The sequence below is a fragment of the Salvia miltiorrhiza genome, chromosome 2 (assembly GCF_028751815.1).
Source record: "Salvia miltiorrhiza cultivar Shanhuang (shh) chromosome 2, IMPLAD_Smil_shh, whole genome shotgun sequence".
Classification (NCBI taxonomy): domain Eukaryota; kingdom Viridiplantae; phylum Streptophyta; class Magnoliopsida; order Lamiales; family Lamiaceae; genus Salvia; species Salvia miltiorrhiza.
Window position 1 is genome coordinate 35,269,829 of NC_080388.1, and position 72,089 is coordinate 35,341,917.

Here is a 72,089-nt window from a genome sequence, read left to right on the forward strand (position 1 = left end):
TATAAAGGTATGAATATCGAAAAAATAATTTTTTGCTACCTTTGGGATTCGAACTCATGACCATGAATATATCCAACAAGGTGATGAATCAACCGTAGATCTTGATGATCTAACTTCTAAGGGCTGAAAATGGTTCTTAATTTATATTTTAATAAGCGTTCTTATTTTAGCCTTCCCATATATATATATATATATATATATATATATATATATATATATAGCCTAATCTAATTAAGAAGTTAAATAAAACTTTTAAATAAATATTTAATGCGAAACTCTTTAAAAAAATTTATTAAATCAACTTTTAAAATAAAATTCTAGCAAACAATTTAAGGAAAGTAAAGCCTTAAATGTAATAAACTTTTTAACTTTAACTTTAAATGAAAACGCACGCGGAAAAATCATGACTATAAATAAATATATAATGTGAAAATAAAGAAATAAATATCTTATTTTAAAATACTTTACTAAACCTAACATTTTTAAGTAAATTTAAATATAAAATATTTGATTCGCCATTCGACCTTCCACGCGCCTCCGGCCTTTAAAACCTGAAAATGTTAAGTATGGGATGAACATACAGGGTACACTCAGTGTGGGAACATGCAATCATTGTCCACGTTAATAAAATGAGAATCACATATGATCAATACATTTGTAACTGAAAGTCGCACGGTGGCATACTGTCACGACCGGCCCTAATTAAGGATAATTAAGCCGGAAAAACCGTGACTAAGGGAGGGAAGTTAGAAGCGGGGATAGAAAGGGAGTGAACAACTAATAGGGATCGAACTCAATCATTGTTAGAATGGGAAACTCATAAGATAACTTACGTTGAGTCACAAAGACTCAAATAAACTTGTAAATTCGAATGAATACGACTTAATTCAAAAAAAACATATTACTTAAGAGTACGCAGCGGAAATAACAATCTGATTACATGTATGAAGACATGTATCCAAGAGTTTATTTATTCAACCTATGACAAAAGCTCTGCTCCTCACTTCATCTCCATCTGTCATTCTCAACCTGCACATTTAGAAATATATGCAGGGCTGAGTACAAAAGTACTCAGTGGGCACGTATGCCTAAGTATAACATAAACATGCTTCGTAAAACTGTAAATTATCATGCCATCATAAACAGTACAGCAAGGGAGTTTTAGCTAAATAGGCCCAAGCTTACTAAGTTCATTTGTGATTCTTAAAGTTCGACTACAGTCTAAGTTCTGTAATCTATCATATCTGGAACTGTGTGCCGGAGAGGTGGCCACCTCTCACGGTCACTTGACCGGCCAACCCGCTAGATGACTCACGGTCACTGGTGTACACTAGTCTTGGCAGGATAGCTATCAACTGCTCAGGACCCGAATTCGATTGCATCATTGGCAAAGCCAAAGCAGATAGATATCATACTAAAATTTAAACATTTTATGGCAAGACAATACTTGAAATAACTTTAACTCAAATATTTTGTAACGAAATAACTTGCTCAAATGTAACATTAAACTCATTTGATAGATATATAAAACTGAAATTAACAGTTAAATCATCTCATGCATTCATTCGTATAAGAGGCCTACGACACGCAGGGGATCTCTATATACGTAGTAAAAGTAATGCCCACCTGATAGAAACTTTCTGTGGTACAGTAGCTCCTTGACTGGCTATTGTTACTCTCGCGCTTTACCTTTATTGCGATAAATTTAAATAAGATATTTGCTCGAATAAAATCCTCAATTAATGAGAATGCGTAATTTAACTATGCATGAATCTCGTATGCATGAACTATTATTCTGAGATAATAATCAGGGAATTTCTATTGTTAATCCAGACTATCGGATTTTAAACAAAAGCTAAGTCTCGTCTCATAAGGCCTGAATAATTAACTAAAATTAATCTGTTCTCTTCAGGATATTCTAATCCGCCAATTAAATAAACCCCGCTCCTCGTAGTCGATAGAAAATAAATAAATACTTCGACTTACTCGCTTTATAACCTCTTAAAACTCAATTGGGCTTAATAAATATGAACGGAATTAATAATATAAGTTCAAATAATTAAAAGGCTGAACATAAGGCAGCCTAATAATTAAATGAAAGTGGCATGAAAGGAATAATAAAAAGCCCAACTGAAATAATCATCCAGCCCATTCTACTTAATTAAAAAAAACGGCCCAATTAAAAGAAATAGCCCAATTTGAATTGTCTTAAAATCGGCCCAATGAATAAGCATAACCAAAGGCCCAAATAATTTAAAATACAACAAGGCCCAGCTTTTCCCATGTTCGGTCCTCTCTCTCTCTCTCTCATTTCAGTCGAGCCTTGTTCTCTCAAAGCAATCGAGAACTTCTCTCCCTCTCTTTCATAATCAGCCGCGATCTCCACCGCCGCCGCATCTTTCTCCGGCTGTTCGAGCTGCCAGCGTCCCATCGTCGACCACGCCGCCTCCTTTCCCTAAAGTCCCTCTTCTCCTCTCCACAAGCAGAGCCCTAATTCGGTGTCAGCAATTGGCCTCGCCGCTGCCGCTGCAATTTTCGGTGATTTACAGTAGCCGTTCGTCCTCCTCCCAATTTCCGCCCTCAATCGACTGAAAAGGAAAGAAAAGAAAGTCCTAATTTTCCTCCTGAATCGAAATCGCCGCCGCCTGAATCTGGAAGCCGGAGAACGACCGGCGTCTTCTCCTGTGACGCCGCTTCTGTTCCGAAATCCGGCGATGATTGTCGCCCCATGGCTCTGCTTCCTCTTTTCTCCACTCAAGGCAGACGTACACATGTTCAATCGAGGTTTGGAATCGGAGCCCTAACTCCTGCCTGAGGAATCGACATGGTAACCTCCGCTGCCGCTCACTCTCCGGTGAGGCCGCACCCTGCTTTTGGCGCTGCTCTGCTCGGTTTCTTCGCCGCGTCGTCACGCCGTCTCGAGTCGTTGCCGCTCTGTCCCTCGGGACAGAACTTCCCTTGGTTCTAGCTCTCCGAACCATCGTTCTCGGCAGTCCACACCTCTCCCTCGTCTATCAGTCATTGGTCCTCAATTCAACACTCAAGCCTAAGCCGAGCTCTCTCGGCTCGGTTTCAAACTAAAGTAATAGGATGCAGTTAAACAAGGTAAAGTTTTCTTGTTTTCTTTCTGGTTGTGGTTGAGCTAATCATCTAGTTCTCTATCATTCTATAGTTGTAGTATTTGTATTTCTATACAACTTAAAACATATGCTTGAGGGTATGAAGCATGGAATTGAACTGAAATGAGATGGTGTAAATACCTTGCGTATTTTGTGCTTGGTTGGCTGATGCATTTTTCTTTAGTTCAGTGGGGATTTGCTGAAATAAGTTGTGATGTGCTTTGTCACAATTGCAGGAAAAAAAATATGGAAGAAGGTGAAAAATCAAGCCAAGGCTTACCTTAAGTTTAAGCAGAAGTTTGAATGAGCTCTCTCTCTCTCTCATTCTCTTGTTGGCGTGTGAAGAAGTGGATGAGAATTGCTTGGCTGATGATTTAAAAGATGAAATTGTTGGCTGATACTACAAGGGTGTGAATTGTGTCTGCCTTTAGAGTAGGTGTAGTCATAGGTTGCGGCTGAGGTGATGGGCTGTAGGTGGTTGAGTGACATGGTCAAAATTTGCAGCTGTTCTGCACTCCTCCGCACGTCCCCTTTTTCCTCCTTTTGATGGAATAGGGTAGTCTTATTGTAGGAGTAGGAAATATGGTGATTGTAAGTGTAAAAGCTTTGACGTGATGATACAAAAATCCCTCTAATTCGATCATTTTGTAACTGATTATTAGTATCTGTAATATTGCGCATTCATAGTCGAATACTAATTACTCTAATAAATCTCGTACTTCAATATCTGATTTCTTGCGTGCTAAATAATTCTAAATTAAATTTGTAGCTTTAATTAGCTTAATAAGTCAAAATTAATCCACGACTTCAAGAAGATAATAGAATAATATTTCTATCACTTGTAAAATAATAACATGACTTTACTGATCTTAATCATAAAATAAAAGAGTGGGCTATTACATACTACCCCTCTTAACAAAAATTTCGTCCCGAAATTTGCATATCGTTGCAAAAGTTCCAATATTTCTCTCTCATCTTGCTTTCAAGCTCCCACGTAGTTTTCCCTTATTTATGGTGTCTCCATGAGATTTTCACTGAGTGATGGACTAGTTCCTAATCAGTTGCACTTATCAATCCAAGATGGTTTTTTTTTTTTTTTTATATACAAATCTGGACTAAACACGTGTTTTGGATTTAAAAGAGACTTCCTGAGTTGGGATATGGAGAAAACATTGGGCATTCCCATAACTTGGCGGTGACGCCTATCCATAATAGGCTTTTAGGCATATTTCCTAGAATCGTGTATGGTCTCACAAGTCGTAGTGTAAGCTTTCCTTTGACGTCAAACGTAGCTATTCCCTTGGAGGGAGATATCTTTAGGAAGACCTTGTCTCTTACTTAAAATATAAGTCAGTTCGGCGTGTATCTGCACAAGATTTCTGTTTATCTTATGCCTCTTTTATTCATTCTCTGATCTGTCGGACTACCTCAATCATCTCACTTATCGTGCTTAGATCTAAAATTCTCTTTTCACCTACTTCATCCCAGTAAGGTGATGCACTATATTTCCTTCCATGTAATGCCTCATAAGGTGTCACATCGGTGGTTGCTCGCTAACTATTTTTGTAGGCAAACTCAATCAATGGTAACACTGATTTCTCACTTCGACCTCTGTCCAGTTCTACTACTTTTAGCATGTCTTCGAGAGTTTGAATCATTCTCTCAAACTGTCCATTTGTTTGTAGGTGGAAGGTGGCACTGAAATTAAACCTTGTGCCTAATTCCTTCTGCAAGTTCATCCAGAGTCTGGGTATGAACTTCGAATCTCTGTCTGAAGTGATTGAAACGGGTATGCCGTGCAACGCACAATTTTTCGAACTTATAATTGGGCTAGCTTGTCCGATCTGTATGTGATCGGTGTTGTTATAAATCGAGCGCATTTCGTGAGTCGCTCCATTATTACCCAAATAGCAGTGTTTCCTCTTTCAACTTCGATAAACTAATAACAAAATGTGTTGCAATGTGTTTCAATTTCCATTATGAAATCTCCAATGATTTTAACCTTCTATGTAGTTTTTGGTTCAAAGCCTTCATTTGTTGGTTTGCTAGGCATCTCTCAACAAATGAAGCTATATCTTTCTTTCTACCTTTTCCATCAAAATTTTATTTCAAGTTTTTGTATATTTTGTGCTTCTCGGGTGGCCAGTATATATATGGCGTGTCCTGAGCTTTGTTCATCATCTCATCTTTGAGAATCTCATCATGTGGGATACACAACATGTCCTCAAACATTAACGCATCATCCAACGTCTCGTGATAATGTGCAAGCTTGCATGCTCTTATTATTAAACATATTTTCCCCAAGGTCTTATCATTTCTCTGTGCATCTAACAACTTTCCTCTCAAATTGGGTGTTACGACCATAATGGCAATAAATCTTCCACTAATTCTGGTAGTATATACCATTTCTAAACTCATTCTACAAAAATCTTTCATGAGTTCCTCCTCCAGAGTGAGGAGAAATCCCAGCATAGATTGAGTCTTACGACCCGAGGCATCAGCTACCTCATTAGCCTTGCCTAGGATGGTAGTTAATACCACAATCATAATCCTCCCTAATTCGAGTCATTTCATTTGTCTCATATTAAGATCCATTTGCTTGAAAAAGTATTTCAAACTATTATGGTCTGTAACTATCTTACACCTAACTCCATATAGGCGGTGCCTTTAGATTTTTAGTGTATGCACAACCAATTCCATATCACGTATCGAATAGTTCAATTCATGTGGTCTAAGTTGTCGTGAAGCATAAGCTATCATTCTTCCTTCTTGCATCAACATGCAATCAAGTCCCTTCTTGGACGTGTACGTATAATTCACATATTCTTTGTCAGCCGTTGAAACGGCTAACACTGGTGTGGTAGTTAACTTCTCCTTGAGTTCTTCAAAGCTTTTAATATTCTTCTGTCCAAGAAAAAAAAATTGATTAATTTCCTGAGTCATTGTGTTATTGGCATTGCTATTCTGAAAAATCCTTCTATGAATCTCCTGATAGTAACTTGCTAATCCCAAGAAACTTCCAATCTCATTGGGGTTAGTAGGCGGTCTCCACTCAGGTACGACTTGTACTTTTTTTTTAGGGTCCACTTTGATCTCTTCTGATGACACAACATGCCTAAAAGAATGCGAGTTCGATGAACTAAAACTCGCACTTGCTGAACTTGGCATAAACACGCTATGTTCTCAACATTCTAAGACCATTCTTAGGTGTCTCTCATGGTCTTTCTCATTCTTCGAGTAGATCAAGATATTATCTATGAAAGCTAAGACAAACTGGTCTACGTAAGGGTGAAATACTCGGTTGATGAGGTCCATGAACACGGTTGGTGCATTGGTCAATCCAAGTGGCACTATTATGAACTAATGACTATATCTAGTTTGGAATGCCATCTTAGATACATCCTTTGATCGAATCTTTAGTTGATGGTACCCAAACCCTAAATCTATCTTTGAGAATACACTCGCTTCTCTAAGCTAATTGAAAATGATCGTTTAACCTTGGTAGAGGATACTTGTTCTTGAGCATCGCCTTGTTCAACTCTCTATAGTCTATACACATTCTCAATGTGTCATATTTCTTCTTTATGAAAAGAACGGTTGCGCCTCATGGCGCTACAGTGGGTTTGATGAGATCAAGACCTAATAGTTCTTGAAGTTGTATCTTAAGTTTCTCCAATTCCTTCAGGGCCTAATTGTATGGTGCCTTCGAAATGGGTGCTGAGCCTAGCTCCAAATCGATGGTAAACTCAATTTGTCGGTTCGGCGGTGGCCTTAGCAGAATCTCTGGGAAACATTCGGAATTTCTCGAACAATGTCACGTCTCTTATACTTTTCTCGATTCTTAGCTCTCCGTGCAAAAATACAAAGCAGGCCTGACACCATTTTCTTAACATTGTCGCTTGTTGGACGGAGATGATCATCTTTCACCTACCCCTGTTAATCCCACAAGACTTGTTAGCTTCTTTCATTCTAGCTTCCCTTGGTTTTTCCTGGACTGCCTACGTTTCATAGCATAGGCTCTAACATGATAGGGTCGTCCATGCTGTTGTCGTTGTTACTGGTCCTCCTCTCGGCATTGTTGCCTCAATGTCCATCGCTCTGCTATGCGATTTCGTATAATTTAATCCCCAATGGCTTGCTAAAGCCATCCTGATCTCGTGCTTTAGACTGATATAATTTCTTGGTCACTTTCTCATTTGTATCCACTTGTTCTGGCGCATATCTCGACATGTCGCAAAACATTATACTCAACTGAGTTAGCGTCATCTTTTCCTGCTTTAAATTATAAAACTCAATTTCCTTCTTTTGCGATAGCTTCTGGACATATACTTATCATATATTCATGTCTTAAAAAGTTCCCACGTCATAATCTCTAATTGCTCTGTTGTCATCATTTTCCTCTGTGTTTCTCACCAGAGGTCAGTTGAAAGGATACGCACGTAAGACATTCCTGGTCTGTGCAGCGTAAGAACTTGAAAATGTGCTCAATAGCTCGTACCCAAGTCTCAACCTCCACTGGATCTTCTATCCCACGAAAGACTGGAAGGGTTTGTCGTAGAAATAGTTCCTCTATTCTACATTCTGATTGTATGGGTAGTGGGGCTTGTTCTGGCCCCAGTACTAGACCACTTTTATCATCTCGAGGAATTCTTCCCCCTCTTCTTGGACGCCCTTGTTTTGGTGGCAGACTGATGAGTTGACATACAATCTGTAAACTATTTTTTTTTTATCCTCAAATCTTGCTCGTACTCTTTCTTATGAAAGCATGTAAGTAAACATGACAAAAGTGACTTGCCGCAAAAGATCGATAAAGTCGCTAAATAAATATGGAAAGTTGCTTCGATAGAGATTATTTCCTCAACATCTGAATCTGGATCTGCTGATCTATCCAGGTATTACACATGATGAACTTACTGTCTAGCAAGCCATCACAAGGAACTTGGTCATGGAACACCTTCTGGACCAGCGTTTTGTACTAATACTAGTCAAAATAACTAAGCCAACATAGGGGCATACAAAAGCATCAGGACAATTAACGTTTCCAAGAATAATAACATCCTACTAAACACATAAGAGATGGTCTAGTTGCATCACGTGCTTAACCTTTGGGTTGAAACATAAGTGTCTGACTAATATAATCTGGTGGATACCCTTTTTATCTTTAGGTCAAAGAAAATCCACTGACTCCTAATAACTCACCATGATTGAAATAATAAATGATAATTAGACAAAATGTCTCAAAAATTTGTTAACAACTAAAAAGGAATAACCATGGGGTATAAATGAATTGACCAAAAGATTGGAATGAATTGACCTATTAGTCTTAACCCATATGGCTTTTCAAATGAAAGTTTAAATATATAGGTTTAGAGACCCATATATGACGACTACTGAGATTTTGGTCATGTGGACTGGCCAGGTCCAACACAATTACTTCTCAGTCACACGAAAATGATTTTTCGAACTTGGTAGGTCCATATCATTGGATGCAAAAAGGTGATTCTGGTATAAAGTCTCTACTTTCTTCTTAACATCTAAAATCAACATCATTTCTTAAAAGTTTCTTGTAGCAAAACAAGACCTTTCAACTGTACTCAAACTTACTCAACAATCTTCCTCTAACAAATCTTAATGCAGTGCTTCTAACAATTGCATTCGTTCATATAGCGCTTGGATGCAACCCTGTAATTTGAAGCATACTCGCGCCCTTGCGAAGGACCTTCCAAATCATCATATCTTCCATAAGAAAATGGATTTTGCTTCTCTGAGTATCTTCACAAGATATGTGTCACCACATATAGTGCTAAGCTATGGAATGACTTAAGTTAATGCTTTCATTCTGGTTAGCAAACTGAATGTCTAATCTATGACGTTCTAAGTGGGGCGATGTCTCTGATAGGCTAAGGTATGTAAACTTATCTTCAGCATACTCTTAGAGTCTCATCAGAATCTCCATATCTTAACTTTAGCATCAAACTGTTCTCGATACTTCTAGCTCTTGTTAAACTCTGAAACCATCTTTGGAACTCATCCTGTCTTATTCACTTGTATAGATTTTTCTGGTCAATCATAATGGTTGGTAACTTCTAGTTACTCATGTCACATCTCGTCCTTCAAATTTGTAGCAGTTGATCATAATCGATAGGGCTTCTAAATCAGGCTCACGTGTAATATAATAGGTAATTGTAATCGGAAAGGTTCCAAATATCTGAAACTGTAAGCTGAAAGTTCTAATCGCAATAAATAGCATTATTACTCCATGTGAGTCTAACACTGAAGTTCGAACGAAAATCATGAAGGTTCACTTCATGCCATAATTGGTGATAAATAAGGTTTGAAATGAGGCTTAGCTCATTACACAACTGCTAGCTAATTACATAAGTCACACTCATCGCTATGAGTAGTGTTTCAAGTATGTTCTTGTCGGATAAGGCATAGTTGGTTCGGTATTCTATCACGTGTGAATGACCCGAATAAAGAACTATGCCCGTGTCGTTGATTCGTGCGTGACACTCATCTTTTCATCTCATTGCATTTCTTCTCATTGAATTTTCGCATCTCTTCAAGTGATATTTGATTTTCTTCATCTTTCTTGACTCTCCACTATAGCTATAGTGAGAGATAACTGAGTTTCTAGCTCCTATTGTTCTTCTCGTAATAGTGATCATGCATTCTTAACACATCTAAGTTCATTGAGATATCTAATCAATCACTAAGACATAAAACTTGAATGTAAGCATCAGTACATTCACATGAAACGTGAACTTTTCAATGTTTGAAAATTATTACCTCTCTCTTTCTTGTTGAGCATAACGATGTGATGAAGTGCTGAGCTTTTGTCGACTGACTCTTTTATAAAAATATTCAAACTAAAGATAATTGGATAATCTCTTGGATTCAGAGCAAACGAACAGCTCTGATACCATTCTGTCACGACCGGCCCTAATTAAGGATAATTAAGCCGGAAAAACCGTGACTAAGGGAGGGAAGTTAGAAGCGGGGATAGAAAGGGAGTGAACAACTAATAGGGATCGAACTCAATCATTGTTAGAATGGGAAACTCATAAGATAACTTACGTTGAGTTACAAAGACTCAAATAAACTTGTAAATTCGAATGAATACGACTTAATTCAAAAAAAACATATTACTTAAGAGTACGCAGCGGAAATAACAATCTGATTACATGTATGAAGACATGTATCCAAGAGTTTATTTATTCAACCTATGACAAAAGCTCTGCTCCTCACTTCATCTCCATCTGTCATTCTCAACCTGCACATTTAGAAATATATGCAGGGCTGAGTACAAAAGTACTCAGTGGGCACGTATGCCTAAGTATAACATAAACATGCTTCGTAAAACTGTAAATTAGTCATGCCATCATAAACAGTACAGCAAGGGAGTTTTAGCTAAATAGGCCCAAGCTTACTAAGTTCATTTGTGATTCTTAAAGTTCGTCTGACAGTACTAAGTTCTCTTGTAATCTATCATATCTGGAACTTGTGTGCCGGAGAGGTGGCCACCTCTCACGGACACTTGACCGGCCAACCCGCTAGATGACTCACGGTCACTGGTGTACACTAGTCCTTGGCAGGATTAGCTATCAACTGCTCAGGACCCGAATTCGATTGCATCATTGGCAAAGCCAAAGCAGATAGATATCATACTAAAATTTGAAACATTTTATGGCAAGACAATACTTGAAATAACTTTAACTCAAATATTTGTAACTGAAATAACTTGCTCAAATGTAACATTAAACTCATTTGATAGATATATAAAACTGAAATTAACAGTTAAATCATCTCATGCATTCATTCGTATAAGAGGCCTACGACACGCAGGGGATCTCTATATACGTAGTAAAAGTAATGCCCACCTGATAGAAACTTTCTGTGGTACAGTAGCTCCTTGACTGGCTATTGTTACTCTCGCGCTTTACCTTTATTGCGATAAATTTAAATAAGATATTTGCTCGAATAAAATCCTCAATTAATGAGAATGCGTAATTTAACTATGCATGAATCTCGTATGCATGAACTATTATTCTGAGATAATAATCAGGGAATTTCTATTGTTAATCCAGACTATCGGATTTTAAACAAAAGCTAAGTCTCGTCTCATAAGGCTGAATAATTAACTAAAATTAATCTGTTCTCTTCAGGATATTCTAATCCGCCAATTAAATAAACCCCGCTCCTCGTAGTCGATAGAAAATAAATAAATACTTCGACTTACTCGCTTTATAACCTCTTAAAACTCAATTGGGCTTAATAAATATGAACGGAATTAATAATATAAGTTCAAATAATTAAAAGGCTGAACATAAGGCAGCCTAATAATTAAATGAAAGTGGCATGAAAGGAATAATAAAAAGCCCAACTGAAATAATCATCCAGCCCATTCTACTTAATTAAAAAAAACGGCCCAATTAAAAGAAATAGCCCAATTTGAATTGTCTTAAAATCGGCCCAATGAATAAGCATAACCAAAGGCCCAAATAATTTAAAATACAACAAGGCCCAGCTTTTCCCATGTTCGGTCCTCTCTCTCTCTCTCATTTCAGTCGAGCCTTGTTCTCTCAAAGCAGTCGAGAACTTCTCTCCCTCTCTTTCATAATCAGCCGCGATCTCCACCGCCGCCGCATCTTTCTCCGGCTGTTCGAGCTGCCAGCGTCCCATCGTCGACCACGCCGCCTCCTTTCCCTAAAGTCCCTCTTCTCCTCTCCACAAGCAGAGCCCTAATTCGGTGTCAGCAATTGGCCTCGCCGCTGCCGCTGCAATTTTCGGTGATTTACAGTAGCCGTTCGTCCTCCTCCCAATTTCCGCCCTCAATCGACTGAAAAGGAAAGAAAAGAAAGTCCTAATTTTCCTCCTGAATCGAAATCGCCGCCGCCTGAATCTGGAAGCCGGAGAACGACCGGCGTCTTCTCCTGTGACGCCGCTTCTGTTCCGAAATCCGGCGATGATTGTCGCCCCATGGCTCTGCTTCCTCTTTTCTCCACTCAAGGCAGACGTACACATGTTCAATCGAGGTTTGGAATCGGAGCCCTAACTCCTGCCTGAGGAATCGACATGGTAACCTCCGCTGCCGCTCACTCTCCGGTGAGGCCGCACCCTGCTTTTGGCGCTGCTCTGCTCGGTTTCTTCGCCGCGTCGTCACGCCGTCTCGAGTCGTTGCCGCTCTGTCCCTCGGGACAGAACTTCCCTTGGTTCTAGCTCTCCGAACCATCGTTCTCGGCAGTACCACACCTCTCCCTCGTCTATCAGTCATTGGTCCTCAATTCAACACTCAAGCCTAAGCCGAGCTCTCTCGGCTCGGTTTCAAACTAAAGTAATAGGATGCAGTTAAACAAGGTAAAGTTTTCTTGTTTTCTTTCTGGTTGTGGTTGAGCTAATCATCTAGTTCTCTATCATTCTATAGTTGTAGTATTTGTATTTCTATACAACTTAAAACATATGCTTGAGGGTATGAAGCATGGAATTGAACTGAAATGAGATGGTGTAAATACCTTGCGTATTTTGTGCTTGGTTGGCTGATGCATTTTTCTTTAGTTCAGTGGGGATTTGCTGAAATAAGTTGTGATGTGCTTTGTCACAATTGCAGGAAAAAAAATATGGAAGAAGGTGAAAAATCAAGCCAAGGCTTACCTTAAGTTTAAGCAGAAGTTTGAATGAGCTCTCTCTCTCTCTCATTCTCTTGTTGGCGTGTGAAGAAGTGGATGAGAATTCCTTGGCTGATGATTTAAAAGATGAAATTGTTGGCTGATACTACAAGGGTGTGAATTGTGTCTGCCTTTAGAGTAGGTGTAGTCATAGGTTGCGGCTGAGGTGGCTGTAGGTGGTTGAGTGACATGGTCAAAATTTGCAGCTGTTCTGCACTCCTCCGCACGTCCCCTTTTTCCCCCTTTTGATGGAATAGGGTAGTCTTATTGTAGGAGTAGGAAATATGGTGATTGTAAGTGCAAAAGCTTTGACGTGATGATACAAAAATCCCTCTAATTCGATCATTTTGTAACTGATTATTAGTATCTGTAATATTGCGCATTCATAGTCGAATACTAATTACTCTAATAAATCTCGTACTTCAATATCTGATTTCTTGCGTGCTAAATAATTCTAAATTAAATTTGTAGCTTTAATTAGCTTAATAAGTCAAAATTAATCCACGACTTCAAGAAGATAATAGAATAATATTTCTATCACTTGTAAAATAATAACATGACTTTACTGATCTTAATCATAAAATAAAAGAGTGGGCTATTACACATACCAAGGACCTTTCCGTCCTGGACCGATTTAGCCGGCCCCTGGCGACTGGTTGCAACCATAACTTTAACATAATATATATCGCATTGTGGCATACCAAGGATCCTTCCATCCTGGACCCATTCAACGGGCCCCTAGCGATATAATTTAATGCAACTCACATATGGTAAACACATAATATTAAAATGGACAAAGATTAACCACAACATGTACTGAAATAAATCTCACACCTGAAACTTGAACTTCAACTTGAAAGCTAACTTTGAGAAATTCAATCAAAAGTAACGTCCTAGTCGCGCCGCACCTAGTCAGATAAATTCACATAATAAAACATAAGGGCCTAATTATACTTTAAAATAATAGTAGTTTAAATCTTAAGAATTTATTATCATAAAATCATTTGAAAAATAATCATCGGTTTAATGAATCAAATAATAAAATGCATGCTTCTTTAAAATTTGAGTTGGGATTTAATAAAAATTAGGTCCAATATAATAATTTTCAAATAAAATTTGCAAAGGAAGTAAATGGTTTTGGGCTGTGACATGAGCTCCGCACGAATGAATGCCAGCTCTGGCGGCATTGCTAGTTCTGGTGAATTATTGTCAGCTCTGGAAGCTTGAGCTCTGCGCGAATGAATGTCAGCTCTGGCAGCCTTGGTCAACTCTGGCGAATGAATGTTAGCTCTGTCGAGTTTGGTCAGCTTTGGCACGTGTAATTGCTCCATTTTGCTAAATATTCCAATTTCCTCCATCTTAAACTCTTTTGCAAAAAAGTGAAATTTTCTTCATTAAATTCACCACATCAATAACTAAGAGTTCAAATTATCAACAACTAATCCCTCAAATTATGAACAATTAGGCATAAATCAACTATGAATCAAAAATTAAAGATGCAGTGCAATATACTATGAATAAAAAATTAAAGAAGCACGTCCCTTTTTTGTTATGTGAATAGAGTTTCTTTGTAACAGACCAATCTTATAGATATGTTTCCATAATTAACAGATTTGATTAGATATAATTTTATGAGGTAACGGATATGATTCGAAAAGGCAATTACCAACTTATCCTTACTGCAAAATAATAACTGAAACAAATATTAAAAACCAGCCAAATCAAATCAAATCACTACCGTACAATATCCTAGAATAGACGCACACGATTCGGTCTTCGTTCTCTACATAGGGGAGTGGTCTCCATTGAACTCTCCCCTATATATATATATATATATATATATATATATATATATATATTAAAATTTCTATTTTTCATGAAAAATGAGAATAACGAATAAATCAATAAAATCTATGAATAAATCAATATAACTCACGAACAGTTGTACCAAGTTGATATTGTGAAAATCTCGCCCCCTCCAAGATTCGAATCTAGATGAAAATTATTCATTTGTTATGTTAATTTTTTCATAGAAATTCTTGACTTATTCGCGAGTGTTCACACACATTCTCAATACACTTTGCATTCTCAATATACAACCTTCTCCTCTCTCTCTCTCTCTCTGTCTCTCTCTCTCTCTCTCTCTCACTTAACATACAAATTACAAATCTTTTTCATTTTACCTATAAAGTAACTGCACTAGACCTATATAAAGTATTTGCATTTTTGTGGTTTTGGTTCGAATCTCAAAAGGAGCACAATTACAGGAAATTTATTATCACAAAAATGTAGTTACTTTACACGTTAAGTGTATATAAGTGAAATGGTCTTAGTTTTTACGTTAAATGAGTTTATACGAGAACTCAAGCATATATATATCACACATCCTCTCTCTCACGCACTAGAGATCCTCTATCGCACTTTTAAAATTCTACGTTAATTTAAAAGTCTAATGTTCTATTTTAAATTTACAATATTAATTAAAGTTCACTAATTCGAGTTGGATTTATAATTATTTTTATATATAATTTATATTTTTTAATTAATAATTGATTGTTAGGGTTGATTATTTTAAAATTAGGGTAATAACTTTTTTGAATTTTATGTTTTAATAATATGTATTAAATTAAAATTATTTATTCGTCTCATTAATAATATCTTAATTTCCTCTTTAGGTTGTTTTATTCATAATGTATGAATTCATAAAAGAAAATAAATTAGGATCCTAATGTACAGGAAACATGTGGCGTCCCTCCCACTTTTTCTTAAAGAATTTTTTATTTTCTTTTTCTTCATAAACAAGTTAGGTACCACCAACTTATGCCTATAAACAATAATTTTTAAATTTGCGTGTTCCAATTTTTAAGACATTATTAATGAGGCGGAGGAATTAATTTTTATTTTATAACAAATATTATTAAAATAATAATATTTAATAAATTACAAAAAAATGTGAATTTGACCTAGCTAGTTGGATCTACGGATGGTCTATCAATTTTTACTTATAAATAAAATTCTCATCGCAACATTTTATATGCATAGAAAATATTTAATTAAAAATTCTTTAATTTAAGCAAAATTGAATAGTTTTTAATTTTTATTATAGAAAATCCAAATTGAAAGAAGACATGTCACAACACAGCTAGCTGTCAATAAAATTTTATTATTTTTGTTTGTTGATAGCAGATTTGAATCTTGATCAACCATTTGTATAGCCGCACTGCTGCAAGTTGGCGTTGGTTGGTATATAGTATTAAAGTTTTTCAATAAATCCCATGCATGTTTCAAATACTAGGATCTGTTTGTTTGTTCTTTTGTTTTTTTTTTTTCTAGTTTTTTTTTTTAATAACAAGAGGTATTTATTATATAATTAAATAAGTAATTCGCACGCAAGTGAAACGTCTACGTCACATAAAACCCGAGACTGAACTTAAAACCTCTCACAAAAAAGAATTTTTGATTGTCTCAGTTTTGCCACTTAAACTAGACCTGATTAACAAATAGTAGAATCTTATGTGTACAAATAATATTGTTATAACAATGAAAAATCGTAAGAGAAAAACATCATTTAATTTTTGTATTAAAAAATATATAGAGATAGAGAAAAGATTTCATGCGGTATGCTATATATTTAGAACACGCATAATAATTAATGCGAACTAATAAATCAATAATGTTTTGTCCCCAAGGGGACACCAAGCGGTGCGACCTCCTGTGTGTGAACAGTGAGGTCTCGGGTTCAAACCCCACTGCTCCCCCTCCCCAACTTCCCCAAGTAAAAAAAAATAAAAATAAAAATAAATCAATAATGTTTTCGAATAAATCAATCTTTTCTTTTTGATTGGCGAGTAATAGAGAGAGAGTCAGAGATCAAATGCATATACCTACCCCCACTTTAATACACAATATGGGCTACTCTCATCTCTCCACTATAAAGAAGCTACAACTTCTACGTAAAAATCCATCCCAGGCAACCATCCATGGCTTCCCTCTACCTTCATTGCACCACCACCGCCTCCTCCTCCCCCGCCCCTCCCTCTTCCAAACCCCACCCTCTCCTATCCAAGCCCACACCTTTCCTCTCCCATGCAAGGCGGAACCACCGCCACCCCCTCCGCGTCTCGGCCTCCGCCAGCCCAAACCAAAGCGACTCCGATTCCCAAGGCAAACTCGACCGCCGCAACGTCCTCCTCGGTCTGGGCGGCCTCTACGGCGCAACCAACCTGATCTCCACCGAGGCAGCATCCGCCAACCCGGTGCAAGCACCGGAGCTGGACAAATGCGGCACCGCCACCAACCTGAACACCGGCGAGCAGCTGGACATCAACTGCTGCCCACCGATCACGGGCAACATCATCGACTACCAGCTTCCGCCCGTGTATAACCTGCGAACCCGCAAATCCGCCCACCGCCTCACGCCAACGGAGGCCTTCAAGTACAACCTGGCGATCGAGCGCATGAAGAAACTTCCCGAAGACGACCCCCGCAGCTTCATGCAGCAGGCCTTCATCCACTGCGCCTACTGCAACGGAGCCTACAACCAGCCCGGGCAGGGCGACCTTGACATCCAAGTCCACAATTCATGGCTCTTCTTCCCTTTCCACAGATGGTATCTGTATTTCTACGAGAGAATCCTCGGAAATCTCATCGGCGATCCCACTTTCGCCCTGCCCTTCTGGAATTGGGACAACCCTAAAGGGATGACCATCCCACCCATATTTCTCGACCCCAACGCCGCCATCTACGACTCCAAGCGCAACCCGGCCAACCTGACCGCGGTGGTGGACCTCGGCATGACCGGGAATACAGACCCTATGCAGTTGGTAACCAACAACCTGACTGTGATGTACACGGAGATGATCCGGGGGAATGCCGACGTCTATGACTTCATGGGTCAGCCCTATCGCGAAGGCACCCCGGTCAGCCCTGGACCGGGCTCCTCTGAGAGGGGGTCCCACACGGCCCTCCACGTCTTCGTAGGGGACCCACGGGAGCCGAGCGGTGAAGACATGGGCAACTTCTACTCGGCGGGGCGGGACCCGCTCTTCTACTGCCACCACGCCAATGTTGACCGCATGTGGACTCTATGGAAGGACGTCCTCCCCAGCGACGTGGTGCCCGAAAAGACCATCACCGATCCCGACTACCTCAACGCCTCTTTCCTCTTCTACGACGAGAACGCGCAGCTCGTGCGCGTCTACGTCCGGGACAGCATCGACACCCGGAAGATGGGGTACGATCTGCAGAGGATCGACCTGCCCTGGCTCGACTACCGGCCCCCGATCCAGACCGCCCTCGCCAGGATCAAGAAGACCTCCAGCTCGGCCCCCAAGGCCGCCACGCTCTTCCCACTCAAGCTCAACAAAGTGGTGAGGTTCGAGGTGCAGAAGACCAAGAAGGGCAAGGCCGACGAGCTGCTCGTGCTTGAGGACATTACTGTTGACACCACCAAGTTCCTCAAGTTCGACGTCTTCGTCAACGATGAGGACGACAACCCGCTCGAGCTCGACAAGGCGGCCTACGCGGGGACTTATGCGCAGGTGCCGCACAAGGCTCCCAAGAAAACGTCGACCACGTCCATCAGGTTGAAGCTCACGGACTTGTATGAAGACATGGACATCGCTGATGACGATACCATTGTTGTCACCATTGTGCCGAGGCACGAGGGACCTGGAGTCACCATTGGCGGCATCAAGATCATTGAGAATCCAGCTAAAGCTTGATTCCGCTGCACTTGTCGACATTCCTTAGCCAGATTCCCGCTCTTTGCTTTGCCTTTAGATTGATTTGGTGTTGCTGAATAACATACTCGATCTGCGTCGGAATCGGGTTCGTGCATGTTCTTGCGATTTCATCTTTTCTCTTGTAATTGTGACTCTCATGTGTGCTTGATTTGGCAATAAGAATTTGGCTGCTTAGTTATGTTTGCAACTTTGTGTGGTTTCTAGTAATTTGTAATTGAAGTGTCCCACATTGGATTGGAGATAGTGGCATGAGCCACTTTATATGGTGAGGCAACCCTCTCCCTTACAAGGCCTTTAAGGAAGGAATGAGCCCAATATCCATTTCTAACATGGTATCAGAACCAACCCAATCCAATGATGACCCCCCCCCAATATCGTTGTCAACCAATTGAAGTGCGGGGTGTGTATTGAAGTGTCCCACATTGGATTGGAGATAGTGGCATGAGCCACTTTATATGGTGAGGCAATCCTTTGCCTTACAAGGTCTTTTAAGAGAGGAATGAGCCCAATATCCATTTCTAACAAATTACAACTTATAACTTTTAAGAGAGGAATGAGCCCAATATCCATTTCTAACATATTACAACTTATAGTTAAATTATGAGGCAAGTATTAAATCAAAGCCTCTTTCCCATACTTAATTCCCGTCACATCTTTGCTATTTGGACGCTGTCGTCGGATAACTATCATCGCCAAGTTGTCGTCTGCGTCAACATCGCTACGGTTGTTATTGTGCTTCTCCCTCTCGGAGCTTCCGCGCAGATTCTCAACTCTTCCCAACCGACAAAAATTATAGTAATCTACTTGTTAACCTAAATTGTTCAATTTATGTCTTACTAGAGTCTAACCCGTCGAAATTCGACGAGAATTATTTTATGTCATCATTTATAATTATTTTACGTTATTTTTATTATTATAGCATATTTCATATATAAATTATTTCTTTAATTAATTTGATATGATCAAATTAAATTAGTGGTACAATATTTGAAATAATATTAATCTTAATCACTTTCGCCAATTAAATGTAGGTTGTGATAATAGAAATACATTTTTATATAAATATTCATTTGATGAAGTTTATAAAAAGTTGATGTGGGATTGAAGATTTTAGAAGAAAAAAATATGTAAATTTGAAGTATGATATGATGTACGATTGATGTGTCGCATCTGCTGTTAATCGTATATCGATAATATTTACTCCCTTCGTCCCTCAAACATTTTTTTTTCTATTTTGGTTTGTCTCCAAAACATCTTCCTAACCTATTTTTGGAAACAATTTCACTAATTTTTATTCTTATAATTTCACTTTTTGTGGGACTCGTTCTCCACTTTCATTAACTATCACTCTTATAATTCCACTTTTTGTGGGACCCATTCTCCACTTATCAAAGACATAACTAACTTTTATTAAAACCCGTGTCAACCTCTAGCTCTTATGAAGATGTTTGGGGGACGAAGGGAGGAGTCAGGGGATTTTTTAGGACATTAACTTAGATTGATTTGAAAATTAGGACAATAGACTTGTAAAAATAGGACACTAATTATTTTTTTAGAGTAAAATAGGACACTAATTAATAAGCGTCGTAAAAATAGGAAATTTCTCAGCCGATAATTGGCTAAAAAATGTCCTGCGGATGCAACACTTATTAATTAGTGTCCTATTTTACTCTAATAAAAAATTAGTGTCCTATTTTTACAAGTTCGGAAGTTATTGTCCTAATTTCCAAATCAATCTAAGTTACTGTCCTAAAAAACCCTCGAACTCACGAAGGGAGTATTAAGTTTGTACAAATTCTTTAAATTTGACGGATAAGAAATAATTTAATTAAACACATATGTCATCTGAGTATCGTCTCATATGGACCTAATAAGATCAGATAATCATATGAAACTCTAAAGACCACATATGACATTTGAACGTCAAAATTTTGAAAATCATATTCTTTGGAGTTTGAAATACCACATCTGAATTTTGAGCATCATCTTGTATGGAGCTTGAAGATTATAATATATTATTTGGAGTTTGAAATACCACATTTGAATTTTGAGCATCATCTTGTATGGAGCTTGAAGATTATAACTTACTTGTGAGTATCATTTTGTCTAGAGTTTGTGAAACTATAATTAAGTTATGAGAATAATCTCGTTTGGAGCTTGACATGTCATCTCTGACTTTTGAGCACCCTCTCATATGGAACTTGAAAAATCACAACTTAGTTTTGAGCATCATCTTTTCTGAAACTTAAGATGGCATAACTAAGTTTTGAGCATTATCTTGTCTGAAGTTTGAAAGATCATAACTGAGTTGTGAGCATCATCTCGTCTAGAGTTTGAAAGATCATAATTGAGTTTTGGTAATCTCGCCTCTTACTTATGAGCATCATCTCTAAAACTTGAAAGACGAAAATTGAGTTATGAGCATCATCTCGTCTCAAACTTTAAACAACATCACCAAATTTTGAAATCATATTCAATCAGAAATTTTAAATACTTCATCCGTCCATGAAATATATATATATATATATAGAAGGGTTCAACAGAGAAGCTAAATATTGTGGAGAATAGAGAATTCGTAAAATAAAAACGAACAGATCTATAATTTTAATGAACAGATCAATGTACCGCATGAACAACAATTTGCCCCGGGTTCGAATCCTGCTGGTGGCGAGTTTTTCTATATTTTTATTAAATGCGTCTGTTCATTAGTTATGTTGATCTGTTCGTAAAATATATAGATTTGTTCATGATGAATAAAAAGATAATTCTCTGTTGAACTCAACCCTATATATATATATATATATATATATATATAGTTAATTGTTTAAGTAAATACATCTATACATAAATGTATTATATATATACATATTAATTTGTGAGTATGATGTGATAAACTTAAACTAATATTATATAATAAAATAAAATACAAATATAAATCTTTTTTAGATATGGAAATTGATTAAAAATTTAGAAAATAATAAGAATGAATGAAAATTGAGGAAAATTAAAATAGTGTGATTATACGGCGCTACGTAGGATAAGATTTATTTTGCTATTATATATATATATATATATATATACATCTATATATAAACGTATTATATATATACATATTAATTTGTGAGTATGATGTGATAAACTTAAACTAATATTATATAATAAAATAAAATACAAATATAAATCTTTTTTAGATATGGAAATTAATTTAAAATTTAGAAAAAAAAATAAGAGTGAATGAAAATTGAGGAAAATTTTACTATAAGATTTATTTTGCTATTATATATATATAGATATAGATTTTGCACTTCATTTTCTTTTTAATGTAATATGGGTGCATTTGAGTATACAAATTTGGACAAATGAATGCTTGTGGTTTCTTCTAGCTTTGTTGCTTGCTTCAACTATACAATTTTAATTTGAGAAATTTGCTGGGAATATTGATGTTAGGCAAGAGGATGATTAATGAATAAAGTATCACATTCCCAATTATTTTTGGTTGGAATGTGATGCTAATTTTGTCATCAGATACAGAACTTTGGCAAACAAACCATTGCTCTTATTTTAACACATGCGTGATGCGTTTATACTTTTTTGGAGAGAGAGAGAGATACTACAAAATTGGGGTAGCTTGATCGATCATATGCCAACAATTGCTCCAACTATTAAAACTACCTTGATCAATGTTAGAGAATCTCCCAAGTCTGCCATACATGAACCTTACGTGGACATGCATGGTCAGATGATGAAGCAGCAAGCTTTGCCACCTTGTCAACCAGCCAGGATTCAAAGGAGTTTAACCAAAGACATTATAGCTAATTAAGGATATGTCTGGGGAATAAAGCATCTGAGAATTGCTTTAGTTTGTTTTGTCCTTCCTTTGCTTTATGCAGTAGATAGAGATTGAGTTGTTGTCGTATTATCAACTACTTTCTTTATATTGCTTTAGGGTTAGTGTGGAGTGCATCTAGAAGCATCTTCTCCTTAGTATATAGTATTAGTTTTATCTTGTCTACTTGAGGTATGTAAGATCCATCAGTTATTATTCAATATTCAATTGAGAGCTTTGCATCAATGGCTGCGTTGTCTCCCTTTTATCTATTTTCTTTCAATCAAGATCTGCATGCATATTGAGATTTCATTTACGAAATTTGGTTCTCATTTACTATAATAATTTTGTTTTTATTAAAACTCATATATATATATAGAGAGAGAATGTTATGCTACATACAGGGACAGAGTCAGGAATTAAGTTCGGGGGGGCTGAACTTGTACGGGGAGAAATTTTTTTTGGGCATTCTGTATATTTAAAGTATTTTTTTTATTAAAATACGAGCATAATACTAATAGTAACGAACAATATTTTCATAGATTATATAGTTTCAATATATCACAAAAAAAATTTTGGACATTCCGTATATTTAAGACATTTTTTATTAAAAGGCAAGCATAATAATAATAACAAACAACATGTTCATAGATTATATATTTTCTATATATTAAAAATTAGTTTCAATTCATTATAATTTTTTTTAGCATTTCATACATATTAGGCATTTTTTATTAAAAGACAAGTATAATAGTAATAATAACAAACAATATTTCATAGATTATATAGTTTTAAATAACAAAATTATCCTTAAATTAAGTATATATGAGATAATATAATAACCAAATACTCTTTTATAAAAAAAATTATTTTATAATAGGTATAAACATATATCTATACATATTTATAAATTTAAAAAAAAAACTCAAAATTTGGGAGGGGGCTCTAGCCCCCCTGGCTCCGTCCCTGGCTACATACCTTCTGTGAGCACCAATCACGTTTAGCCCTCGTTAGCGTTATCTTTTTTGTTTTATACATTTATTTTTATTCTAATACTTCATAAATTGTTATTGGTATCATCAATTTTATAAATTATACTATAAAAATCAAAGTCCGATTTGTTCTTTTTATTAATTATTTGATTTTTATGTAATTTACAAAATTAATGACCTCAATAATAATTTATCAAGTATTAGAATAAAAATAAATGTATAAATTGAAAAGGGAAAAGGTGCGGATAGGAACTTTAAGTTGTAGCCCCTATAATGTATAACCCCTCTTACTCACTGTGTGTGCAACTAAACCCCCGAACTCAAAAAACTGTGCAATTAGGCCTCTATGACCAAACGGCGTTAACTACCGTTAGTCAACTTTTTTTTTATTATTTTTTAATTAAAATGTGGGGCCCACTCTGACTTGCATCAAGACAGTCTGTTAGGTCCGGAGGGTCTTGAATAGGTGTATGGGGGGGGAATATACCTATAGGCTATTTTCGATCTTTACAAGAGATCAAAACAAAACTTCAAACACAAACTCAAACACCTGTTTACTGAAAAGAGTTTTGACCAAAACATGGTTGACGACTGATACTGAATACTCTTCAGTAAGGATTTATCAGTTAAGTCAAAGGACTTTAACTGATGCACGTAAGGCTTCAGTCGAGTTTGATAAAAAGAGATGTTATGAATCTTACTGACTATTAGAAGATAGATCAGTCAGACTGATAACACACGCAGCAGAAAACTTTTATTTCGTAAAAGCCTGTGAGTGAAGCACGTTGTTAGTCTTTAGGTTTCTCTTTGCTATTAATCAGTTTTCAGTTAACGAATGGAAGAACACAAGTAAGAAAGTAAATACTGAAAGTTGTAAATAACACAGAAATTTTTATGTGGTTCGAAAAACACATCCTACATCCACGATCGGTTGATCAGACCAACAACTTCACTGGACAAGTGCTTACGGGTGCACTGCAAACCTGAACATGTGCTTACGGGTGCCCACAAGCGAAACAACCGAAGATCCAATCATTTGTACCAACACACCTTGTTAGATTTCTCACTCCTAGCACGCACTGTGCACTAGGATCTCACGGAGGTTTGAAAATACTCGATTCAGTCGGTTGAATGGAGGTTTGAAAACTTGTCAACAAAACTTCAAAGTTCAAGTTCTTTGCAGTTAGTTTGACCTAGGCTTTGGATAAACAATATTTGCCTAAGGTCTAAGAGAATATATGTAATCAGCAGTGACTGATTTTGACTTTGGATTCTCTTCTTCGATTCAAACTTTGGAGAGTCTGGGCTTTAGCTGAGAAATAATTTTGGCAGAGTTTCAGCTTATGTCGTTGAATCGGTGAAGATTGAAGTGATCCTCGAGCGCTATTTATAGGAGAAGTCTTGAATAGATCCGTTGGCGGAGAAGGTCTTCAATATTTCTTCCGTTAGAGAGAAATTTGAACTTGGCCTGAGGCTTCAATCTTTGAGGTTCCTTGTTTGGTGAGAACGGCTATGTTGAAGAGTAGGAGATGCGACATCTCTGAAAAGGTAATCACCAAAGAGGAATGACCTCTGCAGAGAAAGGACGATCCTGATATCTCTGCATTTAATGCGGTTGTACTTCTGGAGTGCGTGGCTTCCTTTGAACGTTGGAGGTTCAGTCTGAGGAAGAATGTTTAACTGATACTTTACTTTAGTATCAATCCGTTGATTCCACGTGGCTCGCATTAAGTAATCAATGAAAACTGATTATTCGACTGATGCTTCAGTCGGCAATTTCAGTCTTCAGTCTTCAGTCCTTCGTTCTTCAGTCTTCAGTCTTCAGAACAACAACTAAACTAGAAAAAGAACTCTAACATTTGAGTTCAAGCAGTTCTAGTCTATTACAAAATAAACCTATTGATTTTGGTATCATCAAAACAAGGATTAGGATATTTCATTAAGTTCCCAACACAGTTCTCGATCTCAAGCACCGCTCACTCAACAACCACCACTCCCCGGCAGCGCGTCGCTCGAAACCCTAAGCCGCGGCAGCAGCCTCTCCGTCTCATTCCGGTGTGCCCTCACGCGGCGATCGAGCCACACGACCCCTCGCATTCCTCTCCGCGGATTCCACCACAGCTTGACGTACTTCCTCCTCCTCTCCCACAGATGGCCGACGTGGCAATGCCGAAAATAATGTCCTCCAATCCAGTCTTATTAAGTTTTGCAGCGTGCGAGCTCGATTCCGAGGGTTTCTGAAGCTGCAGCGTCGCCTAATTTGCGGCTAGGGCAACCGGGAAACGGCCGACGGTGAAGATTTGGTCGTCGCAGGAGGTGTGAGCAGAGAAGAGCAACTTGGTTGTGTAGAGTAAGAAAGTGGCGGACACCAATAGAATCAGCCACACCATTAGCTTCGGAAAAGCTTTGCTCATCGAGTCGAGGATGAGATTCTCTGAATTATTTAGGGAAACTTTCATTGGTTGGCCGAAAAATAATGAAATTCCGGCGAGTTTCAGGAGTGGGGGGAAATCGGACCTTTGCACTCCATAAAGTGCAAGTGGCTATAATTTAATAGGCTTGTGAAAATTCTGCATAAGGTAGGATTTGAAGGTGAAGGGGAGGGGAAGTGTGAAGATCTGAGGAAAAGGGTTTTGATTTGTGGAAGAAAATGTAAAGAGGGAATCGGGCGAGTATGCACAGGTGGCAGCTTTCCACACTATCAAGTATCAATGGGCATTATTATACCGTTGTAGTGAGTTTAGAGAATTGGAGACGGTCACCGCCATCGTGGACGGCGCCGTTCGCCGGGAATGGATGGAGGCAGAAGTGCCGCTGTGCGGTCCGTCTGTGTGTGCATGAAAGAGAGAGTGCAGAAAGAGGGATGAGGTTACAGTGGGCCCCACATTTTAATTAGATTCCCTAAATTAGATTCCTTAAATTTTGGAATCTACCCTATTGGAGACATCTTTTGATTCGACATAATCTGGATGTCATGCACATTGAGAAAAATGTGTTTGATAACGTGTTAAATACTGTCCTGAATGTGAAGGGGAAGACAAAAGATACAGAAAAATCCAGAGAAGAATTGAACATCTTCTGCAAGCGGAAAGAGTTGAAGAAAGTGGATGGAACCTGACAGTATCCGAAAGCATGTTATACGCTTGACAGGGAAGAGAAGAAGATCTTACTTCAATGGATCAAGAGTCTTAAGTTTTCCGATGGGTACGTGTTAAATATTAGTAGATGCGTTGACATGAACGCCCTGAAGATGCACAACATGAAAAGTCACGACTGTCATGTGTTCATGCAAATACTGCTGCCTGTTGCCTTTAAAGAACTTCTTCCTAAGAATGTCTGGGAGGCAATTACAGAGTTAAGTTTCTTATTCAGAGAATTAACATCCCGCAACGTGGCCATATATGATATGGGAATACTTAGTGAGAAGATAGCTGTTACTCTTTGCAAACTTGAGCGAATCTTCCCTCTTAGTTTATTTGATTCAATGGAGCACCTACCAGTTCATTTGGCAGATGAGGCACGATTGGCTGGTCCAGTGCAATATCGGTGGATGTATCCTTTTGAACGATATTTGAGGACATTGAAAAATCATATAAAAAACAAAGCCAAGGTTGAGGGGTCCATCTCCAATGCATATTTACATGCAGAAATGTCAACCTTCTCTTCTTTTTACCTTGAAGATCAAATATCTACAAAGTGGACAACTTTGCCTCGCAATATTGTGATGCTTGTTGCTGAAAATTATGATCCTCTTTGTCTCGCCATATTCAAACCAATTGGACGTTCAATTGGCCGAGGGACAAAGAGATACATGGATGAGCGCGAATACATTGCTGCACACATGTGTATTTTGAGCAATTGTGCAGAGGTTGCAGAGACATATATCAAGTGAGTATTTCGTTCAATTTATGTATAAGAAGTATTCATCATACATAGGTAGTAACATATGACTTTTTCTTTGTATCCAAGGATCTTCGAGGAGGAAAAGCGATATGCAAATCCTTACATGATCAATCAAGTATAAGAGTAGAATTATATCAAGGAATTGTGGATAGTGTCTTTAATGGAGAATTAAGAAGGAATGAAGTTGGCAAAAAAATTGTTCTACGTACCAGCAACATTTATAGGAGGACCAAGAGATATGCGTCGTAGATATGTTGATGCATTGGCATTAGTATAAAATTTTTGGGAAACTAGATCTATTCATTACAATGACTTGCAATCTAGAGTGGAAAGAAATGCAAGAAGCATTATATATATGATGGCCAAACATCTCAAGATCGTCCAGACTTAACTACACGGTATTTCGAGCAAAATTGCAAGACTTGTGAAATTTTTGGACACGTAGCTTCACATATTGATCTAGTTGAGTTTTAAAAAATAAGGTTACCACATGTCCACATGCTGATTGTTGGGAACCTTGTGGAATATCCTAACCCTTGTTTTGATGATACCAAAATTCATAAGACTTAATTGTAATAGACTATAATTGTTTTGAACTCAAGTGTTAGAGTTCGTTTCTAGTTTAGCTTGCGGTGTTGAAGACTGAAGACTGAAGAACGAAGGACTGAAGACTGAAGACTGCAGATACCAACTGAAGTATCAGTTGAAGACTGATTACTTAATGCGCGCAATGGACTGATACTAAAGTCAAGTATCAGTTGAATATTCCTCCTCGGACTGATCTTCCAACGTTCAGAGGAAGCCACGTACTCACAAAGTACAGCCGCATTAAATGCAGAGATCTCAGGATCTTATCTCTGCAGAGGTCATTCCTATCTGGTGGTAACTTTTCAGAGACGTCACATCTCCTGTCCATCAAAGAGAGCCATTTCCACCCAGACAAGGAACCTCGAAGATTGAAGCCTCAGCCCAAATTCAAATTGCTCTCCAACGGAAGAAATCTTGAGGACGATTTACGCCAACGGATCTATTCAAGAGTTCTCCTACAAATAGCGCTCGAGGATCACTTCAACCTTCACCGATTCAACGACATAAGCTAAAGCTCTACCGAAATTGCTACTCAGCCTTAAGCTTAAACTCCCCAAAGCTTGAATCGAAGAAGAGAATTCCAAAGCCAAAATCAGTCACTGCTGATTACATACATTCTCTTAGACCTTAGGCAAAACTCTGTTCACCTAGAAGCCAAAGGTCAAACTTGCTTCAAAGAACTTGTTCTTTGTAAGTATAGTTGGCACTCGTTCAAACCTCCCCCCATAAGAGTGTTTTGAGTGATTCGGAGGTCAGAAGGGTTTTCTGTCTCTGAGAGTCTTAGCACGGGTTGTGTTATGCAAGAGAAATCCGACGCGAGTGAAGCGTGGGTACTGAAGAAGGGTTTTCTTCAGTGTACGGTTGTGTGCACCCGACAAGCACACGGTTTGGTTTGCAGTGCACCTGTTAAGCACTTGCGGAGTGGATTGTTGGTCTGATCAACCAACCGTGGATGTAGGAAAGGGTTTTTTCGAACCACGTAAAAGTCTCTGTGTTGTTTACAGCTTTCAGTTTTACATTCTTACTTGTGTTATTTCAATTGATAAAACTGAACACTGACTAACTGCAAAGAGAAACCATAACCAACAACTTGCTCCACCGAGGCTATTTCGAAACTAAGTTTAATTTTCGCTGCGTATGATATCAGTCTGACTGATCTATCTTCTGATAGTCAGGAAGAGTGTTATCATCTCTGTTTTAGCAAACTCGACTGAAGCCCTTACTTGCATCAGTTAAGTTCCAGCAACTTAACTGGTAACTCTTTACTGAAGAGCTTTCAGTATCAGTCGTCAACCCTGTTTGGTCAAAACTGATTTCAGTAAAACAGGCGTCTTTGTTTGCATGCAAAGTTTCGTTTTGATCTCTGATTGAGATCCCTCTGATTGAGGATTGTTGAAAAATAGCCCATAGGTGTATTCCCCCCCATACATTTATTCGAGACCCTCAGGACCTAACACTGATAATTTTCAATTCTTAGTAGGGCTGTCTAATTGGTTATCGAATTTTGGATAATCCGTTAACCGAACCGAAATTTCCGGGTTTGGGTATCCAATAACCGAATTTTTTGGGATCGGTTCGGTTTCGGATATCATTTTTAGAAAAATTTCGGGTATCGGTTAACCCAATAACCGAAACGGGTTAACCGAAATAACCGAAAATTATTTAATAAATTATTTAATATATATATATATATATTATATTTTAATTATTAATTCATTAATTTATTTATTTTTTATTTAAAAATCGAGTCTTAGCTAAAATAAAATTATGATATGTTTAAAGTTTAAGAATAAGCTTTAGTCTAGTGGATAAGTTGCTTTGTGTATTTTCTAGAGACAAAGGTTCAAATCCTCTATCTAGCAAATTATTTGAATTTTAATTTTTTAAATGGGTATTTCGGATACCCAAATAACCAAATCGGGTAACCGAACACCTAAAACGGTTCGGGAACGGTTAGTGAAATATGGCAATTTTGGGTTCGGGTAACCGAAAATTCGGGTATGGATAACCGAACCCGAACCGATCGACAGCCCTAATTCATAGTATAAGTTGAATACGACAAGTGAAATAGATAAGTTTGTAAATGTCGAACTTCCGATTCAAGAAAATAATTCCAAATTGTTTGAATTGGTGAAAAAATATATAATGCATGGACCTTGTGGAGAGAAGAATCTAAATAATCCTTGTATGATTAAAGAAAAATGCAAATGCCATTATCCACAACCATATTGTGAAAGCACACAAGGTAAAGATTATGTCGCTGAATAACATTATGTTGCAAACCAACAATAATAATAAAAAAAAGATCCCCAATCGTCAAAATTAAACAAGAAAATATTTAAAATTCGTCTTGCTCCGTACTTAGATAATTTAAGATATTTTTCATAGATCTTTTTGCATTTTCATTTAGACGTATATTATGAATATTACTTTCTTATATTTAAATTTATTCATTAATAATTACATTGATTTCTTTTTTAAATTTCAATTATAGTCAAATTAATAAATACAATTAATTAATAAAAATATTCAAAATATATAATAATATTTATGTAATTTGTTTCCATAGTATATATAGAATTAGATGTGTTAAACGTGCATCGCACGTTCTTACTGCTAGTCCCTCTAAGTGGAAGGATAATATAATGAAGTAGAAACTTATCACTTAAAGTGAGGATCACATTTGTTATATCTTAAGTATTTAGTTTGAAGGATAATATATTTATCCACTTCTTATAAGGTGGTATAAATTATATCACCCTCTCTTAGGTATAAAATTATTCATTTTTCCAAGGGATAAGGGGCTGCCCGAAAAATTATACAACATGCTCGAAAAATATACAACATGCTCAAATTTTTTTATACATCAAAGCAAATAAAATATAAAGTGATAAATGTAGTTTTTCCCTCCCTCATACCTCAAAGCAAATATATCCTAAGGGTGCGTTTGCTTTTTATCCATCTAAATGGAGGGATAACAAAAATTTATGTCTTTAAATGTCTCATTTCTTATCCCACATTTTACACAAAAGAGAAATTCACCATTTTTCTTTCCTTATTTTTACTTCAAGGAGGGATATTATTATCACACCAAAATGGAGGGATAATATTATCCCTCCTTGAACTGAAAATAAGAAAGAAAAATTTGTGAACTTCTCTTTTGTGTAAAATGTGGAATAAGAAAAGAATCATTTAATTTAAACATAAATTTTTGTTATCCTTCCTTTTGTCATCCATCAAAGTGAACGGACCCTAAAACTAGTTCGTAACCTAGCTCTCCCCGGATATACATATCGAGAGTAGAGATCAAATGCATATATCTACCCCCACTTTAATACAGTACTATATGAAGTACTCTCCATCTCTCCCCTATAAATAAGCTACAACTTCTACGTAAAAATCTATCCCAGGCAACTATCCATGGCTTCCCTCTACCTTCATTGCACAACAACCGCCTCCTCCTCCCCCGCCCCTCCCTCTTCCAAAAACCACCCTCTCCTAACCAAGCCCACACCTATCCTCTCCCATGCAAGGCGGAACCACCGCCACCCCTTCCGCGTCTCGGCCTCCGCCACCCCAAACCAAAACCACTCCGATTCCCCCCAAGGCAAACTCGACCGCCGCAACGTCCTCTTCGGTCTGGGCGGCCTCTACGGCGCCGCCAACCTGATCTCCACCGAGGCAGCGTCCGCCAACCCGGTGCAAGCCCCGGAGCTGGACAAATGCGGCACCGCCACCAACCTGAACACCGGCAAGGAGCTGGACATCAACTGCTGCCCGCCGATCACGGGCAACATCATCGACTATCAGCTCCCGACCGTGTATAAGCTGCGAACCCGCAAATCCGCCCACCGCCTCACGCCGACGGAGGTGTTCAAGTACAACCTGGCGATCGAACGCATGAAGAAACTTCCCGAAGACGACCCCCGCAGCTTCATGCAGCAGGCCTTCATCCACTGCGCCTACTGCAACGGAGCCTACAACCAGCCCGGGCAGGGCGACCTTGACATCCAAGTCCACAATTCATGGCTCTTCTTCCCTTTCCACAGATGGTATCTGTACTTCTATGAGAGAATCCTCGGCAATCTCATCGGCGATCCCACTTTCGCACTGCCCTTCTGGAATTGGGACAACCCTAAGGGGATGACCATCCCACCCATATTTCTCGACCCCAACGCCGCCATCTATGACTCCAAGCGCAACCAGGCCAACCTGAAGTCGGTCGTGGACCTCGGCATGACCGGGAATACAGACCCCATGCAGTTGGTAACCAACAACCTGACTGTGATGTACACGGAGATGATCCGGGGGAATGCCGACGTCTATGACTTCATGGGTCAGCCCTATCGCGAAGGCACCCCGGTCAGCCCTGGACCGGGGTCCTCTGAGAGGGGGTCCCACACGGCCCTCCACGTCTTCGTAGGGGACCCACGGGAGCCGAGCGGTGAAGACATGGGCAACTTCTACTCGGCAGGGCGGGACCCGCTCTTCTACTGCCACCATGCCAACGTTGACCGCATGTGGACTCTATGGAAGGACGTCCTCCCCAGCGACAAGGTGCCCGAAAAGACCATCACCGATCCCGACTACCTCAACGCCTCTTTCCTCTTCTACGACGAGAACGCGCAGCTCGTGCGCGTCTACGTCCGGGACTGCATCGACACCCGGAAGATGGGGTACGATCTGCAGAGGATCGACCTGCCCTGGCTCGACTACCGGCCCCCGATCCAGACCGCCCTCGCCAGGATCAAGAAGACCTCCAGCTCGGCCCCCAAGGCCGCCACGCTCTTCCCACTCAAGCTCAACAAAGTGGTGAGGTTCGAGGTGCAGAAGACCAAGAAGGGCAAGGCCGACGAGCTGCTCGTGCTCGAGGACATTTCTGTTGACACCACCAAGTTCCTCAAGTTCGACGTCTTCGTCAACGACGAGGATGACAACCCGCTCGAGCTCGACAAGGCGGCCTACGCGGGGACTTATGCGCAGGTGCCGCACAAGGCTCCCAAGAAAACGGCGACCACGTCCATCAGGTTGAAGCTCACGGATTTGTATGAAGACATGGACATCGCTGATGACGATACCATCGTTGTCACAATTGTGCCAAGGCACCAGGGACCTGGGGTCACCATTGGCGGCATCAAGATCATTGAGAATCCACCTAAAGCTTGATTCCGCTGCACTTGTCCACTTTCCCTTTGCCAGATTCCCGCTCTTTTCTTTGCCTTTAGATTAATTTGGTGTTGCAGAATAACATACTCGAGCTGCTTCGGACTCGGGTTCGTGCGTGTGCTTGCGATTTCATCTTTTTTTCTTGTAATTGTGATGGGAATGAGAGTTTGGCTTCTTAATTATGTTTGCAACTTTGTTTGGTTTCTAGTAATTTGTGTTACAACTTTTAATTAAAATTGATTAATAATCTAAGCTACCAAGTATTATGCGCCTTTCTGTTCTTTTTGGTGAATAAAATTACATTACGAAATTGACAGACAATCCATATATTCGGGCAAGTATTAATCGATAAGAATTTCAATTTTCTTGCAATTAGAATGCGTAATGTTGGACAGACCCATATCGTTAGAGCATCCAGAGGGGCCATTGGGGAGTCTATAGAGGTGTGCCCTACCTTACCCCTCCACAATGGCCCGGGGCTTAATAGATTTTAATTTTATTTTGTATAAATAATGCATTTTAAAATTAAAATAAATATCGAATTTTAAAATTAAAAATTTCATTAAATGTTAATTCCAAAATTGAAATAATTAAATAGAAAAAAAATTAAAAACTACAATTAAAACTATTTGAAAACATACACTTTGAATCCCACATAGAAGAATATAGGTTTCACTATAATGTGGATGCACTATAAAAAAAAGCTGCATTAATTTAATTTTGTATTGAATTTCATATCGAAAAATGTAGGCTTCTCTACAATATAAAGTGCATTATAAAAATAAAAGCTATATTTAATTAAAATTAAAGTTTATGTTTTAATAATTTTAAAATTAAAAATTAAAAAAAAATGCGTGTGTGCACGCGCTCCACATAAATCCTTAAAGCTGAGTATCTATATCCATCGCGTACCCTTTCAAGCTTGGGGCGGGACTCGTCGAGGGCTGACTCGAGCCGCGCTGCGCCTGCTCTATTTCGTTTCTATTCGAGCCTTTTCCAATTGCAGGGTTTTGATAAAATGGAACAGACGGATATATATATATATATATGCATGTGTACGTGATGAAATATGTGTACGTTTATTTCATCATGAATAACAATGTATATATTGGAATATGTGTGGCAATTGTAATCAATATTTTACTTAGTTTGTGAATAAAGTTTTTCATATTGATATGTTGTCAACATTCATGTTATATCCGTTTTCATATTAGTTAATAGATTTTTGTATATGCATCACTTACGTGACAATATCATATAATATTATGAATTTGTACGTACGTGACCTTTAACTTATGTATTTGCAATTTTCTATAATATTTATAATGAAATTAATCATATTTTTTGTCCTTGAGTTCAGCAATTTCTACAAAATACTCTTAACTTCTAGTTTCTCTTCAAAATCTTCACATTTTCAACTTTATCTATAAAATGCCCTTTTATTTTTCAGTGTTTTTTAAAAAATATCTTCAACTTTAATTTTCTATTAAAATAACCTCATCTTTCAACATTTTTCAAAAAATATCCCAATATTTAAAAGCCGGCAACGGAATGCTGAATTACTTCGCCGAATTCTTAGGTGAGATTAATTTTTTTATTTCACCTCACTCAATAAAATGACATTATTTTACCTAAGAATTTGATGGTGTGATTCATTTTGTCGTCGTCGAATTTTGTATAACATGATATTTTTTGGAAAATATTGAAATTGGGGTTTTTTTTTACTAAAAAATAAAAGTTTTGGACATTTTATAAAAGAAAAACTGAAAATTGGACGTTTTGGAAGAGAAAATAAAAATTTAGGACATTTTTGGAGAAAATGTTGAAAGTTGGGGACACAAAACATAACACATTAATGTATGAAACAATACCCGCGTGACCATTTTGAAGAAGGAAACACAAATTTTGACCACTGATTTGAAAAACACAAAATATGACCATTGTGTACGTTTTATGACGATTTTGCCCTTAATTACCTGGATTCGAATTTACGCAAGGGTTAAGCACACTTGGCACTATTAGTGCCAAAAGTGCCATGCACAAATGGTACTAGTGACCACTTAGCACTATTAGTGTCAATGTCATGCACGAATGGTACTAGTGACCATATTAGTGTCATATACTTGTGTTGATACATTGTCTTGTCTTATATAGATGAGTGCAGTTATATGGCCATTTCGAACACTTCTCCGTAGGGCTTAGATTCTCCATTTAGGGTTTAGTTGGAATATCCATTTTAGGGTTTAGATTCCCCATTTAGGGTTTAAATTCTCTATTTAGGGTGCTGCACGAATGGTACTTATGACCATATCAGTGCCATATACTCTCTCTTATGGCCACTAATACCATTCGTGCACGACACTATTGACACTAATAGTGTCAAAAGTATCAATTTACTTAGATTTGTTTTTCCTATTGGTACTTTTTTTTATTCGTCCCATTGGTACTTTTAATTTGGCACTAATAGTGTCAAGTGTGCCTAACCCGCGTGCAAACCTGAATCCGGTCAGTCCTAATTAAAAGCAAAAACAGTCTTAAAACGTAAAAAATGGCCAAAATTTATGTTTTTTAGATTGGTGGCCAGATATTATATTTTACTGTTCAAAATGGCTATCTCAAAATGGTACTCTTAATGTACTAACTTTTAGAAATTCTATTGAGAAGGACAAATATTTTGAAAATTAAGAAGCAATCCTATCCATTTAAATAACAAGATCGGACGACTCTTATCTATTCAATAAATCTGCCGAAAATATTTCATTAAAGGTAGTTTAGACTATTTAATACAAGTGCCTTATACAATTAATGTAACCGACATGTTTATCAAATCTTTTATATATGGTACATATCCACAATCGATTCAGTTACTTTTATCTCCAAACTAATCGGTAGTAATATGTAAACTAATGTGATGACACTTTCTTTTGGTTTTTTATTTTTTTTTTTTGAGAAAAGGAGCAGAACTTCATAACTAAACAAAGGGAGAGTTTAACATTGAAGGAAAGCCAACAACAAAACTAAGAGAGCTGCGAGAACGTAAAGCAAAATGAGCAAGACTATCTGCACTGACGTTGCCATCACGCGGTGTCCAACTGAAATAAAGTTGATGGAGATCCGAAGCCAATGAGTAAATAGATTCGAGCGTATTCCCCAAATAAGAGAGATCGAGTTCATGTTTTTCAAGGAGCCAATAAAGCACTTGGCAATCCATTTCAACAATGACATCTTGAAAACCTCTTTCCTTACACAAAGTGATTCCTTCCAACACTGCTCTAGCCTCTGCTTCTACTGGCAAGAAAATCCCAGGGAAGAAACCAAAACTATAACCAATAGACCGACCCTCATGATCATGATCCTGATAAAGAATACCAAAACCCATACCAGCAGCACCCTCCACCGCCGCATCACACCAGATTTTAATTTGTCCTCTACGGCTACAAGTGACACTGTTTGGTTTGGCTTGGGCTGGAGGATCACAAATACGTTTAGTCCAAACTGCCCGCTGTGCAACCAAGAGACAATCGATATGGGAAAGTTCTTTGTTTTGAAACATAAACATATTCCGCGCGTACCAGATACTCCATGCAATATTAGCAAAAGACTCGTGGAGTTCCTTAATGGGGAAGCTACGAATCACTTCAAACCAGTCAGAGATTTGGCGATGCCTCTCAAGAAAATTTGGAATGATCCGAAGGGGAGAAACTTCCCACAAGAAACCAGCCCATTTACAATCTCTTAAAACGTGTTCCACAGATTCAATCTCTTCCCCACACCGGCGACACAACGGATCAACATCAATAGATCGGCTTCGCAAACCTTGGGCAGTTGGAACAGCTCCAGACAAACATTTCCACAAGAACAATTTCACCTAGGAATAACACTCATATTCCAAATCCAATTCCACAGACCTTCCCAGTTAGACGAAGAAGAAGCCTCATCTCTCATTTGAACCGATTCCGCAAAAAAGAAGCCTGATTTAACCGAGTACGAGTTGCCTTTGCCATGGGGCCAGAAAAACCTGTCTTGTTTCGAAGAAACAACAACAAGATTGGAAGAGATTTTCCAGACATCATTCGCATGAAGCATCTCCGCCAACTTACCCATATCCCAAGCGTAGGAATTCTCCATTAATAAAGAGGAAGGCCGAACATTTTCACAACCCCTTGGAACCGACGCTTTGCAATAATTTCCTTGTCCATCAGGAAGCCATCTGTCCAGCCCCATACGAATTCTAGCACCATCACCCAAACGCCATGCCATACCTTCTTCCAATAACTTTCTTCGTACTAGTAAGCTAGTCCAAGCAAAAGATGGATTATGGGCTTTACTAGCAAGGAAGGTGTCAGAACGAGGGTAATATCTTGCTTTGAGAGAACGTGCCAAGAGTGAAGTATCATTTTGAGCCAGACGCCAAACCTATTTTGCCAACAAAGCTTGATTAAAACGGTTGAGATCCCGAAAGCCAAGACCACCAACGTTTTTAGCCCTACATAACCGTTTCCAGCATTTCCAATGAATACGTCGTTCTTCCAACTTCTGTCCCCAAAAGAAATTCGCTGCCACACTGTTAAGTTTATGATAAACCTGGTCTGGAATAGCAAAACAACTCATCAAGTACGTCGGAATAGACTGCAAGACCGACTTGATGAGCACCATCTTCCCCGCCCCCGAAAGAGATCGACGTTTCCAATCTTTAGATTTCTTTCTGGTGCGGTCCAGAAGCATCTGGAAAATCTCTGTTTTCGATCGTCCAACCGTACTTGGAATTCCCAAATACGATCCTCTCTGACCTTGGCACTGGACGCCCAGATGGTCTGTCAGTAGTAACTTTGTTTCCCCCAAAACACTACTATTAAAAGAAATTTTAGATTTGTCCCGGTTGACCATCTGACCGGAAGCACCTTCATAGCAGCGGAGAATGTCGCTAATCACTTCAATTTCAGAAGTATTCGCTCGTGCAAACACAATGCAATCGTCAGCAAACAAAAGGTGACTAACTCTGGGAGCAGTTCGACAGAGTCGTGCCCCGTGGAGGAGCTCATGCGTTTCAGCCTGCCGTAGTAAACCAGACAGCGCCTCAGCATAAAACAGGAAAAGAAACGGGAAAAGTGGATCTCCTTGGCGTAAACCGCGGGTAGGCTGAAACTCGGTACCTGGAGAACCATTCACCAACACACAGAAAGAAACAGAGGTGACACAATTCATAATAAGATTAACAAACGAAGATTGGAAGCCAAGGTGACGCATCATAGCCTCCAAAAAATTTCATTCGACTCTATCATAAGCTTTGGCCATATCCAATTTAAAAGCAAACACACCATGAGCCTTGGCCTTATTAAGTTTCATCATATGAAAGATTTCAAAGGCAAGAAGAGCATTATCAGTAATATGACGACCGGGGACAAACGCAGACTGACTCTCATTAATAATAGTGGGAAGAAAAGATTTCAGGCGGTTAGTGATAACTTTAGACACAAGTTTATAGACAACATTGCACAAGCTAATGGGACGAAAATCACTAGGGATCAGACACTTCTTATTTTTTTGGGATGAGACACAAAAAAATGGAGTTAATCGTCTTAGGAGAATCACCCTGGTTTAGGATTCCAAGCAAGAGATGAGTGATATCATGTTTAACAAACGACCAACAATTAGAATAAAAAAGAGCAGGCAAACCATCAGGTTCGGGAGCTTTAAGAGGATGCATTTGCTTAAGAGTTTGAGCAATCTCCTCCTGAGTATAAGGGGCGGTTAGCTCTTTGTTCATCTCCTCAGTTACGACCGGTTCAATGGAACTTAGGACCGCTGCAGGGTTATGGATTGCGCCGGCCGTAAAAAGCGTTTGAAAGTGAGTTCTAAAAATATCCTCCATCTCACTACTCTTGCGAGTAATGGTACCATCCAACTTCTGAATTTCCTTAATGTGATTTCTTTTCTTTCTTCCCTCAGCCACCTTGTGAAAATACCCCGTATTTCTATCACCTTCCTCCAACCAGTCAGCTCCAGATCTTTGTTTCCACATGATTTCCTCTTTATTCATAAGGTCGTCCAGCTCTGCTTCCAGTAAACGTTGTTCAGCTTTGGTGTAGGAGTCTCTCTAGGGTTTTTGTAACATCGCCAGCTCTTCCCGAATAGCAGCACACCGCTTTTTTATGTGACCAAATTCTTGTTTCTCCCAAAGTTTCATTCCAGGCCCCATCTCCGCGAGTTTTCTACTCAAGTCCCCAACAGATTGTGCAGGTCCCCCACTTTCCCATAAACGAGCACAATGGACTTTGCACTTATCTTCTTTAAACCACATCGCCTCAAAGCATAAGGGCTGTGGTCTGTTTTTATTATCCATCTCCTGTCGCTCCAGTAGAAGAAGTAACGGGCAATGATCACTGGATTTTCTATTCAGATGGAGCACTTCGTAGCCAGGGAAGGTACACATCCATGCGTCATTTGCGAAAAACCGATCCAATCTCTCTAAAATGTGAGCGGCACCACTTTATAATTTATATCCACAAACACTCGTATTTGTAATAATAATTCATATCAATGAACTTTGTTCTTTAAATTTACTTTTAAAGTTCAACACATGAGGACTAGTTGCTTCAAATATATATATGCAGTTTACTTTTTATACAATACTAATAATTCCCATATGTTCAATACAAAGTTCATAACTTTATTAATTCATGTTCAAAGGATTGTAAAAATGAAGTATATAATGCAAACCTACTAACACCAAAATTGTTGCTGGAAAGAAATATGAATAACAAAATAACACTCAAAAGCTTATCATAAGAATTCGTTAAAATCTTCATGGTATCACGTCTTCAAGGAAATCGAGAGATTTCCGGGTTCTGATTAAATTTCCTAAAATCTGATGAGAAGAAATTGATGCTTATAACCTTTTCGAATTTTAGAGTATTTTATGCGGTTGGTTTTAATTAGTAAGCTGATTTGATGAATTTAATCTGATCCGTAGGATTTGTTGAAATCAAAGGTTTAGATTCATTCTTACTTCTTAATCTTAGAGCCTTTTTTCTATGGAATTGAACCCTATATTATATATATATAGGGGGGGGAGAGTTCAATGGAGACCACTCTGATGAATCATGAATTTTATGTTGAACACGTATGAATTCACTGCATAAATGTATAAATTGCGAAAAATAAATTTTTCGCTACTTTTGAAATTCGAACTCAGGACCTAAATTCATCAAACAAGGTGATGAATTAACCGTAGATCTTGATGATCTAATGGTTGAAAATGGTTCCTATTTTATACAAAAAAATGTGTTTTTATTCTACCCTCCCCTATATATATATATATATATATATATATATATATATATATATATAGGGTGCGGTTATAGTGAGAACCACAATTATCGTGAGAACATAAGAACCAATAAAATTGCTGCATCTGCTATACAAATTAATGCATCCGCTATTAAATTTAATGCATCCAAAAAAAATAATTTTTTTGCTCCCTTCAGGATTCGAACCCAGCACCTGCATCCATCCACCAAGATGATGCATCCACCGTAGATCTTGATGATCGAATGACTTAAAATGGTTCTCCGTTCTTATTTTATTAGTGGTTCTTATTTGAACCTCTCCCTATATATATATATATGTATATATATATATATATATATATATATATATATATATATATATATAGATAGATAGAGAGAGAGAGAGAGCGCGATTAGGTTGAAAAATCACTCTTAGAATATAAAATAGGAATAGATTTATATCATTGATATACTCATAATTTAATGGTTGATATTTAATTTTTGAGTAATTACAATGCAAATGTCTGAATTCTATGTAGAATACGTTTGAATTTGCCATGTAAATGTCCAAATTTCAGAAATTAAAATTCTCGCTTTTTATGAGATTTAAACCAATATGCCTTGAATTCACCAAACAAAATACTAATGAATAAAACATACTAGATCTTAATGATCTAAAAGCTAAAAATAATTTTTATTTTATATTTTAAGATTAATTTTTATTTTATCCCAAGAAATGCACTTTTGATTTGGGGAACATATGAGAAGTTGTATGATCTAATTTACAACCATCCGCAGCCAATTACTAAACTGAATCAAAATATAGTTCATTTTGTAAAAAAGTTATAAGTTCGCCTTTATCTAGTTATCCTAAAACCTTTTCTCTATGTATATAATATTCTCACCTTGCATGTGCATGCGTACGTATATGATCGTTTAAGGCTATTCGGCTAGCTTAATTAGTTTATTTTAAACAGCATATAAATCCCAACAATTTAATTATTTTATATTTTAAGAATTAATAAGATATAATATTTTAATAGTTTATACGTAGTCAGATTATTTAAATAATTAAATTTATAAGCTAAAGAGAGAATTGCGAGTTAGAGAGAATAAATTTGTATTAGATACTGAAATTAAAGAGAAATTAAATTGAAAATGTATATATTAATTAACTTCAAATTACAAACTTCTACCAAAAATCGAGGAGGAGGAAGACGTAACGCAGCCTTCAATTGGGCTTCCCATAGGGGAATAAAAGTTGGAGGAAAGGCATCGTTGTCAAATTTTTCAAAAGCAGGGGATTGCGTATGAAGAATGAATTCATGGATTGGAAAACGAAGAATTCTCCTAATACTTTCTAGGTCTTGTTCGTGAACGGTAGAAGGAGGCAAATTGCGACAATCCATACGAATATCGAGAACTTTGGGAGCCATGGATAAAATATCTAAGGTGAAGATGAAGCGGGTACATGGTAAAGGATGAAACGACGCCGAAAAAAGACTGGTGGTGATGACGATAAGTTGCAGAACATAGCAAGAGCAGAAGGAAGACGAAAATGGCAAAGTTTGGAAGAAGAAAAGAAGGAGGCGGTGAAAATTCAAATGAAGGGTAAAAAGTTATTTTACGAAAATCGCAGCAAAATCAACGATGATACTAACAACGATCGCGACTAAGAAAGGGGTGCGTGAGGAGACGAATAGTTCCTACACGCGAGAACATGGTGGAGTACGTGGCACGAGGTGGACATGGTTTGACTTCAGGGAGAAGACTGTTCTTTGCTACAAGACTTCAACCCTGTCAAACTTCTTCGAAGGATTTCAACGCTGTTAAAAAGAATTCAACCCTGCAATTTTGAAAATCATATTCTCTATGGCAGTACATTCATTGGAGAGCGCAAAACACCCGGAGAAAAGTTTAACAAACTCGTTACCTTAAATTCAACTCTGCTACTGGAAGTCCTATAGTCCAGCCAAAACACTCGTGATTGCCCTGTTTTGACTAGACTAGGAGGGAGGAGCTGATAAGGATAAAAATATGCATATTTATAAGATCTGGAGAATACAACAGATTAGAAACCGAATTCCTCGCTAACATTTGCGGAGTTACCTCTATCCCGAAGAATCTTCAATGTCCGGTCAACTCAAGATTGAGATCAAAATTACAACGAATACATAAGATATACATCGAGAGTTTTGGTCCAATTATAAGTCAAAGAGGAGTCATTTTCCTAACAGACTTCATACATTTTTGCCTATAAATACATGTAAAATTCTATTGTAAGATCATCGTTTACAAGCTCTCAATTACTCAAAGTCTTACGCTAAATTCAATACAAACTTCTACTATTTTCGCATTATTCTTGCCTTTTTGTTACTTTCTGCTATAGGTGATTTTTTTGGGCACAACAAATAACAATAGTAAAATTATTGTTTCTTATAAATTATGAAAAAATAAATTACGGGTGAAAATTTATTTTGGAGAAGTTAATATAATTTGTTGAAACTTATTTTTATAACTTATAATTAGAAATTTATCTTACCATACACTTCTTAAAAGGTTATAAACTTCTATACAAATTTTAAATTGGTTTTCATAAATTATAAACTCAATCAAATATCCTCTAATTAGCATGGTTATGTTGTGTGATAGTTAATATTTCCTTCATCCATCAAAAAATGCGTAATACGTCATTTTAGTATGTTTCAAAAAAATATTCATTTTTATTTAGTAGTAATCCACCATATAAATCTCTAATTTTTCAACACTTTTTTTTTTATATAGTTTATTCATAAAAAATCAGTAAACCATTCATGATTCATCACTCAATTTATAATAAATGAAGAGCATCTCCGACGCTCAGTCCTTAACGCCGAACCGAGCCGGCATGGAAGGGGAGAGGCCTGGAGCGCCATGTTGGCTTGTGCTGGGCGCTAACATTGGTGTCGGGCATGAGTTTAGGTGATGCGCGTGCCATACACTTGCAATATTAAAAAAAAAGATTTTAATTTAAATTATTCGACTGTTGCCTTTCAAATTTTGATTTTTTTTTTTCCTTTTTTACTGTTGCCTCCCAACGTCTCTTTTTTTTTTTCCTTTTCTTTCTCTATATATACTTCATCTTTCTCACAATTATTTTCACATCCAACATAATAAAATGTTGAATTTTTAATTTTAATGAAATATTGAATTTTAAATAAAAAATAAAGATGGGATTAATGAAAATAGAGATTATAACGCAACTTATAGCGTCATTGCACAAAAAAGGAAAGACGTTCAGGTGGGGATCGCCAATTAACGCCATACACTGGAGATGCTATAAGAACATTTCATATTTTTCAAAATCCATATCATTAAAAGTGGAACATATGTTTGTTGGACGGTTGGATCCGATCGTATGGTTGTTTTATGGTCACATGATTATGAAATTAATTAATTAATCATGCAATTGTTTGGTGATGATTTGTATAAGTGAATGGTTGGTTGGCATTGCTTCCGATGTATTTATTTTACGGATAATATAAAAAAGAATTATTGCAGTCTAAATATATTAATTTTAGGGTAGTATAGTATGGTATTGTGTCATAAATTTTAAAATTGAATAAAAAAACTATATTAATTTTAATATTATAGTAATTTTATCACAAATTAAATTTTTAGACAGTTAAAACTCTATAGAAATCCTATAATTTTCATGTTTAGTATTTTGTAAATCCTCTCAAAACGATGCGTTTAGAGATAATTTATACGGTGTTATTTTTAAAATGTCCGATGAGTACAATCGATGACAAACATGGTTTTCGTACCTCAATATTGCATGAACTGTTGTCATTTTCCCCCATAAATTGATTGTTAATGTGTTTGAATCCCAATTTTGAGTTTTGTTGAGATTTGATGCTTGGTGTAGCTTTTGGAGTGATTTCAAGGAAAATTGAGGACCAATAGGAGGATTTTGAAGGCATGAGATTGAAGTACGTCTGGAGAGGAATTCGTGAGTGCAAACGGCACCGAAATCGGAGCTCGGACAAGGGAGAACGGAGCCGCCGAAGCCGGCTATGCAGGAGAAGCACCGGGCCACGGTCCCACCCGGAGCCACGGGGTGACCACGGCTCACTGGGAGCGCGAGTCAGTAGCTTCTGGACTGGTTTACCTGAGCAGCGGTCCGGGCCGCGACCGCAGGTCCCGACCGCGGTCTTCCCTCTTTCCGGCTGCGGTTCGTGCCGCAGTCGCGGGGAAAAGGCGGGGATCCGCCCTTTGGTGGGCCCAGACGCGATTTTGAGCTAAAACACCTCTTTCCCCCTTATTTTTTATATCTCTCATCTTTGAACACACACACCCAATTTCATCTTCCCCAACACTTCACACCAAAACCCTAGCCTCCATTAACACACCCACCTACCAAGATTAAAGCATTGAAGAGGAGAGAAGGAAGAAAGTAACCTTGAAATAGGATTTGTCACTTTACTCTCTATTTCATTTATGTATCTCTTTGTTTTTGGATTGTTGTTTGTGAACATGTTAGGCTAAAATCCCCCATTGATTTGGGGATTAGGCCAGTGATTATGTAATGGATTGATTATTATGCTTAATATATGTCTTGATTATTTCCTTGTTATTATCTTTTCAAGCCCTAGCTTTAATTCTTGTATGGATTGTTGGCTACTTTCTATGCATTTCTAATTTGTGATTTGAATCGGGAGAGGATAATCATAATAGATTAAGAGCTTGAAACATATTGACTCAATAAACCGGGAGGTTGAGAGTTGGGTAAGAGTTTATTTATCCTTTGTGCTTTTGGGAGTTATAGGTTAGAAGTTGACCGATGACGGCAACTATGACCCGTAATCTACCGTTTTAGTCGTTCGGGAGGGGGGCTAGAACTAGTGGGGAGATCACTCTAGATAAATAGGAATATCAAGACTAATATTGAGCTAATTTGAAGTCCACTGCCAATCCATCGATGCCTAATCCCTAAATCACCTTTATCACTTGATTAATTCACCTTGTTTGTTTGATTTAAATTGTCTTTGCACTTATTAGGTAATCAACTAGATTATCAAACCAATCACCTTATTGTTTAGTCTAAATATCCCTAGTACAGTGAATTAAGATAATCACTAGGATTAACTAATAATCCTTGTGGAATACGACATTGCTTCCCTATGTTGCAACTACACCGTACACTTGCGGCGTAGCGAAAATATTAGCGAACAATCGACATTCTGATTTGTCAAATCAACTTTAATTTGAGCGAAAATTGAATTTGTGGTAAAATTGCTACAATATATATTAAAGTTCATTTTTTTTTTACTCTTCTAAGTTCATGTGCAAAATTAAACTACTCTAAAATTGATGTATTTGAATGCTAATAAATCCTATAGAAAAATGCATTTCAACTACGTAATCTACTAAAATAATGCTTTCGAGGATTACCTATGTTAGGTCCTTGAGGGTCTCGAATAGGTGGGGGGGGGGAGGGAATACACCTATAGGCTATTTTAAATTGAAAATAGACTGACACAATCTTTTTCAGTAAAAAGAGTTTAGCAAAACATAGGTTGGCGACTGATACTGAATACTCTTCACTAAAGAGTTATCAGTTAAGTCAAAGACTTTAACTGATACACGTTAGGCTTCAGTCGAGTTTGTAAAACAGAGGAGTGTTATGAATCTTACTGACTATCCGAAGATTTATCAGTTAGACTAAGAACGCTAGCAACAGAAAACTTTTCTTTCGAAATAGCCTTTGTGATTTAAACAAGTTGTCAAGATTTATGTTTCACTTTGCTATTAATCAGTTTCAGTTATCAAAAGGTTTGTGCACAGATAAGAAAAGTAAATACTGAAAGCGATAAATAACAAGGGGATTTTTACGTGGTTCGGAAAACACTTCCTACATCCACGGTCAGTTGATCACACTGACAACTTCACTGGGCTTGTGCTTACGGGTGCACAGCAAACCTAAACAACCAAAGATCCAATCTTCAGTACCAACACACTGGGTTGGATTTCTCACTTTTAGCTTCACTAAGACAAAACTAGGCCTTTCCGCAAAGACTAAGATCTCACGGAGTTAGAGCACTGATCTGAACTCCTCTCGGCTCAAACTCTCAATTCGATCAGTTGAATAGAGGTTCGAAAACTTGCCAACTAGATTACAAAGAACAGGTTCTCTGTAATCAGTTATACCTAGGCTTTGGATATACAATATTTGCCTAAGTTCTAAGAGAATGTATGTAATCAGCAATGAGTGATTTTTGGCTTTGTAATTCTCTTCTTCGATTCAAACTTTGGAATGGCTTTGAATTGCTGAGTGACGAATTCGGCAGCGTTTCAGCTTCTGTAGTTGAATCGGTGAAGATTGAAGTGATCCTCGAGCTCTATTTATAGGAGAGGTCTTGAATAGACCTATTGGCTGAAATGATCTTCAAGAATTCATCCGTTGGAGATAGATTTGAACTTTGCTGAGGCTTCAATCTTCGAGGTTCCTTGTTTGGTGAGAACGACTACTAAGGGGCAGGAGATAGAACATCTATGAAAAAGGTAATCACCAAAAAGGAAGGCTCTGCAGAGAAAGGACGATCCTTGAGATCTCTGCATTTAATGCGGCTGTACTTTGAGAGTGCGTGGCTTCCTTTTAACTTTGGAGGTTCAGTCCGAGGAAGAATGTTTAACTGATACTTGATTTTAGTATCAGTCTGCTAAATCCATGTGGCCCGCATTAAGTAATCAGTCGTAACTGATTCTTGGACTGTTCAGTCAAATATCAGTATTTGACTCTGCTTCTCATCGTTACATCAGTCAGCAACTTCAGTCTCAGTCTTCAATCCTCCAGTCTTCAGTCTTTAGAACACTAACTAAACTAGAAAAATAACTCTAATACTTGAGTTCGAACAGTTCTAGTCTATTACAAGGAAAACTTAAGAATTTTGGTATCATCAAAACAAGGTTTATGATATTTCATTAAGTTCCCAACAACCTATACACATAAAGCATATTAATCTTGATCTCTTCTTTATTTTCTTATTTTTAAACATCTCTTGTATATTTCTAGTGAAATTTAGTTCAATAAAGTGAACAATGAAATATAAATCAATAATTGATTGAATAAAAAATGTTGAGGCAAACATAGAAAAAGAAAGAGAAATAAATTGATTAACAAAATAAACCAAAAAAGATGATTAACATAGTATATGATTTAGAATTTCTACAAAATAAATATTTTTACTATAACCTTCCCTTAACATGTGACGATTTTTCTCCGATCTATTTTATAGATTCGACTGTGTATTTTTCTCTCTCTCTCTCTCTCTTTTTTATAAATGATACGAGTAAATAATAAATTTTAAAGACCACGTGATGGTGAACTCGAACATAGGACTTTAGACGTTAAACATTAATCACTTACCAATTTATCATATCATTAGGCCAACACACGCACATATTTGACTTTGACTGTGTATCTTAGAGCTGTGAATTTCGGGATCGGGTAATCGGGTACCCGATACCCGACCCGAAAAAATCGCGTATCGGGTACCCTATACCTGAAAAATTCGGGATCGGGGTCGGGGTCGGGTATTTAGGGTGTGAAAAAATCGGGTATCGGGTATACCCGATCGGGTATCGGGTATACCCGAATTACCCGATTTTTTAATTAATATATTTTATATTACTCCCAATCCCAGCCCAGCCCACTGCCGTTCGGCCCGTTCCCATTTCAATGTAACCCCCAGCCCAAGTAATCCCCAATCCCATCAATTCATCCCAAATCAATTTATCCCTCGATTCCCTCCCAATTCCCAAATCAATTCATCCCTCCCAATCAATTCATCCCTCCCAACTCCAGAAATCCCTCCTGTCTCCGGCGAGTCGGCGACCCAACGCGCCCCTAGCCCACCCGCCGTCGCCCAGACCAGAGTCGGCGACCAAGCGGCGGCCCTCGCCCACCCGCCGTCGCCCAGACCAGAGCCTGCCGCCAGTGGGGAGCTCGCTCCCAATCCCAGCCCTCCCAGTCCCGCCGCCGCGCCGCTTGTGGAGCTGCCGTGCTTGTCGCCAGTGGAGCAGCAGCCGAGCTTGTCGCCAGTGGAGCTCCGACTTCTTCTTCTTCTTCTTCTAATCTTCTCTCTTTTTTTTTTTAAAATACAGATTTCCTATGTCAATGTTGAATTTGCTGCTTTGAATTTGGTCAATGTTGAATTTGCTGCTTTGAATTTGGTCATTTTCTTAATGTGAATTTGCTGATTAGCCTCATTTGAATTTGATGCCCTGCTACTGCCTTGAATTTGCTCCTTGTTATTTGTTGGTTTAGGGAAAGCCGAATTTCAGAAAAATTAACACTTTTGATCGGGTAATTTAGGGTACCCGAATACCCGACTCGGGTACCCGAGTCGGGTATTAGGGTACCCGATTTCAATTTCGGGGTCGGGGTCGGGTATAGGATTTAGGGGATTTTCGGGTTCGGGTACCCGATTTTTTCGGGTAGGGTACCCGAACCCGACCCGATTCCCAGCCTAGCCTAGTGTATCTTGTTCACTCGACTATTGCCTTCAATGCAGTGGACAACAATATAATATACGCACGTGGTCGGTGATGTATTGCTTTTTTTTTTTTTTTTTTTTTTCTTTTTTTCCTTTCATTAATTGCTTTCCTATACAAGTAGATCAAAATTATTAATTCTCTTCAACCATCTGCCATGCATTGACAACGACGCAGATTTTGCTCGTCTTTAATTTTTGTTTTTTTTACGTCTTTTCAATCAAAAAATGGGATGTACACTTTAATCTTCAATCATTTTGTTTAAACAATTTGAAGAATTTAATAATTTTAAAACTGATCTTGAATAATTATTTAGATTAGGTTTTTGCGGTGCTCATGCATATACCTTAGTTTTTTAAATGTTTATTGAAATGGTTTAAGAGACACAAAATAAAAATTAAATTGGTGAAAGGAACTATTGCCAGTTTATGTGATCATTGTATATAAGTAATTGACTGGGGAGTTTATGTTTTATTAATTAAAATGCAGTTTAATTCTTTCAAAAATTGAAGTGAGTATACAAAAAACAAAAAAAGAAAAAAAAAAGAATTTAGTGTATATTAAAATCTATAAATATGTATGTACGAAAAGATAAAATGTAATTTTTTTTTTTCAAAGATAGAAGTTCACGTATAAAAAGATGAAATGCACTTCAATTGTCCTTAAAAAAATAAAAGTACATCTACAAATAAAAGTATAGTTCGATGAAAACTTAAAACCTGTAGAAATGCATGTGCGAGTGCGATGAGATAAATTGCATGTAGTCCAATTTTATTCCAAGATAAAAGTGCATGTACTTGACTAAGGTGCAAATTAAAACTTATAAAAGTGACTATTATTTTTTTTTTATCACGTCGACAGCTTTTGTCTTAAATGTTTTACTTCGAAAGTTAGTGGTATAATTAATTCTAAGCTCAATTTCATCAACTATGGCCATGGACTAAGAAATTTAACAAGCACGCATATACCACCATGTTCTTGATATTTTAAATGAAAGTTTAAAGAAAATGGCACTAACTAGGGTTTAGTTCTAAAAGAAATCACTAACTTTTGATAAATTGGAACAAAAGTCTATAAGAGATCCAAACTATGCATACTTAATTCTTATTACTAGCAAGGTTTAATGTTCAAATTCCAATCTCTCTCTCCCCAAATAAAATAAGAGGTACTCTTCCGTGCAACTGGTTGCATCTTGTAATTGGTATCTTGTAATTGGTTTCTGAATTACACTACTTCAACATATAAATGACATTTAAAGATCTTCAAGTATCATTTGTATGTTGAAGTAGTGTCATTTCTCGAATGAAATAGTGTCATTCTGAAAATCAGTTGTACAGTGCAATCGGTTGCACATGAGTATTTGTTATAAAATAAAATGAGTAAATGGAATTGAAAGAGAAATAACAGAACAAAAGGTAAATGCAGCTTTTTGATTTTGCTGTTTCTGTTACCCACTCTTTACTCTTTAGGAATATAAATCACGTGGTTGGGCAGAAAATGAAAAGGAAAGAAAACTTTTTTTTTTTTTGAGACAAAAAGGAAAGAAAACTTGTAGCTTGGCAACATCTCATATACTCCCTCCGTCCCATAAGCTTAGGCTGATTGGGATTTTCACACAGATTAAGAAAAATCATTGGAAATGAAAATATATAAGTAAATTTCCTAGTATGCCCATATTTATTATCTAATGATGTATTAAAGTGGGAGTAAATTAAAGAATTAAATAGGGATATAATAGTAAATGAGTAAAAAAACATTACTTTTTATGGAAACAAGCCTATATAAATGGGACATTCAAAAAAGGAAAACAAGCCTAAGCTTATGGGACGGAGGGAGTAATTTATTGCTTTCCACCAACTCCTTCACCTAAAATGACTCTTTTTTCCATGAAATCGGATCTTTTTATTTATATACTAATAAATTGCCAAGAATATTTGTTTCGTCCACATAAATATCGGTTTTATAAATGTGAAAATTGATGTAATTATGTAATTAATTATTGAATATATACCGGTGCATTCTATTTCCTACACGATATTTATCTCTTTCGGTTTATATATACTCCCTTCGTCCCTGAAATAAGTTCCTCTTTTTCCTTTTTGGGATGTCCCTCAAATAAGTTCCTCTTTTTTTCTTTCCATTTTTGGACAACTACCCCACCACTAATAATACTTTATTTATTCTTACTTTTCACTTTTTCACCACTCTCAATACTAATTATAACAATTTTTCACCTTTTCACCACTCTCAATACTAATTATAACATATTTTTCTCCACTATCAATACACTTTACCATTTTTCCTTAAAACTCGTGCCGTCTCCAAAGAGGAACTTATTTTGAGGACGGAGGGAGTAATACTTATATTCTATCGGTTTATGAAAGAAATTTCTACATTTACTATTTAGAATATCCACAAAAAAAATTATAATTATTTTTAGACTATACTCCACTACTTATAATATTTTATTACTCTTTTTTTTTCATTTTTTAATCACTCACAATATTAATTACTTCCTCCGTTCACAAAAAAAGTATTATTTGAAGGAGGACACGAGTTTTATAAAGTTATTAAATTTGTTATAAATAAAATTAAGGTACAATTTATAGGGATAATGTTAGTAAAAAATAGTAGAATAAAAGTATATTGAGCAGTTAAAAAATAGAATAAAAGTACAATTTATATTTAAATATAGAACATAAAGTATGATGTGATGGTTTAAAAAGAAACGATCATACTCTTTTTCGTGGAAAAAAAAAGGTATGTAGAATTCTTTTTGCCATCCCTAACAACACATTTTCATCACTTCAAATACAATCAATAATTTTTTTTCTCTACTTTCAATATATTCAACAACCTTTTCTTCCTTTAAAAAAAACAACCTTTACTTAAACTTTGTATCACTCCCTCTTAAAAAAATAGTATTTCATTACCATCCCGACCTATGTTGGTTATCAATGTATTTTGTTTTCTAACAATAAACTATCGATGGGAAGTCCATTGAAATTGTATATATGACATGTAAGAACCGAAAGAAATTATGAGATGAGAGGGGTGGTATACGAAGGATCAAGTATCCATTCAGAAATTATGTAAAAATTATATATATATATATATATATATATATATATATATATATATATATATATATATGATTTTAGTGAAATTTTAATTTTCGTGTGAAATGAGAATACAAATAAATAAAATCTACGAATAAATCAATAAAATTCATAAATAATCGTATCTAGTTAATACGGTGAAAATATTGGCCCCTCCAAGATTCCAATCACAATGAGAATAACTATTTGTGTTTATATTAATTTATTCGTAAAAATTATTGATTTATTCACAATCATTATCAATTCTCAATACATTTAATGTTATCAACACAACCTTTGTCTCTCTCTCTCTCTATAAATATATCTACCATCAATCTTTTTAATCCTTCCTCACCATCAGTCATCTACGAGAAAATGTTTTAAAATAGGTGAGACGCTCAAAACAAAAATTATCTCAAAATAAATGGAAAATAGGGGGATATATTGTTTGGAGCCAAAACAAGTGAAGGAGAAAATAATTACTCTAAATATTACGTAATATTCATTAAAAATAGTAAATCAAAATCCGAATAAATCATCACATTTCATTATATGGGGACATAACACTATTGAGTATTAATATCATTATGTCTAAATTGGTCTTTATCATGAGAAAATGAAGGATAAACAAAATTTCACCATTTAAATTCTTTCTTTCTTTTCCCACATTTCCTACCTGACCCTTACTCATTCCTCATTTACACTACAAAGGAGGAATAAAGAGTGAAATTTTGTTTATCTTTTATTTTCTCATGATAAATTTACAACCAAAGAGAACGCACTCCAAATGTAATACGGGTAAGGTTTAAAATTTCGAGGGAACCATAGCAATAAAGGGGGCGTCTTGGAATGGATAAATTCACCAACTATTCAGAAAGCTAGCTAGTGTAAATGCAGCTACCTTTTCCTTTTTTGGTGGGAGGAGCAATGCAGCTATTTAATTTGAGAAGAAATGTTAGCTAGTACTACTCTTCTTTCTACCCGCAAAGAGAAGAAATGTTCTCAATATCCATGTTTCTCTGGGGATCTCTTTTTAATTTGCGAAAAGTTAATTAATGAGGTTTTTTAAGAAAAAAAATAAAATTGGGGAAAGGAGATTTTGAATCTTAGACCTTACTACTCTCCCGTCCCACCTATTTTGAGACAATATTTTTTTAACATCTCATCTATCTTTTTATTTATATGATAAATTGCCAGGAATACTGTTTCTTCTACAGTAATAGTATCGGTTTATAAATGTGAACATTGATGTAATTATGTAATTAATTATTGAATATATACCCGTGCATTCTATTTCCAACACGATATTTAGGTAATATGCAGTCATATAGCCATATTGAGCAATGAAACTCAATTTTAGGCTATCCATCTGAAAAACATAAATTATGATCATTTTTTACAATTTCGGTCCAAAATACCCTTGCTCGCGCCCCTTCTCTCCCTCGCTCATTTTTACTGCTCCATTTGTACCAACTGCTAGCGGCCGCGGGAAAATCAACGGTCGGGCCCTTGGCACAATTGGCACTAATTGTTCCAAGTGTACCTAATGAATGTCACAATTGACACTAATTGTACCAACTTTACCAATTGCCAGCGACCGCGCCTTCTCTCCCTCGCACGCTCTCATTCACACCGCGTTGCCCAATGACCGCGGGAAAGTCAGCGGCCGCACCTTTTCTCTTGGCACAATTGGCACTAATTGTGCTAAGTGCACCTAATGAATGACATAATTAGCATTAATTGTACCAATTGTCAGTGACTGTGCTTTCTCTCCCTCGCCCACTCTCGATCACACCGCGTTGCCCAACGGCCATAGGAAAGTCAGCGACTACGCTTCTCTCTGTGGCCTCTTCACACAATTGGCACTAATTGTGCCAAGTGTACCTAATGAATTATACAATTCACACTAATTGTACCAACTGTACCATCATAACCCGCGAGCCCAACCCGAACCCGAAGTCTAACCCTCACGCATAACCCTAACTCTGTCCGCCTAATTAAGGGCAAAATAGTCCTAAAATGTAAAAAAAATTGTCAAAATTTGTGTTTTTTTTAGATGAGTGGCCAAATAGTGGGTTTCATTGCTCAATATGGTTATCTCACAAGTTGACTATTTTTTATCTCTTTCGATTTATATATAATATACTCCCTGTCCGCCAAAATTATGTAAAATTGCTTGGGCACGAGATTTAATAAAATTGGTGATGATTTTGATGTAGTGGAGAAAGGGTCCCACCACTTTATGAGATGTGTGGTTGAGATTGAATTTTGAGTTGTTTTTTGTAAATAAAGAGTGTTAGTAAGGATAAAATATTAAAGAGGATGGTGGGACCATTGCCATAAAAGGAAAGTGACATAATCTTGGCGGACGCCAAATACAGTAATTTTTACATAATCTTGGCGGACGGAGGGAGTATATAATACTCTATCAGTTTATGAAAGAATTTTCTACTTTTACTTTTTGGAATATCCACAAAAAATTTCATAGTTATTTTTAGATTTTACTCCATTACTTATAATATTTCATTTACTCTTATTTTTCATCTTTTTATCCTTTACAATACTAATTCCTCATTCCGTTCACAAAAAAGAGTCGTGTTTAAAGGTGAATACGAGTTTTAATAAAGTTATTAAAGTTGTTATAAGTAGAATAAATGTGCAATTTATAAGGATAGTGTTAGAACAAAAAGTATAATAAAATAAATTATTAGTTAAAAAATATAATAAAAGTAAAATTTATAGTAAAATATAGAGCAAAAAGTATGATGTGATAGTTCAGAAAGTGAAATAAAACTCTTTTTTGTGGACAAAAAAAAAAGATAAGTATGACTCTTTTTCGTGAACTAAGGAGTACAACACATTTTCACCACTTCAAATACACTCAATAATTTTTTCTCTACTTTCAATATATATATTCAACAACCTTTTTTTAAACTTTGTGTCACTCCCTCCAAAGAAATTATTTCATAATCATCCTGACTTACTTAGCATGCCCTGGATCATTAACAAAAAAAAAAAAATCATTTGAGCTGTGTTGATTATCAATGTATTTTGTTTTCTAACAATAAGCTACACGTGCGAAGTTCATTGAAATCGTATATATGACATGTAAAAATGTAAGAACCGAAAAAAATTATGAGATAAGAGGGGTGGTACGAAGGATCAAGTATCTATTAAGAAATTAAATTTGAAATATATATATATATATATATATATATATATATATATATATACATGGGTTTTGTGAAATTTTTATTTTTTGTGAGAAATAAAAATACAAAGAAATAAATAAAATCTATGAATAAATCAATAAAATTCACAAATAATCGTATATAGTTAACACGGTGAAAATATTGTTCCCTTCAAAATTCGAATCCAAATGAAAAGGACTAATCGTGTGTTATATTAATTTGTTCGTAAAAATTATTGACTTATTCACACTTATTTTCAATTCTCAATACATTTAACATTATCAACATAACCTCTCTCCATCGCTCTCTATAAATATATCTACCTTCAATCTTTTTAATCTTCACCATTGGTCATCAACACGTCATCTATTTCAATTTGGGGACATTCTCTGACGGAATATGAGGATTAAGGGTTGAGGGACTTGCATATTGAATCAATTTTGAAATTCCATATTCCAAAAGTGAGTCATGACAACTTTTAAGTATCCAGTTTAGCATGAGACATGGAGACCAACTAAAAATAATATTCACTCCCCTCTAAAAACAAAAGGGTAAGTACCAAATTCCTCCTATCGATGGCGTCCCTATCGCGCTCAGGACCCCATAGTCAGGGTAAGCGCTGTTTCCTACCTCAACGTGGCAAAATCAAACCAATTTTTCCCTCACCACTTAACGGCCCCAAAAGTCGTCCGAATTTTTTTTTAAATTTATTTGAGTGGGCCCCACTCCAACGATTTTCAACAGTTTTGTGCTAAGCCTACGAAACCCAAAGGTCTTCCCTACCACTTCGACCATTCCAACTACAACACTCAAAAATCTTGTTCGCCGTTGTTCCTCTTTGGAAGAAAAAAATGATAGGGAGTCATAAGCCACCAAACCTTGCATGCGATGGCGGAAGACGAAGACGACGGTTCAAGATAAGTGCATTCAATGAGAAAATCGTCCTTCTTCTTATATTGATTTGTTTTGGTTGTTTTGAGATTTGAATTTTTATTTTTTTTTGCGTTTCAGTTTCGTTTTTGAGGGATTTTGGTTCAATTACGGGGGGTATTGGGAGAAGAAGAAATCTTGGTGTTATCAAGAGGTAATGTCACGACCGGACATAATTAAGGATAATTAAGCCGGGGAAACCGTGACTAATGGAGGGAGATTAGAAGCGGGGTAGAAAGGGGAATAATCAAACAAGAAAGGATCGCAGTATCATTGTTAACAACAGGGATATTTATAATATAACGGAGTTTTAGTCGTATAGACTCAAATAACTAGTAAGTTCGGATAACTCCGACTTATCCAAAATAACATAAAACTTCTGAGTACGCAGCGGAATAAGGTTCTGATTACATGTATGAAGACATGTAACCCTAGAGTTCATTAATACATAATAAGACAAAAGAGTCCCGCTCGTCACTTCATCACCATCGGCAGCTGCTCAACCTGCACATTTAGAAATATATGCAGGGCTGAGTACAAAAGTACTCAGTGGGCACATATGCCTACTATGAAATATAACATGCTTCGTAAAGTTGTAAATTGTCATGCCATCATAAACAGTACAGCAAGAGAGTTTTTCTCTAAAAAGGCCCAAGCTTACTAAATTCATTTGTGATTCTTAAAGTTCGTCTGCAGACTAAGTTCTCTTGTAATCTATCATATCTGGAACTGTGTGCCGGAGAGGTGGCCACCTCTCACGGACACTTGACCGGCCAACCCGCTAGATGACTCACGGTCACTGGTGTACACTAGCCCTGGCAGGATAGCTATCAACTGCTCAGGACCCGAATTCGATTTCATAATAACTGGCAAAGCCACATCAGATAGATATCATACCAAACATTGAAACATTTATGGCAAGACAACAGTTGAAATAATTTTCAGTTCAAAGATTTTGCAATGAAATAACTGTTCAAACATAACATTAAACTCATTTGATATATATGAAAGTAACCCACCTGATAGCAAAGCTTTGCTACAGATTAGTGACTCCTTGACGAGCTCTTATTCTTGCGCTCGACCTTTAATCCGAGAAAATAACGTAAGACTTTAAATCGAGGGAAAATTCTCAATTAAATGAGAATGCGTAATTAAACTATGCATGAATCTCGTATGCATGAACTATTATTCTGAGATAATAATCGGGGAATTTCTATTGTTAATCCAGGCTATCGGATTTAAACAAAAGCTAAGTCTCGTCTCATGAAGCCGGATAATTAACAAAAATTAATCCGTTCTCTTCGGGGTGTTCTAATCCGTCAATTAAGTAAACCCCGCTCCTCGTAGTCAATAGAAAATAAATAAATACTTCAGCTTATTCACTTTATAACCTCATAATTAATCGGCTTAATAAATAGGAATAAGTAATGTTATAAGATTAAATAATTAAAAGGCTCAACATAAGGCAACCTAATAATTAAGTAAAAGTGGGCTTGAATAATTAACATGAGAGGCCCAATTGAAATAATTCATCGGCTCAAGTAATTAAATAAATCTTGGCCCAATAAATAATTATTTGATTAGCTGGGCTCAATTAAATAAATCAAAGGAGGCCCAACGAAGATAATATAACAGCCCAATAAAATAGATGGGCTTCAATTTAAATAAATTCGGCCCAATGAAATAATGTAATAGAGGCCCATCTGAGTAAAATAAATAAGGCCCAACTGAAATAAATTAACCAAGGCCCAACTGAAATAAATTAATCAAAGGCCCATATAAATAAATTCAGAGGCCCAATCAGTAATTAAAAAATGCCCATATAAATAAAATCAGAGGCCCAATTCATAATTTAAAATCGGCCCATATAAATAAAATCAGAGGCCCAATTCATAATTTAAAAGAGAAAGGCCCAATTACAATAAAGAAAGCCCAATTAAAATAAAAGAGCCCAAATGAAAATAAATAACAAAGCCCAAATCTATCAAAGAGAAGCCCAAGTCCTCCTTATCTCTCCCACTCGGTTCACTCTCTCTCTGAATTCTCGTTTCTCACTTTTCTCTCTCTGGAAGAGCCGACCCTTTCTTCTCTCTCTCTCTCCCGAAGTCACCGCCTTCGTCAGTCGCTCCTCCCGTCGACTCTCTCTTCTCCCTCATCTATTGCTCCGATTCTGGTCGACGAAGAGGCGCCGCGAATCGGAGCCCTAGCTCCCCAACTCGCGCCGTCACTCTAACTCCCGGCGAAATGGCAGCGACAAGCCACCACTCCGTCTCACAGCTCTCGCTGCTCCCTCACCGGCGACGTCCGCATCGCCTCCTCCTTGGCAACGGCGGCCTCCGTGATCTCCGTGGCCTCCCTCGATTTCTGGCCATGGCGGAGCCGCCGCTGGCAGCAACAACCACAGCCTCCCCCCTTCTCTCATCCTTCGCCCTTGGCCGGACAGCAGCAGCAAAGCCGCCACCGTGCCCTGACCTCCGTCCACCCACTGCTCTCTCTTGATCGACGGGCAGCAGGAGCACCAGGCCACCGCCGCCGTCGATTTCCCGAGCCCCGACGTCGCTGCTATCACCTGATTTCCGCCGAGCCCCGACGCCGCTGCTGCTACTGGAATCTTCGGCTTCGCCGTGTCGCTGCACTCCAGAATCGGTGAGCACCACCGCTGCTGCGATGCGATTTCCGGCGAGCAGGGGAGAGTCCGCCGTTGCTGCTTTCTCCGAGAAGCTCGCGAATGGCCGCCCAGACGTCGTCTCTCAACTGGACTAAGCAGGGCAGTAGCTCTCTTTTCTAAAAGCTAAGTTCTTAATCTCCATTTTCTTTTCGTTGTTTATTAGAAATCAATATGCATAGAGACTCCTTCAGGAGAAAATCTGAACTCAATTATCTAATAGTGAGCGTGCTATGGATATATTCGTTCATCTATTAGTGACAATGGTGAGCTAAAGTGGTTCCTTTCTATTTGTTTGTGGAATCAGATTACAAATGTATATATTGATCATGATCATGCTTTGATATGAATGCTCACTTGTATGAATAATAGGATAACATGATTACCTCGAAGGTTTTTTTTTTGAACTGATTGCTTGCTATTGGTGTTGAAAGAAATGTGTAATAACTTGAAGTAAAACTGTTGGTTGGCTGTTGTGTTGCTATTGTAATCAGTGGGAAGAACTGAAATGAAAACTGGTTATTTGTTTTTCCTCAATGAATGCAGGAGGAAACGGGAGAGGTATTGGAAGAATCGAAATTAAAGTCTTACCTTGAATGTTGGTAGGAGCAGTGAAGAAAGATCTCTGTTCTTCTGAAATTGCTAAGTGAAGGATGAAGAATATGGTGTTCTTGGATGGAGTCGACTAAGTGGAGTATGAAGAATATGTATTGCTGCTGAATTATTAAAGGAGAATTTGGTTTACGTGAGTTGATGTAGGCTAAGTGGAAGAATTATTGTGGTTGCTTGACAAATATAATGCTTACAAAATGTAATGGTGACAAAATAAGTGCTTGACAAATTTTAGTGGTGTAAATAAGTGGGAAACAAAGGTTTATGGAAAGAAAAAGAAATAATAAAAAAATGTAAAGAAGAATTAATGATGTATTTTCTATGTCTCGGTGATTCTGTAACTGTGATAAAATACTGGTTTCGATTCTGCTTGATACTATATTTTTACATAAATATCGATTTCGACATGTGATATCTCTCTAAAATCGATAAATTATAAAATGAATCTAAATTAAATCCGTAGATTTAATTCGTTTGTTGTTCTAATATTTAAATTAAATCCGCAGATTTAATTAACTTCCTGAGTCGGAAATAATTCACGACCTGAATAAAAATAAATTCTAATTCCATCTTGCTTAAATAAATAACGTGACTTTGCTAAGTCAGTTGAAATTTTGAAATAATATCATTGACTGCTTTAATAATATGAATTCAGGATCATAAGCTGAATTCATATCAGGATAATAACCGTTTTCATTCACTGATGAACAAAAATAAACACTCATTACTGGATTTAAAATATATAAAAGAGCGGGTCACTACATACTACCCCTCTTAACAAAAATTTCGTCCCGAAATTTGCATATTTCTTCTAAAACAGTTCGGGGTATTTCTCCTTCATTTTGTCTTCAAGCTCCCACGTGGCTTCCTCTTGTCCGTGGTGTCTCCATAAGACTTTCACTGATGTGATTGCCTTATTCCTGAGTTGTTGTACTTTTCGATCTAGAATGACCTCTGGTCTCTCTTCATAGCTCAAATCTGGGCAAAGGATCATCTCTTCTTGGTGGATTATGTGCTTTGGATCGAAAACGTATTTTCTGAGTTGTGATACGTGGAAAACATTGTGAACGTTTCCAAAACTTGGCGGTAACACCAACCTATAGGCTAATGGGCCTATTCTCTCCAAAATATCATAAGGTCCTACGAATCGGGGCCTAAGTTTTCCCTTGACACCAAACCTAGTTATCCCCTTGGTAGGAGATACCTTTAGGAAGACCTTGTCTCCTATTTCAAAACATAACTCAGTTCGACGTGCATCAGCGTAAGATTTCTGTCTATCTTGTGTCTCTTTTATTCGCCCTTTGATCTGGCGGACTATCTCAACCATCTCATTGACCATGTCTGGTCCTAAAACTTTTCTCTCACCCACTTCATCCCAATAAAGCGGTGATCTACATTTTCTTCCATATAATGCCTCATATGGTGCCATATCGATAGTTGCCTGGTAACTGTTATTATAGGCAAATTCAATCAACGGCAGCACTACTTCCCAACTTCCACCTCTGTCTAACACCACTGTTCTCAACATATCTTCGAGGGTCTGAATTGTCCTTTCAGACTGCCCATCTGTCTGCGGATGAAAGGCTGTACTGAAATTTAGCCTCGTGTCTAACTCCTTCTGTAAGCTCATCCAAAATCTAGAAGTAAATTTTGAGTCTCGGTCTGAAGTGATCGACATGGGTACACCGTGTAAGCGTACAATCTCTCGAACATATAACTGAGCTAGCTTGTCTGACCCGTGTGTGATCGGTATTGGTATAAAATGAGCACATTTTGTGAGTCGATCCACTATTACCCAAATGGCAGTGTTTCCTCTCTTTGTTTTGGGCAAACTGGTCACAAAATCCATTGCGATGTGCTCCCACTTCCATTCTGGAATTTCCAATGGTTGTAGTTTTCCATATGGCCTTTGATGTAAGGCCTTCACCTGTTGGCATGCCAGGCATTTATCCACAAATGACGCTATGTCTCTCTTCATGCCTTCCCACCAAAAGTGTTTCTTTAGATCCTGATACATCTTAGTACTCCCTGGGTGGGCAGTATAAGGGGTATCGTGAGCCTCACTCATGATTTTATCCTTAAGCTCATCATCGTGGGGAATGCATATTCTTCCCTCAAAGAGGATAGCATTATCTGATGCTTCTTGATAATTCTTGACTCCTCCTTTCCTTACTGCTTCCCGTAGTTTCTCCATTTTCTCGTCTTTTCTTTGTGCTTCTACAATCATCTTTCTCAAGCTAGGTATTGTTGCAACAACGCTTGCTATCGTCCCTGGTGGTTTAACCACTCCTATGCTCATTTTTCCAAACTCTTTGATGAGCTCATTCTCTTGGGTGACGAGACATCCCAACCTAGATTGAGTTTTACGGCTCAATGCATCAGCTACTACATTGGCCTTACCCGGGTGGTAGTTAATACCGCAATCATAATCCTTCACTAGTTCGAGCCATCTCCTTTGTCTCATATTAAGGTCCTTTTGCTCGAAAAAGTATTTCAGGCTTTTGTGGTCTGTGAATATCTCACACCTAACTCCATATAGGTGGTGTCTCCAAATCTTCAGCGCATGCACCACTGCAGCTAACTCCAGATCATGAGTCGGGTAACTCAGTTCATGTGGCCTAAGCTGTCGTGACGCATATGCTATCACTCTTCCTTCTTGCATTAGCACGCAGCCAAGTCCATTTTTGGACGCGTCTGTGTAGATCACGTATTCCTTGTCAGCTGTTGGGACGGCTAACACTGGTGCCGTAGTCAACTTTTCCTTAAGTTCTTGGAAGTTCTTCTCGCACTCCTCTGTCCAAGAAAATTTTATTCCCTTCCTGAGTAGTTGCGTCATTGGCCTTGCAATTTTGGAAAATCCTTCCATAAACCTCCGATAGTAACCTGTCAATCCTAAGAAACTTCTTATCTCATTAGGGTTAGTAGGTGATCTCCATTCGCGCACCGCTTGCACTTTTTTCAGGGTCCACTTTAATCCCTTCTGATGATACAATATGTCCTAAAAACGTGACTTCGCTGAGCCAAAACTTGCACTTGCTGAATTTGGCATAAAGGCGCTCCGTCCTCAACGTTTCTAGGACAATTCTCAGATGTTCCTCATGGTCTTTCTCGTTCTTCGAGTAGATCAGAATGTCATCTATGAATACCAAGACAAATTTGTCTAAGTACGGATGGAATACTCGATTCATGAGGTCCATGAACACAGCTGGCGCATTGGTTAGCCCGAATGGCACAACTACAAATTCGTAGTGACCATATATACCTAGTTCGAAATGTTGTCTTAGGTACGTCTTCTGGTCGAATCTTCAGCTGGTGATAACCAGACCGCAAATCAATCTTTGAGAACACGCTTGCTCCCTTGAGCTGGTCGAAGAGGTCATCTATCCTTGGTAAATGATATTTGTTCTTCAGTGTCACTTTGTTCAGTTCCCTATAGTCTATGCACATTCGCAATGTGCCATCCTTTTTCTTCACGAAAAGTACGGGTGCACCCCAAGGTGATACACTTGGCCTAATGAATCCAAGTTCCAAAAGTTCTTGCAGTTGTATCTTGAGTTCTTCCAACTCTTTAGGAGCCATTCGGTATGGTGCCTTCGAAATGGGAGCTGCCCCGGGCTCCAAATCAATGGTAAACTCAATTGGTCTGTCCGGTGGTGGCCCTGGCAGAATCTCTGGAAATACATCTGAAAAGTCCCGTACAATTGCTACATCTTCTATACTCTTTTCAGTACCCAGTTCTCCGTGCAAGTATACGAGGTAAGCTGAGTATCCCTTCTTCATCATTTTCGTTGCTTGCAGGGCGGAGATGATCATCTTTCTTCTTCCCATACTAATTCCGTGGAAATGTGACGGCTCCCTTCCTGGGGGTCGAAACGATATCCGTCTTTCGTTACAAATGATGGTGGCATAGTTCTCGGCTAGCCAGTCCATTCCTAGGATTATGTCCACATCTCCCATCGGTATAACATACGAGTTGTTCACTACAATCTTGAGTGACCCTATATTCAGTTCTAGGTTCAAGCACACATGATCTACTGTCGTCATCCCTCCTATAGGTGATGATATACTCAACTCATGTTCAGCTCTTTCCATTTTAAGTTTTAATGTGTCGACACATGTACTTGAAATGAAAGTATGCGATGCGCCCGTATCAAATAGAACTACAACAGGAGTATTGAGTAGCATGCCCATACCTGCCAAGTTTCCCTGGTTGTTCTCGGGCTGCTTCTGCCTCATAGCATAGGCTCTAGCATGACGAGGCTTTTCATGTTGTTTCTGTTGTCGCTGCTGTTACTGTGGTTGCTGCCTTGGGTATGGTTGGGGCAAAGCTTGAATTGCTCGCAGAGGTGGAGCCTGGATAGGTGGGTTTGGTCTTGAACCCGTTCCATGTTGCTTATTCGGGCACCGGTTTGCATAGTGCCCCTTCTGGTTACAGATATAGCAACTATCACTGCCGGCCTTACAGATTCCCACATGATTTTTGTTACATTTGGGGCAATGTGGGGCTCTCTGTTGGTTATTTCCCATCTGTTTCGGTGCACTCTGGCCTCCATAGCCCTGTGACTGGAAGACCCGTCCCTGCCATGGCCTCTTCTCGCCTTGGTTCGGGTTACTGTTGTCCCATCTCCTCTTTCCTTTGAAATTCTGATTATAACTTTGATCATGTGGAGGTGCTGGCGCAGGTACAATTGCAAGTCTTTCTCCTGGCATGGCTGCCTCAATGTCTAACGCTCGGCTGAGCGACTCAGTGTAAGACAATCCTCCGTGGCTTGCCAAAGCCATCCTAATTTCGTGCCCCAGACCGGCACAAAACTTTTCAGCCATCTTTTCATCTGTGTCAACTTGTTCCGGCGCATATCTAGACATATCGCAGAACATCCTGTCGTATTGAGTTACCGACATCTTCCCTTGTTTTAGATTGTAAAATTCAGCTTCCTTCTTCTTGCGGTAGCTCTTGGGTATATACTTGTCATATATACCGGCTTTGAATTGTTCCCAAGTCAGGTTTTCTAACTGCTCTGCTGTCATCGTTTTCATCCGTGCTTCCCACCAGAAATCAGCTGACCCAGTCAACTGAAAGGACATACAAGTCAGGCGCTCTTGGTCGGTGCAACGCAGGAAGTTGAAAATGCGCTCAATAGCGCGAACCCAAGTTTCAGCTTCTGCCGGGTCTCCTGTCCCGTTGAAGGTAGGTGGGTTCTGTCGTAAGAATAATTCTTCAATCCGTCGTTCTGGCTGAACAGGTGGTTGAACTATTTCGGGTTCTGGTTCTGGCCCTGTTTCTGGGCCTCTTCTTTCATTTCGGGGAATCCTGCCCCCTCCTCTTGGTCGTCCTTGTTTTGACGGCATTCTATTAGGTCAAAACACAAGTTGTTAATGCAACATCACAAGGCATACTATTGTTCTATCCAACTTCTCTCGGACGCCTTTGCTTTGTTGGCATTCTGATGAGTCGACATATAGTCACCAATGTAATACACAGATGCATATCATCGATTCTGTAAATTGTTTTCTTGATTCTCAAATCTCGCTCATACTCTTCCTCATGAAAGTATATAAATAACATAGCGGAAGTAACTTGCCGCAAAAGACTGATAGGGTCGCTACATAGACATGGGAAATTAGTATCAATGAGGACTATTTCATCAACAATTGAATATAGATCTGGTGATCCATCCAAGCATTATACACGATGAACTAGCTATCTAGCAAGGTCATCATGAAAGAGCTCAGTTCCGAAATGCCCTATGAACCAGCATTTTCGTACTAATACTTATCAAAATAACTAAGCCAACATAGGGGCATACAAAAGCATCGAAATGATCATCGTTTTTGAAATACACAAATAACGTCCTACTAAATGCAAAAGAGAATGTCTGTATGCATTACGTGCTTGACCCTTGGATTGAAGCATACGTGTTTGACTGATTTAATCTGATGAGTATCTGCTTGTCCTTGGGTCACAGAAAATCTACCAATAGCTAGTATATCGCAATGATTCAAATCACAAATGGCAATTAGGCAAAGTGTTTCAATAATTTGCCAAATAATTGAAAATGAATAACCATAGGGTAGAAATGAATTGACTGAAAGGTCGAAACGAAATGACCTAATAGTCTGAACCCGTTTGGCTTTTCAGATGAAGGTTTAAAATATATAGGTTTAAAGACCCATATATGACGACTACTGAGATTTTGGCCATGTGGACTGGCCAGGTCCGACATAACTACTTCTCTGTCACTCGGAAATACTTTTCCGAACTTGGAAACTCTTATTCCTTGGCTGCAAAAGGTATATTTGGTCTAAAATCACTACTTTCTTCTTAATATCTTGAACATGTCCTTGAGAATATTCTAGAGCTTCTCAAACTTGGAGTCTGCCTCCTAGTTTAATGCAATCCTTAAACATCTTCTATAGGTGAAATAAGGTAGGCTCGACCTTACTCAACAATGTTCCTCTATATGATCTTACTGTAGTACTTCTAGTACTTAGTGTTCCTTCACATAGCTCTTGAAATGCAACCATATAATTTGAAGCACTCTTCCGTGTTATTGCAAAAGACCTTCTGAATCATCACGCATTCAATAAGGAAATAGCTTTTGCTCATCTGAGTACCTTTATAGGGTATGTGTCCCCATGTGTAATGCTAAGTCATAAAATGACCTTAGTCAATGCTCTCATTGCGGCTACCAGACTAAATGCATAATCCAAGACGTTCTAACTGAGGCGATGTCCTCGATAGGTTAAGGTATATATATTTATCTTGAGTATATCCTTAGGGTCTCATTAGAATCTTAATTCTTTTGTTTCAGCATTGATCCACTGTCGGCGCTTCTAGCTATTATTAAACTCTAAACCATCTTCGAGAACTTCTCTCGTCTTACACACTTGCGTAAACTTTTATGATCAATCATAATGGTTGGTAACTTCTAGTTACCCATGGCACCTATCCTCCTTTCGATTTGTAGCAGGTGATCGTAATCAATAGGGATTCTAAATCATGCTCACGTGTAATATAATAGGTAATTGTAATCATAAAGGTTCTGAATATCTGAAACTGTAAGCTGGCAGTTCTAATCGCGATGCTATAACATCATACACAAAGTGTTATAACTGCATATGAGTCCGACTCTGAAGTTCAAACATAAATCATGAAGGTTCTCTTCATGCCATAACTGGTGATAATCGAGAGTTAGTAATGAGTCTTAGCTCATTATGCGATAGCTAGCTGATTACATAAGTCACACTCGTCGCTACGAGCAATGACTCACGTGATCTATCATCAAATAAGGCAATAGTCGATTCGGTGTTCTGTCACTCGTGAACAACCTGAATGAAGAACTATGCCTGCTTCAGTGATTCGTGCGTGGCACTCCGCTTGCACTGCTTTCATGAGATTCTCTTTTTCTTTCTTAGCTCTTCACCATGGCTATAGTGAAATATAACTGAGTTTCTAGCTTCTATTGTTCTTCTCGTAACAGTAATCATGCATTCTTAACGCATCTAAGTTCATTGAGATATCTAATCAATCAATAAAGCATAAAACTTGAATGTAAGCATCAGTACATTCATATAAAACGTGAACTTCTCAATGTTTTAAAATCATTACCACCTTCTTTCTTGCTGAGCATGACGATGTGATGAAGTGATGAGCTTTGGCTGACTGACTCATATATACTAGTGATCATACTAGAAAAATGGGCTAACTCTAGGGTTCAGAGCAAATGAACTGCTCTGATACCACTCTGTCACGACCGGACCTAATTAAGGATAATTAAGCCGGGGAAACCATGACTAATGGAGGGAGATTAGAAGCGGGGTAGAAAGGGGAATAATCAAACAAGAAAGGATCGCAGTATCATTGTTAACAATAGGGATATTTATAATATAACAGAGTTTTAGTCGTATAGACTCAAATAACTAGTAAGTTCGGATAACTCCGACTTATCCAAAATAACATAAAACTTCTGAGTACGCAGCGGAATAAGGTTCTGATTACATGTATGAAGACATGTAACCCTAGAGTTCATTAATACATAATAAGACAAAAGAGTCCCGCTCGTCACTTCATCACCATCGGCAGCTGCTCAACCTGCACATTTAGAAATATATGCAGGGCTGAGTACAAAAGTACTCAGTGGGCACATATGCCTACTATGAAATATAACATGCTTCGTAAAGTTGTAAATTGTCATGCCATCATAAACAGTACAGCAAGGGAGTTTTTCGCTAAAAAGGCCCAAGCTTACTAAATTCATTTGTGATTCTTAAAGTTCGTCTGCAGACTAAGTTCTCTTGTAATCTATCATATCTGGAACTGTGTGCCGGAGAGGTGGCCACCTCTCACGGACACTTGACCGGCCAACCCGCTAGATGACTCACGGTCACTGGTGTACACTAGCCCTGGCAGGATAGCTATCAACTGCTCAGGACCCGAATTCGATTTCATAATAACTGGCAAAGCCACATCAGATAGATATCATACCAAACATTGAAACATTTATGGCAAGACAACAGTTGAAATAATTTTCAGTTCAAAGATTTTGCAATGAAATAACTGTTCAAACATAACATTAAACTCATTTGATATATATGAAAGTAACCCACCTGATAGCAAAGCTTTGCTACAGATTAGTGACTCCTTGACGAGCTCTTATTCTTGCGCTCGACCTTTAATCCGAGAAAATAACGTAAGACTTTAAATCGAGGGAAAATTCTCAATTAAATGAGAATGCGTAATTAAACTATGCATGAATCTCGTATGCATGAACTATTATTCTGAGATAATAATCAGGGAATTTCTATTGTTAATCCAGGCTATCGGATTTAAACAAAAGCTAAGTCTCGTCTCATGAAGCCGGATAATTAACAAAAATTAATCCGTTCTCTTCGGGGTGTTCTAATCCGTCAATTAAATAAACCCCGCTCCTCGTAGTCAATAGAAAATAAATAAATACTTCAGCTTATTCACTTTATAACCTCATAATTAATCGGCTTAATAAATAGGAATAAGTAATGTTATAAGATTAAATAATTAAAAGGCTCAACATAAGGCAACCTAATAATTAAGTAAAAGTGGGCTTGAATAATTAACATGAGAGGCCCAATTGAAATAATTCATCGGCTCAAGTAATTAAATAAATCTTGGCCCAATAAATAATTATTTGATTAGCTGGGCTCAATTAAATAAATCAAAGGAGGCCCAACGAAGATAATATAACAGCCCAATAAAATAGATGGGCTTCAATTTAAATAAATTTGGCCCAATGAAATAATGTAATAGAGGCCCATCTGAGTAAAATAAATAAGGCCCAACTGAAATAAATTAACCAAGGCCCAACTGAAATAAATTAATCAAAGGCCCATATAAATAAATTCAGAGGCCCAATCAGTAATTAAAATCGGCCCATATAAATAAAATCAGAGGCCCAATTCATAATTTAAAATCGGCCCATATAAATAAAATCAGAGGCCCAATTCATAATTTAAAAGAGAAAGGCCCAATTACAATAAAGAAAGCCCAATTAAAATAAAAGAGCCCAAATGAAAATAAATAACAAAGCCCAAATCTATCAAAGAGAAGCCCAAGTCCTCCTTATCTCTCCCACTCGGTTCACTCTCTCTCTGAATTCTCGTTTCTCACTTTTCTCTCTCTGGAAGAGCCGACCCTTTCTTCTCTCTCTCTCTCTCGATCTGTTCGTCTCTCTCTCTCTCTCCCGAAGTCACCGCCTTCGTCAGTCGCTCCTCCCGTCGACTCTCTCTTCTCCCTCATCTATTGCTCCGATTCTGGTCGACGAAGAGGCGCCGCGAATCGGAGCCCTAGCTCCCCAACTCGCGCCGTCACTCTAACTCCCGGCGAAATGGCAGCGACAAGCCACCACTCCGTCTCACAGCTCTCGCTGCTCCCTCACCGGCGACGTCCGCATCGCCTCCTCCTTGGCAACGGCGGCCTCCGTGATCTCCGTGGCCTCCCTCGATTTCTGGCCATGGCGGAGCCGCCGCTGGCAGCAACAACCACAGCCTCCCCCCTTCTCTCATCCTTCGCCCTTGGCCGGACAGCAGCAGCAAAGCCGCCACCGTGCCCTGACCTCCGTCCACCCACTGCTCTCTCTTGATCGACGGGCAGCAGGAGCACCAGGCCACCGCCGCCGTCGATTTCCCGAGCCCCGACGTCGCTGCTATCACCTGATTTCCGCCGAGCCCCGACGCCGCTGCTGCTACTGGAATCTTCGGCTTCGCCGTGTCGCTGCACTCCAGAATCGGTGAGCACCACCGCTGCTGCGATGCGATTTCCGGCGAGCAGGGGAGAGTCCGCCGTTGCTGCTTTCTCCGAGAAGCTCGCGAATGGCCGCCCAGACGTCGTCTCTCAACTGGACTAAGCAGGGCAGTAGCTCTCTTTTCTAAAAGCTAAGTTCTTAATCTCCATTTTCTTTTCGTTGTTTATTAGAAATCAATATGCATAGAGACTCCTTCAGGAGAAAATCTGAACTCAATTATCTAATAGTGAGCGTGCTATGGATATATTCGTTCATCTATTAGTGACAATGGTGAGCTAAAGTGGTTCCTTTCTATTTGTTTGTGGAATCAGATTACAAATGTATAAATTGATCATGATCATGCTTTGATATGAATGCTCACTTGTATGAATAATAGGATAACATGATTACCTCGAAGGTTTTTTTTTTTGAACTGATTGCTTGCTATTGGTGTTGAAAGAAATGTGTAATAACTTGAAGTATAACTGTTGGTTGGCTGTTGTGTTGCTATTGTAATCAGTGGGAAGAACTGAAATGAAAACTGGTTATTTGTTTTTCCTCAATGAATGCAGGAGGAAACGGGAGAGGTATTGGAAGAATCGAAATTAAAGTCTTACCTTGAATGTTGGTAGGAGCAGTGAAGAAAGATCTCTGTTCTTCTGAAATTGCTAAGTGAAGGATGAAGAATATGGTGTTCTTGGATGGAGTCGACTAAGTGGAGTATGAAGAATATGTATTGCTGCTGAATTATTAAAGGAGAATTTGGTTTACGTGAGTTGATGTAGGCTAAGTGGAAGAATTATTGTGGTTGCTTGACAAATATAATGCTTACAAAATGTAATGGTGACAAAATAAGTGCTTGACAAATTTTAGTGGTGTAAATAAGTGGGAAACAAAGGTTTATGGAAAGAAAAAGAAATAATAAAAAAATGTAAAGAAGAATTAATGATGTATTTTCTATGTCTCGGTGATTCTGTAACTGTGATAAAATACTGGTTTCGATTCTGCTTGATACTATATTTTTACATAAATATCGATTTCGACATGTGATATCTCTCTAAAATCGATAAATTATAAAATGAATCTAAATTAAATCCGTAGATTTAATTCGTTTGTTGTTCTAATATTTAAATTAAATCCGCAGATTTAATTAACTTCCTGAGTCGGAAATAATTCACGACCTGAATAAAAATAAATTCTAATTCCATCTTGCTTAAATAAATAACGTGACTTTGCTAAGTCAGTTGAAATTCTGAAATAATATCATTGACTGCTTTAATAATATGAATTCAGGATCATAAGCTGAATTCATATCAGGATAATAACCGTTTTCATTCACTGATGAACAAAAATAAACACTCATTACTGGATTTAAAATATATAAAAGAGCGGGTCACTACAGGTAAACGTTGAATTTGTGGTGGAAAGTGTTGATTCTATGTCTTTCGAAAAGATAGTTGCGAAATATGCAGAACTAGGCTTCCCAAATCCTAAAGGCTATTATGTGCAAGACTCTAATGTGCCTTATGAAAATGGTCTCTATGTTATTTATGATGAAGAATCAACTAGGAGAGTGTTAGATTTAGCTTTTATTTGTTGTTGGGAAGAGGTTTGTTTATATATAGATGATGAGAGGCTTCATATTCCTTCTGAATTAGTTAGTAAATTACATGCTACCCTAGATGCAGATGAAATTCAAAAGCTTGATAGATTACAATCAAATGTTGATGGAATTCAGGGAGAGAGGGATATGTTTCAGGTTATGCCCGGTTGTGGTGAGGGTGATGAAAAAAAATGGAATTCGGGGAGACAAAGCTAAGTTTCAGGTTATGGCCGGTTGTGGTGAGGGTGATGAAAAAAATGAAATTCAGGGAAAGGGGGATAAGTTTCAGGTTATGCCCGGTGGTGATCAGGGTGATGAAAAAAATGTAATTTAGGGAGAGGGTGGTGATGGTGATACTGTGAATAGGGTAGACTTAAGAGAGTGTGAGGCATTAGAGGGGGGGAAGCAAATGAAAAGATGGAGAGTGATGATGGTGGGGGTAGGGATAGTAGTGGAGAAGACAATAGTGAGAGTGATGGGGAAGATGTTGATACAGACTTACAGTTAGTGAAGATTCGAATATAGAAGAAGATGATTCAGAGGATGTTGAAGATGAGATTATGGGCAGCTTCAAACTTAGGCAGACTTTTGGCTCTACAAAGGAAGCAAGAGAGGCAGTCAATCTATTTGGAATACAAGGTGGATATAAGCTGCGCTTTGTGAAGAATGAGAGTACAAGGCTGAGAGTTGTCTGTATTAATGACAAGAGCTGCCCTTTTCTATTCTATTGCTCGAAGATTGAGAATGATAGAGCCTTGGCAATGAAGACACTGATCTTAGAGAATAATTGTTACAAGCAAAAAGTGGTGCCAAGTATGACACAAACTTTCCTAGCAAACCACTTCAAAGAGAGACTTTACAAAGATCTAAAGTTCACTGCCAAACAGGTTCAGGAAGAAGTCAAAAG

At 37.8% G+C, this 72,089-nt stretch overlaps 3 protein-coding genes across 3 annotated transcripts; 2 read left to right on the forward strand and 1 right to left on the reverse strand.

The window, feature by feature from the left end:
• Positions 1 to 16,450: 16,450 nt before the first annotated feature.
• Positions 16,451 to 18,715, forward strand: LOC131012177 (polyphenol oxidase I, chloroplastic-like). Its single transcript, XM_057940089.1, has one exon. The coding sequence runs from the start codon at positions 16,765 to 16,767 to the stop codon at positions 18,505 to 18,507; it is 1,743 nt and encodes a 580-aa protein (XP_057796072.1). The 5' UTR covers positions 16,451 to 16,764; the 3' UTR covers positions 18,508 to 18,715.
• A 12,329-nt stretch (positions 18,716 to 31,044) lies between these two features.
• On the forward strand, positions 31,045 to 33,185 carry LOC131012178 (polyphenol oxidase I, chloroplastic-like). Its single transcript, XM_057940090.1, has one exon. It carries the CDS (start codon positions 31,258 to 31,260, stop codon positions 33,001 to 33,003), a length of 1,746 nt encoding a protein of 581 aa, XP_057796073.1. The 5' UTR covers positions 31,045 to 31,257; the 3' UTR covers positions 33,004 to 33,185.
• Positions 33,186 to 35,974: 2,789 nt separating this feature from the next.
• LOC131008372 (uncharacterized) lies at positions 35,975 to 39,025 on the reverse strand. The gene is made up of 4 exons (XM_057935256.1): positions 38,680 to 39,025; positions 37,588 to 38,156; positions 36,985 to 37,419; positions 35,975 to 36,871 (listed from the first exon to the last, which is right to left on the reverse strand). The coding sequence occupies exons 1-4, from the start codon at positions 39,023 to 39,025 to the stop codon at positions 35,975 to 35,977; spliced, it is 2,247 nt and encodes a 748-aa protein (XP_057791239.1).
• Between the last annotated feature and the right edge of the window lie 33,064 nt (positions 39,026 to 72,089).

Excerpts from the sequence above, each read along its gene's own strand:
- LOC131012177 (XM_057940089.1), top strand. The coding sequence starts at position 16,765 with ATGGCTTCCCTCTACCTTCATTGCACCACCACCGCCTCCTCCTCCCCC.
- LOC131012178 (XM_057940090.1), top strand. The coding sequence starts at position 31,258 with ATGGCTTCCCTCTACCTTCATTGCACAACAACCGCCTCCTCCTCCCCC.
- LOC131008372 (XM_057935256.1), bottom strand. The coding sequence starts at position 39,025 with ATGTGGAAACAAAGATCTGGAGCTGACTGGTTGGAGGAAGGTGATAGA. Across the intron at positions 38,157-38,679 it reads TAAAGCTCCCGAACCTGATG|GTACCGAGTTTCAGCCTACC; the intron begins GTTTGCCTGCTC and ends ATGGTTCTCCAG. Across the intron at positions 37,420-37,587 it reads GTTTTGCTATTCCAGACCAG|GTTTGGCGTCTGGCTCAAAA; the intron begins GTTTATCATAAA and ends TTGGCAAAATAG.